General features: G+C 39.2%; 4 protein-coding genes, 1 long non-coding RNA gene and 1 pseudogene across 9 annotated transcripts in view; 4 read left to right on the top strand and 2 right to left on the bottom strand.

Annotated features, from left to right (window-relative positions):
* Positions 1-17081: 17081 nt before the first annotated feature.
* Positions 17082-37027, top strand: LOC126789137 (pleiotropic drug resistance protein 2-like; annotated as a pseudogene).
* A 3824-nt stretch (positions 37028-40851) lies between these two features.
* On the bottom strand, positions 40852-45573 carry LOC126785741 (pentatricopeptide repeat-containing protein At1g71210, mitochondrial). Of its 4 annotated transcripts, none has more exons than XM_050511372.1 (4): positions 42732-45573; positions 41996-42610; positions 41389-41902; positions 40852-41193 (listed from the first exon to the last, which is right to left on the bottom strand). In XM_050511372.1, exon 1 carries the CDS (start codon positions 45423-45425, stop codon positions 42798-42800), a length of 2628 nt encoding a protein of 875 aa, XP_050367329.1. In that variant the 5' UTR covers positions 45426-45573; the 3' UTR covers positions 40852-41193; positions 41389-41902; positions 41996-42610; positions 42732-42797. The 4 variants fall into 4 exon arrangements, with proteins under 4 accessions (XP_050367329.1, XP_050367330.1, XP_050367328.1 ...); XM_050511373.1 differs by having other exon boundaries at positions 42524-42610; XM_050511371.1 differs by having other exon boundaries at positions 42567-42610.
* A 1932-nt stretch (positions 45574-47505) lies between these two features.
* On the bottom strand, positions 47506-48865 carry LOC126788057 (uncharacterized). Its single transcript, XR_007671326.1, has 2 exons — positions 48661-48865; positions 47506-47743 (listed from the first exon to the last, which is right to left on the bottom strand). It is a non-coding gene; the product is annotated as an uncharacterized LOC126788057 (long non-coding RNA).
* A 9630-nt stretch (positions 48866-58495) lies between these two features.
* Positions 58496-60149, top strand: LOC126788054 (uncharacterized). Its single transcript, XM_050514012.1, has 4 exons — positions 58496-58968; positions 59135-59245; positions 59617-59697; positions 59842-60149. Exons 1-4 carry the CDS (start codon positions 58714-58716, stop codon positions 59914-59916), a joined length of 522 nt encoding a protein of 173 aa, XP_050369969.1. The 5' UTR covers positions 58496-58713; the 3' UTR covers positions 59917-60149.
* A 1936-nt stretch (positions 60150-62085) lies between these two features.
* Positions 62086-69697, top strand: LOC126788045 (tRNA dimethylallyltransferase 2). Of its 2 annotated transcripts, none has more exons than XM_050513999.1 (10): positions 62086-62318; positions 62418-62497; positions 64750-64818; positions 66096-66168; positions 66276-66394; positions 67072-67146; positions 67481-67903; positions 68769-68844; positions 68955-69118; positions 69272-69697. In XM_050513999.1, exons 1-10 carry the CDS (start codon positions 62093-62095, stop codon positions 69398-69400), a joined length of 1434 nt encoding a protein of 477 aa, XP_050369956.1. In that variant the 5' UTR covers positions 62086-62092; the 3' UTR covers positions 69401-69697. The 2 variants fall into 2 exon arrangements, with proteins under 2 accessions (XP_050369956.1, XP_050369955.1); XM_050513998.1 differs by having other exon boundaries at positions 66273-66394.
* Positions 69698-71944: 2247 nt separating this feature from the next.
* Positions 71945-72089, top strand: part of LOC126788056 (stress-response A/B barrel domain-containing protein At5g22580) — a 977-nt gene continuing 832 nt past the window's right edge. The window contains exon 1 of the mRNA XM_050514016.1: positions 71945-72089. This exon is cut by the window's right edge and continues 21 nt beyond it. Within this exon, the coding sequence (XP_050369973.1) occupies positions 71992-72089 (98 nt within the window). The 5' untranslated portion in view covers positions 71945-71991.

Raw genomic sequence — 72089 nt, 5'->3', positions numbered from 1 at the left:
ATGTAAGAAATGATGTAGACATGCTTGAGTATTTTTTTTCTTTTTCTTTATAGTTTCATTTGGTTGGTCGCTAGCTAGGGTTAGGGTCTGTTTGAGTAGCCGGCCTTATTTGGCACTACAGATGACATTATATATGTTGTTGAATACAATGATAGTTTGGCTAATGGGAATGAGGCTATACATTATATAGGCAATGCCACCGATGGCCGGGACTTATGCCACCGATAACAAGTAGGTCGTCTTTTGATCCACACGATCGATTTTTCCTTACAAGTGCACGATCTTCGATCTAAATTCTGATCCTTTAATTTCTTTAATCTTAGCCAGATGGCGTTTTGTGTAGTGAAACCAAGTGTTTGTGGAGCCTCCTTACTAAAATACGTACATGTTACTATTTCTTATTTGATACAGATCGAGTCTGCTGGAATCTGAATACAGATTAGGGGCTAGTAATACACACACCTCACAAGATGTAACATCCCTAAATTCAGAACAGTAAAATTTCAAATTTGTGAATGGTAACACTAAGATATAACTTCAATAAATGAAATTACATTACAACAGCTGAATATCTTGTCAAACAAAATACTTAGATTTCAAACTATAACAAAACGTAATTACACGTGTAAGTTATACAATAGTCAACTCTCACAAATCCTCACTAAAATAGGAAAACGAACAGAAACAAAAACAACACCCTATTGTTACACTGCTCACTCATTCCGCCTCTACTACTGCAAAGTACCTGTAGTACTTGCATCAATAATGGTACATCATGATTGTAAACACAAACCTGGTCAACTACAAAATTGGTATGAGTAACTAAAAGAAATATTCAAGGATAATGTAACATATTTCTAACTCAGAAATATATATAAAATAACATTATCATCACAACACTAACAACGTCAATTCACAACCAATGCCACAACAAACGCCACATATTGCCACACAAGTATAATCACAACTCGTGAGTGGGATAGTTCTTCTTATGAACCTTCAACTGTCTAGAGCCATATGTAACAACTCTTCCGTGTTGCATCAACACGCATCCCAACCCTTGATGAGAAGCATCACTATATATGACATAGCCACCTCCACTAGTGGGAATTACCAAAACTGGAGTTGTAGTCAATCTAATTTTCAGCTCATTGAATGACTTCTCACACTCTTCAGTCCAATCAAATGAAGCATCCTTCTTGGTTAACTTGGTCAATGACGAAGCTATACTAGAGAACCCTTCAATGAATCTCCGGTAGTAGCCTGCTAAACCAAGGAAACTACGGATCTCTGTAGGAGTGTTAGGGCGACTCCAACTCATCACTGCCTCCACCTTAGATGGATCCACCGAGACCCCATCCTTCGACACCACATGGCCGAAAAACTTAACCTCCTCCTTCCAAAACTCACACTTTTCAAGCTTAGCATAAAGCTTAGCCTCCCTGAGAGTTTGTAGCACAATCCTCAAGTGCTTCACATGATCCTCCTGAGTCTTGGAGTAAATCAGGATATCATCAACAAACACTACCGCAAACTGATCCAGATACTGGTGGAAGATTCGGTTCATCAATCCCATGAAAACAGCAGGAGCATTGGTTAGACCAAAAGGCATGACAAGGAACTCATAGTGTCCATACTTGGTCCTGAAAGCTGTCTTAGGGATATCCTCATCCTTCACCCTAAGTTGGTGATAACCGGATCTCAAGTCAATCTTAGAGAACACCGTGGCCCCTCTAAGCTGATCAAACAAGTCGTCGATTCTAGCTAAGGGATACCGATTCTTGATGATCACCTTGTTTAACTCCCTATAGTCTACACACAGCCAGAGTGAACCATCCTTCTTCTTCACGAACAAAACCGGTGCACCCCAAGGTGAGACACTAGGTCTAATGAACCCTTGGTCCAATAGCCCTTCTAATTGAACTTTCAACTCCTGAAGCTCATTTTTCCCCATCCGATAAGGTGCTTTCGACACCGGTGCGGTACCAGGTACCACGTCAATCACAAAGTCCACTACTCTCTGAGGAGGCAAACCCGGTATCTCCTGGAACACATCACCAAACTCCGTCACCACCACAATGTCTGTAATAACTATCTCACTATCCACAGACTCAACATGTGCCAAGACCCCTATCCTCATTGCATTGTCTGACTTAAGGCAACGATAACTAAACATTGGTTCCCCAGGGACACGAAAGAACAATATCATGTCAAAGCAGGAAATCAATGCATGATGTGGCTTCAACCAATCAATTCCCAAAATCACATCATATGTGTGGTCCGGAATCACAATCAAGGAAGCAGAGAACTCTCTACACCCAATCACAAGAAGACAAGCATAGCAAGTTGTCCCAAGTTCCAATGACACACCAAGAGGAGACACTACACACAAAGAACTTCTAAGAGGTGTAGGTGTCAAGCCCAACACCTCCATTACAGAACTGGATATGAAAGAATGGGTTGCTCCCGTATCAAACAATACTCTAGCAAGAAAGTCATAAATAGACAAGGTACCTTCGACTTCGGTGCTCCCTTGTCCTATGGCAAACACTCTCGCCTGCCCAATAGGTAACTGCCTATGCTAATTACCCTACTGACCCTGCCGTCGTGGGCACTCTCTAGCCATGTGTCCTGTCTGTCCACAGGTGTAGCACACTCTGCCCCTCAACCTCGGGTAATCCCTAGCTATGTGACCTATCTCTTTGCAGTTGAAACATCTCTGTGGTTCGGCCTGTCTAAGTGGTACAGCTCTAACAAGTGTTACTGCCACCCTTACTGGAGGGTACCACTGGGTCCTCTGCCTTTTCCATGATCCTCCTCTATGACCCGTTGTACCACTACTCGAGGCCACTGCATTTCCTTTCCCTTGAACATCTCTATGTGTCACCTCACTCTCATGAAGCTTGTTCACTTGCTCTAGATTCAGTGCACTCTCGTAAATCAGCTCCTTGGTAGCAAGGCAGAGTGCAGCTATGATGTTCTGGTACTCAGGTCTAAGTCTTCGGAGAATCTTCTGAGCCAATGAGATCACATCCATCGGTCTCACAAACCGATACAACTGGTCAAAACGAGCCTCATACTCCCTGACCGTCATGTTCTCCTAGTTGAGTGCCAGGAACTGAAGCTCAAGCTCCTCCTTCACAGTAGATGGAAAGTATTTGTCCCGAAAGAGATCCACAAACTTCCCCCAGGTCAAAGTGGATACATCCCTCGTCCTCTTCATACTCTTCCACCAATCCAGGGCATCATCCTTTAAAAAGAAGGTAGCTATCATCCTCTTCTCCACCTCAGAACACATCACCAGGTCAAGGTATGTCTCCATATTCTCGATCCAATGGTCAGCTACCATATGATCGAGACCCCCATTAAAGGTCGGTGCATCCAATCTAGTAATGTCCCTGATCAGCCTGAGGACTCGTCCCTCATCATGGAAACCAATCCCAAGGTCAGGCTGCTCTACATGAAGTTCCTCCTCATGGTGAACTCGGCCTCTGCCTCTCGCCCTACCTCCGCCTCTAGTCTGCTGTCCCCGTGAATCCATCACCTATAAAGTTTCAACACTTAGTCAATACATGTATTAAAACTTAGACCCAACTGTAAGTTATGTACTACATGTATTAACCAAGACACGTATGAGAGATTATAAAAGGATATTACAATCATATTACGTAACCGACTCAGAGTACCGAACCCTAAGGCAAGGCTCCTAACACTCATGCATACCTAATGACATATTAATACCGGAGAGTATATGATGGGGATCCGCTGCAGACGGGACCATCACTCCCGAGTGGTACTAATAATCACCAAATATACTAACCCCCGCTATGATACCAACTGTAACATCCCTAAATTCAGAACAGTAAAATTTCGAATTTTTGGATGCTAACACTCTGATATAACTTCAATAAATGAAATTACATTACAGCAGCTGAATATCTTGTCCAAGTTTAACAAAACACTTAGATTTCAAACTGTAACAAAACGTAATTAGACGTGTAAGTTGTACAGTAGTCAACTCCTCATAAATCCTCACCAAAATAGGAAAATGAACAGAAGCAAAAACAACACCATGTTGTTACACTGCTCACTCTTTCCGCCTCTACTACTGCGAAGTACCTGCATTACTACCCTTCTGCACCAATAATGGTACACCAGGATTATAAACACAAACTTGGTCAGCTACAAAGCTGGTATGAGTAACTAAAAGAAATACCCAAGGATAATGTAACATATTTCTAACTCAGAAATATATATAAAACAACATTATCATCACAACACTAGCAACGTCAACTCGCAACCAATGCCACAACAAACGCCACATATTGCCACACAAACATAATCACAACTCACAATCACATCGCAACACATGCAGAACATTCTGGGTTAATGCGACTCTCAAGTCGCTCCCAGAAGATTGACAGTAATACTAGAGCTCTAGATGATCATCCTCACAACCGGCCAAGGAATGGTTCTGACATATGCCTACGCCACTAAGGCCGCCACACAGGCAGAACATTGAAATTCATTTTGCCACTTGGGCCGCCACTAAGGCTAATATGTATTCATTTTCTTTCGCCAAACTGGCCGCCACTAAGGCAAAACAACTCACACAAAGTCTTTTGCCTCAAAAGGCCGCCACAAAGACAACACCACAATTCACAAAGCTACACACACAATAATCATACCGGAAGGTACATTTTCTTCCCTTCCGGTCACACAACATATAAGCACTTCGACTATACAAATATTCCATCAAAAAACCTCCAATTTACCGAGATGTACATTTTATTCCCCCTCGGTCCCATCCTCCACAGTTCAATGAAAACCAACTAAAAATACACAATATAGTAGCTTTATATACTTAGTGATAAATATATGCATATCATATTACCATTTAGATATATGTATATAAATCACCAAATATATACACATTTATAATGAATCACACAACAAGTAAAAATATATAAAATGTAAGTTCACACGTCTAGTTACCGCCAAGGTAACTAGACCAAACGTGGGGTTTACTCACCTTTTTCGCTCCCACTTTTCAACTTGTAACTCCAAAATAGTTTACTTATGCGCTTCGATGAACTCCAAGTACCTAAGTGACACAAATCTCACTTAGTAACAATTGAGTTCAAAACGCTAAACAACTCAACAAAACCTCAAAACTACTAAGGCCACCCAAACCAAACGTTTGGTGCTTTCACTCTCTCTAGACCACTTCCAACACCCTTAACAACTCATACTATTCCCTTACTCTCCTAACACCACTCTCTCGGTCTCTCTCTTTCTCTCAACTGTCCCAAAACTGCAACAAGATCCTAACCCACTAAACCACTACACCAATCACCCAAAAACAATCCCAATTTAAAAACTTTAGGCCTAGACTCCAATAAAATTAACTTCATCAAAACAGCCCCTAGGACACAACCACTCTTTAGAACACAAAAGAAACTTCACTCTTCCAACACAACTCTCGGCCTCCCTCTCCCTCAACTGTTCTTAAACACAACCTACTTCCCAACACAGCCCCTTACTCTCAAAACCACCAAAACATTACCAAAGATAACAACTAACTCAACTTTCCTTACTACAACACTACAATAACACTGCAGCCCTGCTACCCTCAAAATCCTAAACCCTCTTTTAACACAAAAATGACTTCACACCTTCTTTCTTACCAAAATAGCCCCTACAACAACCAACCTACTTCAAACAAACCACAAGTATCCCAACACCCAACTCAACTACTTCAAAATCAGCAACAAAGTTTGATGATTAACTACTAACACAACTCACCCCTTAAATCTCAAACTACATAACTCACTACTCCTCACTAGCTAACCAGTTAAGGGGATGATCTCCTTACCCAAAATAACTCGTCAAAAGGAAGGACTGCTGGGATTGCAGTTGAAATTCCCCTCTTGAAGCAGCAGCTGCAAGTTTGATTTGTAGCCCAAGATCGACCACCCCACTCGCGTAGACACTGTCTAAGGACTGTAAGGGCCAAAACAAGGTGACCCCAAGCCCTAGACTCGCCGGTAACCGGAGATGTGACGGTGGCAGAACCGCAACAACTTTCTTGGGAGCTGCAGCGACTGTTTGGCATCGGAGAGTGAGGCGCTGCTGTCCCTAGCTTGCAGCAGCAGGTAGCACGGTTCCAAGAAGTCTGAAGGCTGCTGAAACGGTGGCCGGAGGGAATAGATCAGTGGTGGAAAGATTTTCCTTGAGAGAAAGAAGAAAATGGCAGTGGGAAGAAGAAAAAGAAACTGAAGAAGAAGAGATACATTCGGTGGAGAAGAAGAGAAAGAAATATCTAGATGTGTGGATTTCCCATTCGATCCCTTCTCTTTCTAGTTCTCCAAAATCAGAACCTATCTTCCAATAATGATAACTCCTTCACCCGACTTTCGAAAATTACGTGCCGAAATATCTACGAACTCGTTTTGACGAGCTCTACAACTTTCATGATGGAAGTTTTCGGAAACGAGTGACGGATCAAAAGTCAACACTTGAGTCAACCGAATTAAATCGAAAAACGACTTAATGGTTCTCGAATCGATTCCTACTTCGAATGAAGGCTATTTAAAAGACGTAGAGATGGATATAACCAAAATATCATTTCATTAATCTCCATGAAATTACAAGAAATGAATAATAAAATTCAAGTTATTACACAAGAAATATGGCACAGATAGTGACGAAGCCAATTAGTCAAAGCTACCAAGGATATTGACAAATTAAATTAGTTAGAAATAGTCAAATATCTAATTAAAAACATGAATCAAGAAAATAAACAATTAAGCTTTGACATATATATATGAAGTATATGAACGTACTAGAAGTCTAGAACTGTCAGCTGATGATCAAATCAAAATATATTAAATGTCCATATATGTTGATGAAGTCTATATTCTTATCCGAAAGCTGAAAGCTTGATTAACAAGTAAATGGTATGTACGTCAAAGTGCACCCTTTCATTCAAAGACGGGTGACATACTGACATATATCTTCATAATTCTGTTGCTATCTACTTCGATCACAGTTAGAGAATAAGCTTTGCAAACATTCGTTTAAACTTCTAGAATCTTATTGATCTCGTGATTCTCGTTGACAGCAGCTAGAGATCGAGTATTGTACATTTTGTGTCAGAGTACAGTACATGAATGACATGGTTTTGCAGCGTACTGACCACTTGGCGTGGCCAATCGATTTATAGACCAATTAAGGATTTGATAGAGTTCAAAGATTGATGGTTTGAGCATTTTGCGATCCGTATTCTTTTATGCGCATGGCCGGCCACCAGTCTCTACCACTATATGCATCACTGGAGTGTGGAAATCTCACACTGAGTTATCCTCGAGTTGTCCTCTTTGTGTCGACACCACTATTTTCTCGAACCCTAAGAGGATACACCTGTATAAACAGTACCGACACGGCGACACCACTATTTTCCCAAGTACTGTACCCAACTCTGAAAGACTCATAGAGTCGTATACTCGTATATATCAACACTATTGTCGGCGTAGTCGGCGGGCCAGTCCTGCCCCTGGTAGCGGTTGGCCAGCTCGATGTTGATGGAGTAGTCAAGAACTAAGCCGCAGTAAGAGCACGCAGCCATGCCGGCGAAGTAGTAGATCACCACGCTGGTCGGACGGCAACAATGGGAGCAATAGGTAGTTGAAGAAGATTGATAATTGTTTTATCACATTCATACACAGATTCAATAATTATATATCCTAATCTAACATAATTTACTCCGTGAATCACGGCACGTGTTTTACGCCGGATTCACGCCGACACTCTCTCAAGTTAGTACATACATATCAACCATGCCAACTTGCTAAGTGAATCATAAAAGACCATTTTAGACACTCCTTTTGTGAGCATATAGGCACGTTGCTCTTCTGTAGAAACAAAAGGAAAACTAATGATCTTTGCGTCTAGCTTCTCTTTTATGAAGTGACGATCCACCTCCACATGTTTTGTACGATCATGTTGCACAGGATTATGTGAAATATCAATGGCTGCCTTGTTGTCACAGTACAACTGCATAACACATTTAGGCTTAATACCCAAATCTTGTAGCAAATTTCTAAGCCATAACAATTCGCACACTCCATGAGCCATACCTCTGTATTCTGCTTTAGCACTAGATTGAGCTACCACATTTTGTTTCTTACTCTTCCACGTAACAGGATTACCTCCAACAAAGGTAAAGTACCCTGATGTGGATCTCTGATCTGTAATATTTCCAGCCCAGTCTGCATTTGTGAAGCCACAAATCTCAAGGATATTTTTGTGATTAGAAAACATTACTCTTCTCCTCGGAGCTGACTTCGAGTACCTCAAAATCCTCACAATAGCATCCATGTGATCCACACTCGGATTATGCATAAACTGACTCACTACACTGACTGCATACGCAATATCTGGCCTGGTGTGTGACAAATAAATCAGGCGTCCAACTAGCCTCTGATAACGAGTTTTGTCAATGGGCACTTGATCTGGGTACTCTACTAACCGATGGTTCTGCTCAATAGGAGTATCAATTGGAATGCAATCTAACATACCTGTCTCCGTTAGTAGATCAAGGATGTACTTTCTCTGACACAGATAGGTACCATCACTTTTCTGGGTTACCTCAATGCCCAAGAAATACTTGAGTGTACCTAGGTCCTTCATTTCAAACTCTGTGGCTAGCTGCTTTTGTAATCTGTCCACTTCAATAGTATCATTACCAGTAACTACCATATCGTCAACATATATGATTAGGCCTGTTATCTTCCCTTATTGGTGTTTGAGAAATAATGTGTGGTCTGAATTACTCTGCATGTAGCCAATTTTCCTCATGAATTGTGAGAATCTTCCAAACCAAGCACGCGGTGACTGTTTAAGACCATACAAAGACTTTCTCAATCTGCATACGGAGTTACTTGGAGAAGCGGCCACATATCCAAGCGGAAGATCCATGTATACTTCCTCTGTTAGTTCTCCATGAAGGAATGCATTCTTAACATCAAACTGCCTAAGTGGCCAGTTCAAGTTTGCAGCGACAGAGAGCAATACCCAGTTAGTGTTTATCTTTGCAACATGTGCAAATGTCTCATCATAGTCTATGCCATATGTCTGGGTGAACCCCTTCGCTACTAGGCGTGCTTTATACCGGCTTACTGACTCACCTGGATTATGCTTCACTGTAAACACCTAACGACATCCTACAGTCTTCTTGTCATATGGTGGAGGTACAAGCTCCCAAGTATTGTTCTTTTGTAATGCTTCCATCTATTCCTCCATTGCTTTTCTCCATTTTGGATCTTCCAATGCATCATGCACTTTGTTAGGTACTGATACAGTAGATATTTGATTCACAAATGACTTATATGACTTAGATAATCTTTTGGTAGATATAAAATTTGCCACATGATACTTGGCTTTAGTCTGAAGGGTAGGTTCATATTTTTTTGTTGGTTGATCCCGAGTAGACCTATTTGAAAAAACATATTGTATACTATTATCCCTAATAGAATGACTAACCTCAGATGAGTGATCTTCTGCACCAAGAGAGCATTGGTCAGGGATATAAACAGTTGTACGGGAGACATGAGGGGCAGTTGTGTTGTCAGCTTCTGGTGTCTGAATCTCTTGAGTGATGACCTCCGGTGGTGCCTGTGTGACTAACACCTTGGTAATCTCAATGGAACCTGTTACCATATCGACTGGCTCACTTGTCTCCCCCTCTCCATGATACAACTCTTCAAAATAGGAATTCTCCCCCTGAAGAGCAGTATCAGAAGAGGAAAAATAACTCATGTCCTAAAAAAAGGTAACATCCATAGTGACATAGTACTTCCGGGTAGGGGGATGATAGCACCGGTACCCTTTCTGATGTCCTCCGTACCCAACAAACACACATTTAACTGCTCGGGCATCCAACTTAGAACGCTGATGTTGTGGAAGATGAACAAAAGCAACACAACCGAAAACACGGGTAGGAAGATTATGAAAAGAGGGTAATGAGACATGAGATGCAAGCACCTCATAGGGAACTTTCCCCTGAAGGACACGAGATGGAAGACGATTAATGAGGTGGGCGGAAGTAGTGACAGCATCACCCCAAAGGTATTTAGGCATGTGGGCACTAAAAAGAATACATCGAGCCATATCAAGTAAATGACAATTTTTTCTTTCAGAAACCTCATTTCGCTCAGGTGTGTAAGGACACGTTGTTTGATGAACAATTCCGTGTGTGTTAAAGAACTCCTGAAAGATATGATTCACATATTCCCCCCCCATTATCAGAACGAAGAACTCGAATGATGGCATTATATTGTGTTTGGACAGAGGAATGGAGGGCACGAAAAGCTGAAAAAAATCTCATCTTTATTTTTAAGAAGAACAATCCATGAAAGACGTGTGCAATCATCAATGAATGACACAAAATATCGCATTCATGACACAGTAGACTCTTTAGACGGTCCCCAAACATCAGAATGAATTAATTCAAAAGGAAGAAACTTTTAGTAGAAATACTAGGGGAATAAGTAGATCGATGACTCTTGCCAAAAACACATGTCTCACAACATAAACAAGACTCGTCCACACTAATAAACAAAGTAGGCATGAATTTTTTCATAACACTAAAAGATGGATGTCCTAAGCGACGATGCCATAACCAAATTTCACTTAGCTTGTCAGAAGTGGAGAGTAAAGCGGTCCGAGACTGTCCCCCTGGTTTTTTCCCTGCGTATGTCAGATCCAGATGAAACAACCGGCCCCTCAGATACCCCTGACCAATTACCCGTCCGGTGAGAAGATCATGAAATATCACATACATAGGAAAAAAGGTCACAGAGCACTGAGCGTCAGTGTTCAATTGGGGAACAGATTTCAAATGATGAGATAAAGCATGTACATAGGGTATATTGGTAAGCTCTATGGTGGGAGTAATACGAACAAACCATGTCCCTAACACGGAAAATGGCTCACCATTAGCATTAGTAACATAGGGTACGGGTGGAGGGGATAATACGGTAAAATAAGATTTGTCATAAGTCATATGATCATATGCACCAGAATCAATAATCCATGTATCAGAACTAACAGAGTGAGAAATATTGAAAGCGATACCAATTTGAAAAAGAATTTGTCTCCGGTGCACTTGCACTGACGGTGAGGATGCACAGACAGGGAAAAAGACGACTGATTTTGGGCTGGGCTGGGTCGAAGTTTGGGCCGGGTCAGATTTTGGGCCGGGGCGAACTGTAACCGGGTCGGTGCAGAGAGGCCGATCTGAGAAACGCTTCGGCGAGGAGCGGAGACTGAGGACGTCCGACGAGGGGCGGCGAGGAGCGGCAACTGAAGAGCTGCGACTGAGACGACTTCGGGTCGAGTGCGGACCGGATGTCGTCCGGTTTGCCCGGCGTCGGAGGAGCAGGGAGACCAGCGAGGGAGCCGGAAAACCGGTGAGGCAGCGGGTGAGCTCGAAGGCGGTAACCGGCCAGAAAAACGGGAAATATCCCAAAAAAAAAACAGAGCACGAAGGCTCTGATACCAAGTTGAAGAAGATTGATTATTGCTTTATCACATTCATACACAGATTCAACAATTATATAGCCTAATCTAACATAATTTACCCCGTGATTCACTCCGTGAATCACGGCCCGTGTTTTACGCCGGATTCACGCCGACATAGGTATCATGACCGACACCACGATTGTCGATGGTAGGGTTAGGATCGTGATTATTCTCGTCGTTGGAAAAAGATGGGGTTTGCTTCAGGTCGGCGAAAATGTTTTTTATGACGGATGGAAGCAGTTCCCTGCGGCGAGAGCACACAACCTCGTTGGTGAAGTCACAGCAACAATGGGAGCAATAGGTGACCGACACCACGATTTTCGATGGTAGGGTTAACGTCGTGATCATTCTCGTCGTTGGAAACATGTCGGCGAAAACGTAATCCATGACAGATGGAAGCAGTTTCCCGCAGCGGGAGCACACGACCTCATTGGTGGATCGAGTCACAGCAACAATCGGAGCAATAGGTATCATGACCGAGTGACCGACACCACGATTTTCGATGGTACGCAGCTTTGCCCTCGAGGCCCCGACTCTAGTCCGCACTCAACTTCGAAGATTATTTTTTAGGACACTAAGATGTATACGTACACTAAGGCATATTGTCCGTTCTGGATATATAAAATACATACCTCTACGAGTTGTCATCAACTCATCATATCCGAAAATAAAATGGAAGCGAAACTAAACTACTAATATACATCAGCTTGCTCGATTTGATTGATTTGAGGAGACTCCTCCAACTCTTGAAATGTTCTCTACCTCATTTGTTTAATTTCATGTGTGCACTAATAAATTAATTATGACCTAAATACGAGAGTAAAAAAGTAAATATAAATAAAAAAATATGGTCTAGTATTTTTGATTGACTAAAAACTCATTTTTTTATATTTGTTATATAAATTAGGACATAAGTTCAAATTCAAATAATAAGTAAAACAAAATTTATTAATTAATTAATATAAAAATATATAAAATAACCTTATTTCGTGAAAATTACCAAATACCACTCATACATCTAACAAATTTAAGTTTTCTGGCCAAACCAACGGCAATTTGGAGGTGAGCTAATATATAAAGTTGTTTCTTATGTTATGGGCTTTCATTTAAGTACCATATTGCATATGTTTTGAGAAATTTTAAATTTTTGAATTTTACTCACCAAAAACTACAGTAGCAGTTAGTTTCTCAGTCGACAGTAGCAGCTAGATTTATAGTCAAAATAGCAGGTACTTTCCAAGTCGACAGTAGCAGGTACATTCGAAGTCGTCAGTAGCAGTTAGATTCATAGTCGATAGTAGCATGTACCTTCCAAGTCGACAGTAGCATGTGTTTTCTAAGTCGATAGTAGCAGCTAGTTTTTAACTCGACAGTAGCAGTTAGTTTTTATAGTCGACAGTAACAATAGGTTTATATAATCGACAGTAGCAGATAACATCTTTATTGATAGTAGCAAACATTATTGGTCAAAGAGGGGTAAAAAGTAAATTATTTTATGACATGTGTGAACTTGCCATTATTTAGATTTTATTTGTAAATTTTGGTTCTTATTTTCTTTATCAAATTAAGTAGTAAGTTATTTATAAACTAAATTGTTATATGATATTTTTTAAGTAGTTTGTTATAACATAAATTCACTCGCAAGCATGGTTTTTTTTCAGCACGTGAAGGCGATTTTTTTAATACAACAAAACAAAAGAAGACAAAGAAACCCTAATGACAACCATGGATCCAAACAATGACGACTGTCAGGACAGGCGGCGCTGAGGGACCGCCATGCCTACACAATGAGTTGTCTCCTTGGTCAGAAATCCAAGTATCTGGGCTCCAAAGGTACAATCCCGACCGGTTCAAGCAAGGGATGAAATGATGTCGGAGACCGCTTCGTGTTTCATTTCGATCATGTGGCTGATCGTGATAGAATTTTGCGTGGCGGCCCTTGGTTTTATCATGACATGATGCTTGTCGTTGGGTGTTATGATGGATTAGGGCCGGTGGAAGATGTTCCTCTTTGGCTGATGGAAACGTGGTGACAATCAAGGGGCTACCCTTTTGCTCTGCGTCATAAGGGCGTGCTTCAGTGTATGGGGAAATCCATTGGTAGAGTGGTGAGGTTTAGGTTGGATCATAACGCTATAACTAGCAGGAAAGATCCCGAGCAGAGTGAAGGTGGAGTTTGATGCTCGTCAGCGACTGCGGACATGGATGATTTTTGAAGTGTCTGAGATGAGATGACTGCCTCTCAACCTGACTTTAGATATGAAAAGAGAAACGCAGGAGTTGCTGTCAGTTCATGCATGATGCTTCTGGATGCAATGGTCTTCTGCTCCAGGAAAATGAAGAGATCAGATGCTTGCGAAAGCTGCGGGAGGCAGCACTAGCAGGGCTCTCTAACCCACCCTTTGAAGCGGAGGCCGATGATGGGGAGGCTAGGGCGTTGCCTGCTGGTTCAATGGAGGATTTGTGCAGGACTGTGGATGCCGTGACTTTGACAGATCCTGTGGGGAAGCAGCAGCAAGAGCCACAATTTTTTGCTGAAGGGGTTTATATCTGTGACTATATGTTTGTTGATATACATAGCTCCAAGATAAGTCGCATATATAAATGATGGCCATGGAAGCATCAGGATACTTATGAAGCACGAAGTTGTTTTGAATAAGGTGACAATATGCTTGTCGTTTTCTTAAAGAACAAATGTACAAATGCATAGGAATAGCTTGAAGCTATAACTAAATTCAGTTAATTCCTTCTTGGGAGTCTTTTTAGCCTGCGCTTTTTGGAAAAAAGATATATAGTTCCATTAACAAGCCAGAAGACACTTAGAACATACGAGGTCTCGTACCGAGATAAGTTATGATACAAGCGCCAAACATATGATAGACACATTCATTATAAAATAAGCGCAAAGAAACCTAAAACCACCAATTACAGACTCAGCATCCCATTAAACCCCTATAGAAGATACTAACGTCGCCTAAGGGCCTCAATTAGCATGCAACAAATAATATCCACAGTAAAACAGAATGATTTGTACCCAGTAGAATTAGGAAAGAGCCAAGAGATTTAAACAATCCATTTGCCCTTATCAGTAGGGCTAATCGCTACTCCACCAACAAACCCTCGCAGAGGTAGTGGATAAGGTTTCTCTGATACCAACAGCAAAACCAAAACCACAAAAGAATACCCATGGCCCAGACCTAAAGGCCTTAGTGCCAACCCAGACCACAGATAATGGGCCCAAAACCCATAACCTGAACCACGACCCAGGCCCAAAGGCCTCAGCCCCGGCCTAGATGCAGGAGGCCCAAGGCCAAGCCAAGTCTCTTCGCCCAATTGACAATAGCAATCCCGACGTTGCCGGCATCTGCAGTGGCCAAACCTTCCCCGACACCAGCAACTCGGACCAAAAGGGATCACATCGCCGACCACCTAAGATCGCCAGAGTCATCACCAAAAGACCTGCACCACACAGATCCATTGCAGCCTCGAGTCCGGCCGGCGCATCCCTTTGCAGATCTAGCAGCACCTTCCCTACGATCGACACCTCTTGCCGACGCTGTCGCCATGATCTGGATCCCAAAACTCCCACTACGTTCGGAGAAGCCTTCCAAACAGGAACCCCTCACTACCACAACGATCCACGTCAAGATCCCTAGCATGGCCGTCAACCACGATGGACGTCCCCCTTGCGAAAGGAACGAGGCCGCCAATTGAAACCCTAGGTTTCGCCTTCCCAAGTTGCTCCGACGTATTCAGAGGCATGCTTTTTTAGTACTTTAGCCTGCGCCTTTTGATTTCCCAGTTTTGTAATTTGATGGTCGTCTAGAGCAAAAAAAGAACATAATTTGTTATTTCAATTTATTTACCAAACCATCTTGTCACCTCATCGGTATTTTGAGAAGAGGAAAGTATCATATACAGTATATGGGTGAGGTCATTTTTGGTGCCCGTTAATGTATCAAATTTGATTGATCAAAATGAAGTCATTTGTTAGGATACTTAAATGAATGACTTCATGCATACATGTCATTTTTTTCCCAATTCCCGTTGGGTATGACAATTAATGTACTTATTAGAATGCCTAAAAGGCTAAAATAGATTAAATTAAAGAAAGAGGGAGAATAGAATAGATTGTTTTGCAGCAACTTCACGCATGTAACTGTGAATTGCATACACTACAATACAATCATTTTATCTTTCAAAAGCAGAGGCACCATATTCCTGGGGACCCTGACAACCATATAGTTCCCATATGAAAACTTGATACTTCATCCACATCCGTACGGACCGTACTCCTTCTCTTTCTCTTTCTCTTTCTCTTTCTCTTCATCAGCAATGCCAATATGAATCTTGCGGGGCATAGACTCTTTCGAATGAGAAAGACAGATAGGGGAATCAGACTGTTATATAAACACAAGTGCTAAATGCCTGCCCTCTCTGAAAAAAGACTACTATAATGAATACTTCCTATGTTTTCTTCATCCACATCCGTACAGACCGTACTCCTTCTCTTTCTCTTTCTCTTTCTCTTTTTCTCTCTCTCTTTCTCTTCATCAGCAATGCCAATATGAATCATGCGGGGCATAGACTCTTTCGAATGAGAAAGACAGATAGGGGAATCAGACTGTTATATAAACACAAGTGCTAAATGCCTGCCCTCTCTGAAAAAAGACTACTATAATGAATACTTCCTATGTTTTCTTCATCCACATCCGTACAGACCGTACTCCTTCTCTTTCTCTTTCTCTTTCTCTTTTTCTCTCTCTCTTTCTCTTCATCAGCAATGCCAATATGAATCATGCGGGGCATAGACTCTTTCGAATGAGAAAGACAGATAGGGGAATCAGACTGTTATATAAACACAAGTGCTAAATGCCTGCCCTCTCTGAAAAAAGACTACTATAATGAATACTTCCTATGTTTTCTTCATCCACATCCGTACAGACCGTACTCCTTCTCTTTCTCTTTCTCTTTCTCTTTTTCTCTCTCTCTTTCTCTTCATCAGCAATGCCAATATGAATCATGCGGGGCATAGACTCTTTCGAATGAGAAAGACAGATAGGGGAATCAGACTGTTATATAAACACAAGTGCTAAATGCCTGCCCTCTCTGAAAAAAGACTACTATAATGAATACTTCCTATGTTTTCTTCATCCACATCCGTATAGACCGTACTCCTTCTCTTTCTCTTTCTCTTTTTCTCTCTCTCTTTCTCTTCATCAGCAATGCCAATATGAATCATGCGGGGCATAGACTCTTTCGAATGAGAAAGACAGATAGGGGAATCAGACTGTTATATAAACACAAGTGCTAAATGCCTGCCCTCTCTGAAAAAAGACTACTATAATGAATACTTCCTATGTTTTCTTTTTATTCTCTACTCATGCATTGCCAATATGTCTTCTCAAACACCCTATACCACAAAACATGATCTAATTTGATTTTCCTTAACTAAGTAGTAAGAAACCTGAAATTTCGGCTAAAAGGAACGTTCAACAATGGCGGCAGCATTGGCTGGAGAAGACCTGGTGCGGTCTGGAAGTAGCATCAACTGGCGGGCAACAAGCATGAAAGACATGTGGAATGATCAGCCAAACTCAGTCTCCAGGAGTGGGAGGCCGGAAGAGGATGAGGAGGAGTTGAAGTGGGCTGCCTACTTACGAGAGGTTGAAGAAGGGAATGTTGAGGCAGGTCATGAGCAATGGAAGGATAGTGCATGATGAGGTTGATGTTACAAAGCTTGGGGCTGATGAGAAGCAGAAGTTGATGGATAGCATACTAAAGGTCGTTGAGGAAGATAATGAAAAGTTTCTCAGGAAGCTCAGGGACAGGACTGACAGGTTAGTAGTGTGTACATGTCAAATGTGTTTCATTTTGATCTAGCTGGTTTCCCAAATTTAGAAAGGTTCACTATTTTTTCTGAGAAGATAGAAAGGTTCACTATGGGAGATTTTATTGATAAGTACTGTTTGGTTCATTATAAATTTAGAGCTACTCAATGTAGCAGTGATTATATATGGAGCTCCCAATTATTCACTCAATTTAGAGCTACTAGACTTTTTCTCAAAGCTTCTCATTTCACCTTACATCTTGAGTTTGATTAGCAGGCAACCATCTTCCACTGAAGTGAGTACAAATTTATTTGGGGTTAATTCAATGAATTAATGACAATTATAAACTATTTCCTGTTTTCTTATACTAGGGTGGGAATTGAGGTTCCAAAGATTGAAGTAAGATTTCAGCATTTATCAGTTAAAGGAGATGCATATGTTGGGACCAGAGCACTTCCAACTCTGTACAATTCCACCTTAAATGCAATTGTGGTACAATTTTTAACCTCAAAAATTTCTGAATCATTGAAAATGGAACTGTAAGTGCTGAGACAAGTGAAACTGGATTTGTTAAAGAGAACTATATTCTAGTACTTAATAATATAGGTAGAAAACTTCATGTTGCTTTACGAACTTGAAATTTTAAATTTGTAGCTGCAGGTTCTTCCTTATGCATGTCTATACTTCCTAAAGGCCAATTTTTTTTTTTTTTTGCATTATTGATTTTCAAACTCCATAGGGGGTTCTTGGACTCTGTGGGCTCTCTCCATCGAAGAAAATGGTAGTGAAGATACTTCAAGATGTGAGTGGAATAGTGGGACCAGCAAGGTATATAGCTGAATTCTACGATTATGTTTTCATTATAGACAGCAAACCAGCTTTTTTGATGAGGTTGTTTCACATATATAGTGTCTGCTAAGTGCCTAATGTGACCTATTGTTACCTGTGGTTTCTGAAAGTCATTTTTGTTTTATTGTTATATGTTTTCCAGAATGAGTTTACTTCTTGGACCTCCTGGCTCAGGAAAAACTACATTTTTAAAGGCACTTTCTGGAAAGCTTGATGATGATTTAAGGGTCTGACTAACATTCATTCCCTCTCTCTTACTCAAATTGCATATATAAGTATGTTTCTAAGTCTACAATTTCATGTCCCCTTGCTCGTACTTTGGTTGAGCAGGTAACGGGAAAAGTTACCTATTGTGGTCACGAGTTCTCAGAATTTGTACTTCATAGAACTAGTGCATATATTAGCCAGCGTGATCTTCATTATGGTGAGATGGCAGTACGCGAGACACTGGATTTCTCTGGACGTTGCCTGGGAGTTGGAAGCAGGTATGAAGCACTGGCAGAAGCATCAAGGCGTGAGAAACAAGAAGGCGTACAGCCGGATCCTGAGATTGATGCATTCATGAAAGCCACAGCAGTGGCTGGTCAGAAAAGTAGTATAATGACAGATTATGTTCTCAAGGTTTGCTTGCTAGATAAGAAATCAATAAATTCTGTCATTTCTTCCTTGACAAGCATAACATATATTGAATCTCTAACAGATACTCGGATTGGACATTTGTGCTGATACTATGGTGGGTGATGACATGAGGCGGGGAATATCTGGAGGGCAGATGAAGCGTGTAACAACTGGTACGTATGAGGTAATGTAGAAGAACGTTTTACATTATCATGTATAACTGAGGAACGTAAGAAAGCAAAAATTTATTAACCAATTCCCAAGACATGTGTGGTTAATACTACTTAGGCTGCATCATCATTAGAGTAATACCAAGAAAATAGGTTCATTATGAGGAATATATGTTTCAGCTGTCAGGGAGGATTGTTGCAATCATCATATTTAATGGATGCAGGTGAAATGCTAGTTGGGCCAGCAAGAGCCTTTTTCATGGATGAAATATCAACAGGACTGGATAGTTCCACAACATTTCAAATTGTCAAGTACATGGGGCAGATGGCTCATATTATGGACATAACAATGATAATTTCTCTCCTTCAGCCCCATAGACTTTTGACCTCTTTGATGACATTATCCTACTCTCAGATCAGAGGGTCAAATCGTTTATCAAGGTTCTCGTGAGAATGTTCTTGAGTTTTTTGAACATTGCCCGCTTCCAATGCCCCCAAAGGAAAGGAGTTGCAGACTTTTTGCAAGAAGTAACATCCAAGAAGGATCAAGAGCAATACTGGTTCAAAAGGAATCAACCTTACAAATATATTTGAGTACCTGAGTTCACTCAAGCCTTCAACTCCTTTTATATTAGCCAAAGGCTTTCTGAAGAGCTAAGAGTTCCGTATGATAAGTCTAGTGCTCATCCTGGTGCTTTGCTGAGAGAAAAGTATGGAATTTCTAATTGGGAACTCTTCAAGGCATGCTTCTCAAGGGAATGGCTACTAATGAAACGCAATTCATTCATATATATTGTAGACGCATGAAATTTAATGAAGTAAATTATATTCGTTAAATGATTAAATCGACCAAGAGCCCGACAAAATTGCACACATGGCCCAAAAGTCAACAAAGTTAGTGCAGATCCGAATAAAACTCGTGTCAGCACATAAACGGATGATCGTAATCGAAGCTACGTAATTCCGACTTTAATTGGAAATTGTATGTCATTGACGATCAAAATGGTAATCAGACATTTGATTAAATTAATAAATTTTCTTAACGGTTATAATTAAGTCAATTATTTTCTGATTAATTTAGTTATGAGAATAACTAATTTTAAATTAATAAGAAAATAATATTGATTTAATTATACAATTAAAGAAAATTATTATTTTAGTGTCATTAAAATATTCTACAAAATAGAAACCTTGACACTATAAATACCCCCTTCAACATGAAGGGAGGATTTTTAGACTTGGAGTAGAAGGAGAGAAATCACTTGAGCAAGAATCACTCTCGACAAATCCCGAAGTCTCTCAAGTCCCGAAGTCTCTCAAATCCACGAAGAATCATCAAGCGGCCAAATCGCTCGTTCTTCATCAAATCCAAATCCAAATCCAACCTCAAGTCCACGAAGAATCATCAAGCGGCCCAATCGCTCGTTCTTCATCAAATCCAAATCCAAATCCAACCTCAAGTACACGAAGAATCTTCAAGCGGCCCAATTGCTCATTCTTCATCAAATCCAAATCCAACCTCAAGTCCACGAAGAATCATCAAGCGGCCAAATCGCTCGTTCTTCATCAAATCCAAATCCAACCTCAAGTCCACGAAGAATCATCAAGCGGCCAAATCGCTCGTTCTTCATCAAATCCAAATCCAATCCAAACTCAAGTCCACGAAGAATCATCAAGCGGCCAAATCGCTCGTTTTTCATCAAATCAAATTCAAATCAAACTCAAATCCTCAAGATCAAGTGCATGTCACCCTTGAGCCAAATCACATACGGAGATAGAATCAGAGGAGTTCTCCAAAGATTGTAACCCCGCGCTTGATATTCAATAAATCACATTTTATTTGTACACGTGTCTGCATTCTCTTGTTTGGTTTTCAGATTCTCGTTCTACAAATTGGCACGCCTGGGACATTTTTGGCCTCTCATCTCATTCTCTGAAGAAATCTTTCATTTGTGCGATGGCTTCCAAGAACAACCAAGCCGTTCCACCGAAGAAATCCAAGTCCACAACCGCGAGGTCAAACAGAGAGGCCGAACCGGTGAAGAAGTCCAAGCAAACATCCTCCAAATCAAAGAGTGAACCGATTGCCCTTGTCACCCGGAGCGTGGCTAGAGCTCAACCTACGACGTTCATGGCACTTGCTAGTAAGCTTCGTCAACCAGTCATCACCTTGGAGAGCTTGGGAGCAATAGAGCATGCCTTTCAAAGCGAGAAGAAGCAAGTGTCAAAGGAGAAGGAGCCAAGTGAGCAATCTCTTCTACCCGTTCATGGTGATGGCCCTATCCTAGAAGACGTTTTCTCTGATGACGAATCAAGCACGGCATCATACCATGGAAGACATCATCACCAACTCAATTCGGGCTCAATATGGAGGTCTTTCTCGTGACTCAATCACTTACTCCAAACCTTACACGAAGAGGATCGACAACTTAAGGATGCCGCGGGGGTATCAGCCACCGAATTTCCAACAATTTGAAGGTAAAGGAAACCCAAAGCAACATGTTGCCCACTTCGTGGAGACTTGCAGTAACGCCGGGACAGAAGGCGATCACCTTGTCAAGCAGTTCGTTCGCTCGTTGAAGGGAAATGCCTTCGAGTGGTATACAGACTTAGAGCTGGAGTATGTTGACAGTTGGGACCAAATGGAGCGCGAGTTCCTTAATCGATTCTATAGTACAAGGCGAACGGTGAGCATGATGGAGCTAACTAACACGAAGCAACGGAAGGATGAACCCGCGATCGGCTACATCAATAGATGGCGCTCACTTAGCCTTGATTGCAAGGATCGACTGTCAGAGGTGTCAGCCGTTGAAATGTGCATCCAAGGCATGCACTTTGATTTGTTATACATCTTGCAAGGAATCAAGCCTCGTTCTCTCGAAGAGTTGGCTACTCGAGCCCACGACATGGAGCTAAGCTTGGCAAGTCATAAGGGAAAGAATGAAACCCGGTCGACCAACGAAAAGACAAAGCCTTCGGAAGCAGATTTGACAAGGTTGTGAAGAAGCCTTCCAAAGAATCAATGTTCATCAATACTGCACCAGTTAAGATCTCTACGCGGGATAAGAAAGAGTTTAATAAGGTGGAACCTCCTCGAACCTACGATAGGATTAAACTCACGTTAAAGGAGATTGAGCGAAAGACGTACCCGTTCCCGGACTCTGATGTGGCGGGCATGTTAGAGGATCTGCTCGAAAACAAGATAATAGAGCTTCCGGAGTGCAAACGTCCAGAAGAAATGCATCGAGTCAACGATCCGAAGTATTGCAAATATCATCGCCTCGTTAGTCACCCTATAGAAAAGTGCTTTGTTCTCAAGGATTTGATAATGAACCTCGCCAAGCAAGGGAAGATTGAGCTGGACGTTGACGACATTGCTGAAGTCAATTGCACTACCGTAACATTCGGGTCGTTCGAGCCAGTTCCACTCCCTTTTCACCCGATGAAAGCACCGTTTTGTTTATAAAGGAAGCGCGTAAACATAAGAAGACCAAAGAAGTTAAAGAATGTCTTGCTTCCACGCCTACCCTCCAAGTTGCCTCTAATGCCGATGATGAAGGATGGATATTGGTCACCCGAAGAAGAACTCGCAAAGGTATGATGTTAAATTCACCGATTGCCCAACCAAGCCATGAGAAGTCACCTCCATGACGGGTGGAGAACGGACGAGGACGTTTTGAGACGAAAGTTGTTCCATATTTGTGGAAGCCTCTTCGTCAGAACTTGTCAAAAGAACACTTGCCGACAAAACAACCGAATGTCACTTCAATGGCCACAAGTTGTGAAGTTAGCTCCAAAGAAGACGAGAACCCTGAAGGAAGAGATACAGGTGCAAGTCAAGTGTTAAAGAAGAATGAGGTGTTGAAACAATTGGAGAGTCTACCTTTCCAACTTAGCCTCTCTGACTTGATGCAATTGCCAAAATCAAAGAGATGCGCACTTGTGGAGTTGCTTATTGACATAGAAAAACACTCCACAAGCATGAAAGAATGTGGCGTGTGTGATGCATATTGTGATACCATTCACTTCACGGATGATGACCTCCAATTGGGTTCTAAGCCACATAATCGGCTCTTTTTGTGACAGGATACATGCGAGAGCGGAAGTTGAATCGCATGCTCATAGACGGAGGGTCAGCAGTAAATATCATGCCCAAGTCAACCATGTCTCAACTCGGCATCAACGTTGATGAGTTGTCAAGGAGTCGTCTCATGATCCAAGGTTTCAACCAAGGAGGACAAAGAGCGATAGGGATGATCAGACTAGACATGGACATTGGAGAGCTAAAATCAAACACTTTGTTCCATGTCATCGATGCCAAGACCTCGTACAACTTGTTGCTGGGACGACCATGGGTACATGAAAATGGCATCGTGCCATCCACTTTGCACCAATGCTTCAAGTTCTATCGCGGAGGTGTGAAAACTATGGTTGGAGATACCAAACCTTTCACAGAAGCCGAATCATACTTTGCGGATTCTAAGTTCTACACAGATGAGGAGTCGATAAAAGAAGTCCTTCCGGTCGGAGTACTCTCCACGGGGAAAGACGCTAAAGTTAGGGAGAGTGATGTCAAATCAAAAGACATTGAACTTCATGGTGAAGTGTCGCAAAAAGTCTCGTTTGAAGTGGCAACATCGTATGCAGAAAGAAAAGCCAGCCATGCCTCTCCGGTCCTTCGCTATGTTCCGAAGTCTAGACGAAGGGAGGGGGAGTCCCCATTTGTGGGGAAAAAGTCACAAGATTTCCCACGAAAATTAGAAGAGGATAATGTGAAATTATTGAAGGAGGAGTCAACATTGCCATTAATAAAGATGAACAACCGAAATCCCACAAAGCAGCCATTAGAGGGGTTTGTCAAACCGATTCAAGGTAAGACGGAACATGGATCGCTGCCCAAGAAAAGAACATGTGAAGGGTTCGATCCTAACGCATACAAGCTGTTAGAAAAGGCCGGATACGACTTTGGTTCATCAAGCAAAAAGGGCGACCAGGCTGCAGTAAGGATGGCGCATGAGCTCGATGAGTCACAAAAGAAGTTAAGAGAGCAAGGGGCAATAGTTGATTCTTCTAAAGCTGGTCTCGGTTTCACTTCAAGCAAGCCAATCAGAATTTCAGGAAGGAGGAGGGCGGAGCGAGCCAATGTGCAACATATCAGTGTCGACGTAGTTGAAGAGAAGAGTCAAGAGGTTCAGTCAACCCCTCGCATTTCGTCGTTCGATCGCATTCGTCCAGGTTCCCGAAGAGCAACACTTGAACGCATTGAAGGATTAATCACAAGGGTGTCGGTTTTTGACCGTGTGAACATGACAACAAGTAGAGGTTCAGTCCTCAATCGCGTCGGTAGTACAACCACTCGGCCTTCCGTATTCAAGAGGATGTCAAGTTCAGACAAAGATAAGAAAATATCAAACCTCATTCTGCGAAAGCCTGCGTTGGAAAGGATCCAAGCGCCTGAAGAACGACAGATATGCAAGAGGAAAACAACTTGTAGTCGAGTGGAGAGCAAAGAAATCCGAAGTCTTATCCCGTCACGAATGAAGAGGCATTGTGTGTTGGAAGTGGATTCTACAGATAAACTCAAAGTGAAGCAACATACCATCATATTCACTGGCCAAAAAGGAGATAGCAACACCAGCAACCTTGATAATGACGGTGATGATGACATTGTCGAAACCTCTTATCATGTCACGGTGGCAGAAACAGATGCCGTAGAGGAAGACGATCATGAAGATTTAGAAATTGAAGTAGACGAAGCTCCTCCAGAACTTGAAGACGGGGGGCAAGCCACTATGGACGAACTTAAGGAGATTAACTTGGGAACAGAGGAAGACCCAAGACCTATTTTTGTGAGTGTGTCTTTAAGTTCTTAAGAAGAAAAAGAACATCTTGATCTGTTGCTCGAGTACAAAGATGTATTTGCTTGGACGTACAAAGAAATGCCCGGCCTAGATCCAAAGGTAGCAGTTCATCGACTTGCTGTCAAACCGGAGGCTCGGTCAACCAAGCAAACACAAAGACGCTTTCGAACAGAGCTTATTCCTCAAATTGAAGCGGAAGTTGATAAGTTGATTGCCGCAGGCTTCATTAGAGAGGTTTAGTATCCCAAGTGGATCGCAAACATTGTTCTTGTCAAGAAGAAGAACGGACAAATCCGCGTTTGTGTAGATTTTCGTGATTTAAACGAGGCATGTCCAAAAGATGATTTCCCTCTACCAATCATAGAGCTCATGGTGGATGCGACAACCGGGCATGAGGTTTTGTCATTCATGGACGGATCATCAGGTTACAATCAGATAAGGATGGCCTTAGAGGATGAGGAACTCACTGCATTTCGAACTCCCAAAGGAATTTATTGTTATAAGGTCATGCCATTCGGGTTAAAAAATGCCGGTGCAACGTACCAACGCGCTATGCAGAAAATTTTCGGTGACATGCTGCACAAGTATGTAGAATGCTATGTTGATGATTTGGTTGTCAAAACAAAGAAAAGAAGTGATCACCTGCAAGATCTACGAAGAGTGTTCGACAGGTTACGCAAGTACCAGTTAAAAATGAATCATTTGAAATGTGCATTCGGCGTCAGTTCTGGAAAATTTCTTGGATTCATCGTGAAGCACCGAGGCATCGAGGTAGACCAATCCAAAATTAAAGCCATCCGGGAAATGCCAGAGCCAAGAAATTTGCGCGAGTTGAAAAGCCTCCAAGGACGACTTGCCTTCATCAGATGGTTCATATCGAACTTGGTGGGCCGCTGCCAACCATTCAGTTGACTCATGAAGAAAGATGTTCCATTTGTATGGGATGAAGCTTGTCGCAATGCCTTTGAGAGCATAAAGAAATACCTGGCGAATCCTCCAGTGTTGGGTGCACCTATCGCCGGGAAACCTCTTATCCTTTACATCGCGGCTCAAGAGAGATCGCTTGGGGCCCTTCTTGCCCAAGAAAATGAAGCCAAAAAGGAGAAAGCCTTGTACTACATAAGTCGGACCCTCACTGGACCTGAGCTGAATTATCCGTCGATAGAGAAGATGTGTCTTGCACTCATCTTCGCCATTCAAAAGTTAAGGCATTACATGCAAGCTTACACAATACACTTGGTGGCGCGAGCCGATCCAGTTAAGTTTATATTATCGAAACCAGTTCTAACCGGACGCATGGCTAAGTGGGCGTTACTATTGAACCAATACGACATCGTATATGTGCCTGCTAAAGCACTGAAAGGGCAGGCGTTGGCCGACTTCTTGGCAGACCACCCTATTCCAGCGGATTGGGAAATCTCAGATGAATTCCCGGATGAGGAAGTCTTTCTTGCAGAGGTCCTCCCTACTTGGAAGATGTTTTTCGATGGCTCATCTAGGGCAGACGGAGCAGGGGCTGGTGTTATCTTTGTCTCTCCACAAAAGCAGATATTGCCTTATTCTTTCACCCTTGGGGAATTGTGCTCCAACAATGTCGCAGAGTACCAAGCCTTGATCATGGGATTGCAAACAGCGTTAGAAATTGAAATCCAAAGTCTCGAAGTATATGAAGACTCGAAGTTGGTGATTGATCAACTGCTCACTAATTACGAGGTCAAGAAGGAAGATTTGGTACCTTATTTCCAACTTGCCACACAACTCTTGAAGGGCTTTGATAATGTGACACTCATACATGTGCCACGGAAAGAAAATCAAATGGCAGACGCATTGACAAACTTGGCATTGTCTGGAGACGAAATTTTGGACATCCCAATTTGCCAAAGGTGGGTCGTGACAACAAAAACTTCACTCCAGTGTGCTTGTTCTCATGTAGTGTCAGTTCACACCATTGATGTTGAAGACTGGAGACATCCTTTTATCGACTATCTTGAACACAACAAGCTTCCTGAAGATTCGAAGCAAAAGTGGAGCATCAAGCGACGAGCACCGCGCTTCCTCTACTACAAAGAAACTTTATATCGGAGGTCGTTTGACTGAGTACTCCTTCGATGCTTGGGAAAGGATGAAGCGGTGAAAGCCATGGAAGAGGTTCATTCTGGAGTGTGTGGAGCACATCAGTCAGGGCCAAAGTTACATTTCCAAGTAAGACGACTATGGTATTATTGGCCTACCATGGTCAAGGATTGTATGGAGTATGCACAAAAATGCCAAGCTTGTCAGTTTCATGCCAACTTCATTCATCAGCCACCTGAGCCGTTGCATCCGACAATTGCTTCGCACCCGTTCGATGTCTGGGGAATGGATGCCATCGGACCCATCACTCCGAAATCATCGGCTGGTCATATGTACATTCTGGCAGCCACAGATTCCTTCTCAAAGTGGGCAGAAGCGATACCGCTGAAAGAAATAAAGAAAGAAAATGTTGTGGACTTTATTACTAGAAGCATTATACAACGCTATGGTATACCACGATGCATCATCACGGACAATGCCAAGTATTTCTCGAATACCGCAACAGAAAATCTGAGCAAGAAATTTCACGTCAGGCTTCACTTCTCTTCGATGTATAACGCTCCGGCAAATGGATTGGCAGAAGCATTCAATAAAACGCTATGTAACATTTTGAAGAAAACTGTCAGCAAGAAGCAGAGGGATTGGCATGAGAAATTGGGTGAAGCTCTCTGGGCTTACAGAACGACGTATCGGACAGCCACAAATGCTACACCTTATTCTCTCGTCTATGGTGTAGAAGTCGTGTTACCATTAGAGAAAGAAATCCCGTCATTGAGAATCGCTTTGCAAGAAGGTCTCACAAATGAAGAAAATGTCAAGTAACGCATGCAAGAGTTAGAAGCTTTGGACGAGAAGAGGCTTGACGCACAACAACACCTGGAATGCTACCAAGCTCGGATGTCACACGCCTTCAACAAAGGTGTTCGACCACGGTCATTTCAAGTTGATGATTTAGTCCTTGCTGTTCGAAGACCCATCATTATGACGCACAAGTCTGGCTCCAAATTCAAGTCAAAGTGGGATGGTCCTTACGTCGTCAGAGAAGTTTACACCAATGGAGCTTACAAAATTGTGGCGGAAGACGGTTTGAGGATCGGTCCCATCAACGGTAAGTTCTTGAAGAAGTATTATGCTTGAAAACAAAAGAAAACGCTCCAAGTCTGCACGAGCCTAAACTGCATAAGACAAAAAAACGAAAAAAAAAACGCTCCACGCCTGCATGAGCTTAAACTGCACAAGGCACCTAAAAAACCCTACGTGATGACTTCATTCTTTCTTTAGAAGGATACGTAGGCAGCTTAAGAATAACAATCTTAAGTTCAGTCACATCAAAAAAAATATAAGGGTTTGATTGAAAAAAAAAAGGATAAGAAAGGAGCAAATCTTGATCATTCAAGTCTGTCACATCCAAGTCAAACCCTTGAAACTGCTCCGACGTTCTTCAAAGCTGGCTCTCAGTTCTGGAATCTCTCGGATTTGGCACTTCTTCTTTAACTTGAAGCTGCTCCGACATTCTTCAAAGCTGGCTCTCAGTTCTGGAATCTCTCTGATTTGGCACTTCTTTAACTTGAAGCTGCTCCGACGTTCTTCAAAGCTGGCTCTCAGTTCTGGAATCTCTCGGATTGGACACTTCTTCTTTGACTTGAAGCTGCTCCGACGTTCTTCAAAGCTGGCTCTCAGTTCTGGAATCTCTCGGATTGGACACTTCTTCTTTGACTTGAAGCTGCTCCGACGTTCTTCAAAGTTGGCTCTCAGTTCTGGAATCTCTCGAATTAGACACTTCTTCTTTAACTTTAAGCTGCTCCGACGTTCTTCAAAGTTGGCTCTCAATTCTAGAATCTCTCGGATTTGGCACTTCTTCTTTGACTTGAAGCTGTTCCGACGTTCTTCAAAGCTGGCTCTCAGTTCTGGAATCTCTCGGATTTGACACTTCTTCTTTGACTTGAAGCTGCTCTGACGTTCTTCAAAACCGGCTCTCAGTTCTGGAATCTCTGGGATTTGGCACTTCTTCTGTTCCGGATCAACAAGTCTTGCATCGTGAAGAAAACTCTTGAAAGCCGCATGGTCAATGTGATGCGTAAAGCCTAACACGCTTTTATTGACTTTTGTCAAGTCTATGAAATGAGAGCAGTTAAGCGATTAGGTCGTTTACGTTCTTCAAACTCTTGAAAGCCTCCATGTTGAATGTGATGCGTAAAGCCTAAAACGCTTTTATTGACTGCTGTCAAGTCTATGAAATGAGAGCAGTTAAGCGATTAGGTCGTTTACGTTCTTCAAACTCTTGAAAGCCTCCATGTTGAATGTGATGCGTAAAGCGTAATCCGCTTTTGTTGACTGACGTCAAGTCTATGAATTGAGAGCAGTCAAGCGATTAGGTCGTTTACGTTCTTCAAACTCTTGAAAGCCACCATGCTGAATGTGATGCGTAAAGCCTAATCCGCTTTTGTTGACTGCTGTCTATGAATTGAGAGCAGTCAAGCGATTAGGTCGTTTACGTTCTTCAAATCCGCCAAAAATTAATGCGTTCAAAAGCAGTCGAATGGCTAGATTGAACGCGACTCTCATATTATTGTCAAAATCCTACAAAAAAAGAGAGTCAAAGTGAGAAAAGTTAAAAATCAAAGTCAAAGTCAGAAAAAAAATATCAAAAGTCAAAGTCAGACTAACAAGAAAAGGAGGGTCAAAGTCTGAAAAAAAAACAGGTTGCACAAGAGCACGCATGCTCTCAATCAATGAATGATTCATTCATTCATTCATTCATTCATTCATTCACTCGCCATATTCACGCAGACTCAATTCAATTCTTTCTTCCTTTTATCCCATCTCATCCAAACCGTACTCATGCATTAATGCTTCTGTTTCCAAGTCTTCCAACATTTGGGCCTTTACTTTACTCCTTGCTGGTTGAGCTGCCATCAGATGCTCCTCCTCTGCAGCTAGATTCATAGAAGAAAGATCAAAACTCTCGGATAGGTAGCCCCAATCGGACCCGGCTGCCTCACTTATGAAAGAGCTTGAATCAGCATTAAGTAATGTGTCAGATATGGAGGCAGAAGAATTAAAATCTCCTGAAGACATGAAATGTTTTGTAGATGATGCACCATATAAAAGAAATATGATGGGAAGTTCATGTACCTTGGATGATGTTACAGAATCTGTTGCAAATGAGTTCTTGAACATGCTAGGGATGGAGCAAAGTCCATCTAGCATTAGCTTTGGGAGTGAACCCGAGTCCCCAAGAGAGCGTCTGCTAAGACAGTTTGAGAAGGAGGCACTTGCCACAGGTTGTTCTTTGTTTGATGATTTTGACACAGTAAATGATGAACATAGCACAATCCCATCTGTATGACCACCTTAAGATAGAGAGGAGCCGCATTAACTTCAGCTAGAAATGAAGAACGCAATCCGATGTTGCATCTCTTACATTCTGCCATGTGGAGCTCTCGACGTGATCCGAGTCGTTCACTGCAAAGGCCGAGTGGAAGAGGTCAGCGGCTCCATCCGCGCCAGCGATATTATGAAGGCTCACCCTAAGCATGTACTCAAGAAGCCCTCTTGCCCTCCGATCACGGCGGCGTCGTCCCTAAGATTATAAGTAATGTAGATGGAAGCTATGCAGTCCCTGAGAATAGCTTATGGACGTATAAGTACCAGCCAAAAAATGCTATGGAGGTATGTGGTAATAATGAATCTGTGAAGTTTCTGAGTGAGTGGCCACGTTCTTGGTATGCATCAATTATAGATGCTTATGATGATAAGAGAATTTAAAAAAAGGAAAGAAAGTGGAAAGCAGCCAAGCAAAGCAGCACAAAAAAAAACAGCAAAAGGAGAATATGCGATCATTTCAATAACCAAGGTTTGTATGCATCTCCGTTTGCAATGAGTGGTGCTTACAGCACTTTATGGGCAGGGGGTAACGAATATAGACAGCCTGAAAGTAAAGCCAAGATCTTGCTGGCACAATGATGCCCTCCATAAACAACGTTAAAGCATTTGATGAAAAGCATCGGTGGACAGCAAATGCATCTGAGAAAGTAACTTCTTTGACAGAAAAGAAGAGCACTAATAATACAAGTGGGAAAAGGCAAAGTGCAGAAAAAATTCTTGAGCAGAATAAAGCGGGGTTCTGCATCCAACAAAATTTTTGGAGTCTCGGAAACTAGCTCCACAAATTCTTCAAATCAAAGTGTATACTTCAAGCTGCGCTTTCGGCACGTGACAACGACATGCTTGCAACACGACTTGAAGTGGGGGCATTTGTAGACGCATGAAATTTAATGAAGTAAATTATATTCGTTAAATGATTAAATCGACCAAGAGCCCGACAAAATTGCACACATGGCCCAAAAGTCAACAAAGTTGGTGCAGATCCGAATAAAACTCGTGTCAGCACATAAACGGATGATCGTAATCGAAGCTACGTAATTCCGACTTTAATTGGAAATTGAATGTCATTGACGATCGAAATGGTAATCAGACATTTGATTAAATTAATAAATTTTCTTAACGGTTATAATTAAGTTAATTATTTTCTGATTAATTTAGTTATGAGAATAACTAATTTTAAATTAATAAGAAAATAATATTGATTTAATTATATAATTAAAGAAAATTATTATTTTAGTGTCATTAAAATATTCTACAAAATAGAAACCTTGACACTATAAATACCCCCTTCAACATGAAGGGAGGATTTTTAGACTTGGAGAAGAAGGAGAGAAATCACTTGAGCAAGAATCACTCTCGACAAATCCCGAAGTCTCTCAAGTCCCGAAGTCTCTCAAATCCACGAAGAATCATCAAGCGGCCAAATCGCTCGTTCTTCATCAAATCCAAATCCAAATCCAACCTCAAGTCCACGAAGAATCATCAAGCGGCCCAATCGCTCGTTCTTCATCAAATCCAAATCCAAATCCAACCTCAAGTCCACGAAGAATCATCAAGCGGCCTAATCGCTCGTTCTTCATCAAATCCAAATCCAAATCCAACCTCAAGTACACGAAGAATCTTCAAGCGGCCCAATCGCTTGTTCTTCATCAAATCCAAATCCAACCTCAAGTACACGAAGAATCATCAAGCGGCCAAATCGCTCGTTCTTCTTCAAATCCAAATCCAACCTCAAGTCCACGAAGAATCATCAAGCGGCCAAATCGCTCGTTCTTCATCAAATCCAAATCCAATCCAAACTCAAGTCCACGAAGAATCATCAAGCGGCCAAATCGCTCGTTCTTCATCAAATCAAATCCAAATCAAACTCAAATCCTCAAGATCAAGTGCATGTCACCCTTGAGCCAAATCACATACGGAGATAGAATCAGAGGAGTTCTCCAAAGATTGTAACCCCGCGCTTGATATTCAATAAATCACATTTTATTTGTACACGTGTCTGCATTCTTGTTTGTTTTCAGATTATTGTTCCACATATATATTTAAGACCACCCAGATAACAATCATGGCTACAATCGCGTACTGTGTTCTTAAGAACAGAAATGAAATCTGGTCAAAAAAATTTGGGGTGCATTGTTTTTCAGTCTCATCAATGTCATGTTTAATGGAATGGCAGAACTTGCATGACAGTTTTCAGGCTTCCTGTGTTCTATAAACAGAGAGATGCCTTGTTCTATCCGGGCTGGGCTTTCGGCTTGCCTCTTTGGCTCCTCAGAATTCCCATTTCAGTAATGGAGTCAGGCATTTGGATCATTCTTACTTATTACACCAATATTGGTTTTGCACCTGCTGCAAGTAGGTAGATACTGATTATCTTCTGCTGTAAATTTGTAATGGAGTGGTGGCTTTTTTTTTTCTGCAGATGTTGACAACTTTTATCATCTTCAGGTTATTCAAGCAATTCTTGTCTTTCTTTGAAGTACATCAGATGGCTCTATCCCTCTTCCATTTCATTGCCGCTGCTGGGCGAACAGAAGTTGTTGCACAAACAATTGGAACCTTTACCTTGCTACTGGTGTTTGTGCTTGGAGGTTTTACACTTACCAAAGGTAATGTTTGTTTGTTTGGGACTTGGAATTTCCTAGACTTGAAGTAAAATGGCTTACATATTTTTTTTGTTGACCAACATGTTCACAACTCAATACACAGAAAAAATAATAATAATAATAATAAGTACATAATGGTAAACTGTTCAGGATTTTTTTTTTTTAAATTACCAGAAACAGATACTACTTTTCTTTGTGCAGGTGACATTAAACCATGGATGATATGGGGCTACTATATTTCTCCCATGATGTATGGGAAAATGGCCATTGCCATCAATGAGTTTCTTGACAAAAGTGGAGTAGCGTAAGTTTTCAGACCTATTAAAACCAATTGGAAGAAACTCCTTCATGTTACTAGTGAATCAGTAGGCTCCTTATTTTCTTTTTCTTATTTCTTGGCTATTGCATAAGTAACATTTTTATGTGTTACAGCCAATAAATGGTTCTAGTCAACCCACAGTTGGAAAGACCCTTCTTAAGGAAAGAGGACCGTTTGTAGACGAATATTGGTATTGGATTTGCATTGCAGCACTCTCTGCATATTCTCTTCTTTTTAACATTCTTTTCATTGCAGCAGTAACATTTTTGAAGCGTAAGTTTCTTACTACGTTACCTGGTTACTTGCAGTGCTATTAAAGCTTATAAATTAGGAAGCTGCTACTCATTGTGCTCTTCTTGAACTGTTTCAGCACTCATTGATTCTAAGGCAGTAATTTTCAGAAGAACCCCCTGATCCCAATATTGGAATGCGTTTTGACATCCACTTCAGATGGTTGGTCTGGCTTTTGTTATTTTGTGCTCGTAATTTGGTTTCCATGATATATATTTTATGACAGTGATGGATATGTTAACTTGTGCATATAAGTTTACTAGTTACTGTGTTCTTACTTTTATCAATTGCTATCTTTATATGTTGGCGCTGATATTCCAGTGAGCAACAGCAAAGGGAATTCAAGCTCAAGCAGAAGTTCCTCAACCATTGAAACTCGATGGGGAATGGTGTTGCCCTTCCAGCCCCTTTCACTTGCTTTTGACCATGTTAATTATTATGTGGATATGACTGCTGTAAGTCTCTACCATACAATAAGCGATGCTATATAACTTAGGAGATCAAACAGCCAAATGCATAGATTAAGTGATTTTTTCCCTTTGTTATTTCCACTTTATTAATTGGAGTTTACGTACTGGCTCATATTACCTGATGTAATTTTGGAACCAATCTCATATATACCATCAGGAAATGAAGAGTCAAGGGATCGAAGAGAGCAGATCACAACTGGTACAAGATGTTAGTGGTGCTTTCAGACCAGGTGTTTTAACAGCTTTAGTAGGAGTAAGTGGTGCTGGAAAGACAACCTTGATGGATGTTTTATCGGGAAGGAAGACTGGTGGGTACATTGATGGTAGCATAAGCATTTCAGGCTACCCAAAAGACCAAGCTACATTTGCTCGAGTTAGCGGTTATTGTGAACAAAATGACATCCATTCTCCTTATGTGACTGTCTATGAATCCCTTTTGTATTCTGCGTGGTTGCGTCTTGCTTCAGATGTAAAGAAGGAAACGCGAAAGGTACTTTGATGATATTGATTTGTGGACAGATTTATCTTGTTAACCTTAACAAAATTTCATCATTTCCAGCTGAGAACATATAACTATTGACATAATTTATGTTCATGCTGATATGTAAGTAATGTCTAGATATTGAGCTTCACAAATATTATCTTCTTTCATATAGATGTTTGTTGAAGAAGTCATGGAACTAGTTGAGCTTAACCCACTGAGGAATGCTTTAGTTGGACTTCCAGAAGTAGATGGTCTTTCAACTGAACAGAGAAAGAGGCTCACAATAGCTGTAGAGTTGGTTGCCAATCCCTCCATAATATGTATGGATGAACCTACATTAGGCCTTGATGCTAGAGCTGCTGCAATTGTTATGCGCGCTGTAAGGAACACAGTTGATACTGGCCGAACTGTGGTGTGCACAATCCACCAACCAAGCATAGATATTGTTGAAGCTTTCGATGAGGTATGCTTCATCTCTTGACTCAATAATTTTCATACTAGTTCTCCTTGCAATACTAAGCAATTTGTGCTGTCAAAATATCTCAACCTGCTGTTCTTTTGCAGCTACTTTTGATGAAAAGAGGAGGAAAAGTTATTTATGCTGGACCTCTAGGTCCTCGTTCTCACAAGCTTGTTGAATATTTTGAGGTGAGTTTTTCGGTTTTTCCTGATATGCTTGACTGGTTAATGATGAATTCCATATTTACAATACAACAGTGATATGTATGAAAAAAAGTTAATTTACTGGTAACTTGCACTTGGGACCAAAGAAAGACTAGTTCAATTAGAGCATAAAGCCACTAAGTCCTCGGTTGAGAAGAAATTATTTGAGTCATATTGCTTGTAGTATGTAGGAAATGGAAGGCATGGAATGCTGTAACCTATTTCAACTGTTGTTAAGGAGAATGGTGATGGTGAACCATCCAAGTTTTTCTGATGATTGGAAAACCGCTTGTAGGGTATTCAAGGGGTTCAAAAAATTAAAGATGGGTACAATCCTGCCACATGGGTGTTAGAAATCAGCTCCACTGCAGTTGAAACTCAACTCTGTTGGAGAGGAGAGATCCCACATTTAAGAAGTGACAAAGAAAATAAAGCTTATAAGTGGGTGGATAATAACCAATTGTATTGAGGCTTTTTGTGATTAAAACCCAACACTTGTGAGGTGGCTAAGTTGGGACAATATGGGTACAGTCACGGGCCACGCTTGTCGCTGTTTAACAAACTCCACCTTGATTTTGCAAAGCTTTTTAACTCGGTGCAAGGCTTGCTTCTGGAAACAACACTGGTCTTACTGGAGGAATTCGCACTACAATGCAATCCGGTTTTTCATGACACTTGTTATTGGCATATTGTTTGGTGTAATCTTTTGGGGAAAATGAGACAAGATGTATGTGCATGACCGCATGTCTTTTAATAGTAGCTACATTTTTTTATGTCCATTTTCATCTCTCTGAAAAGAGATGCACTACTAAAATAGCAGATGGAAGTTCAAAAGAAGGTAAATGACTGTATTTGTTTGTCTACAGACACAAACAGCAAGACCTGATTAACCTGTTGGGAGCGACTTATGCCGCTTTTCTCTTCCTCGGAGCCTCCAACGCTTCTGCAGTGCAATCTGTAGTGGCAAACTGGCAATTGAGAGAACAGTATTCTACCGTTAGCGAGCAGCAGGAATGTATTCCGAGTTACCTCATGCCTTTGCTCAGGTAATAGATAGGTGCATACATCCATGTCTTACGTTTCCTAATTTCCCTCTTTGCAGGTGGCTATAGAAACAATTTATGTTGCAATACAGACCTTCATCTATGCACTTCTGCTATATTCAATGATTGGATACCAGTGGAAGGTGGTTAAGTTCTTGTATTTCTAGTTTTTCTACTACTTCATATTCATGTGCTTCACGTACTTTTCAATGTACGGTATGATGGTCGTCGCACTAACTCCCGGCCACCAGATTGCTGCCATTGTTATGTCCTTCTTCCTGAGCTTTGGAACTTGTTCTCTGGTTTCCTCATCCCTAGACCGGTACGTCATCTGCATTACTAATCTTGTTTTCTGGAAGTAGAAATGCAAGATATCTAAGAATGCAGTTCTATAATGAAATGAAAAGAGTCAGCTTCTACATATAAATCGAAAATCCTGTGTGAAACTCTTCAAAAAACATATCTTGGAACATCAGAGGACATCAATTTGTCAAGTTTATTATAGATTTTGTAGTAAACCAAGTTCATGCTCTAATATTGCAGCTAATCCCTATATGGTGGAGGTGGTACTACTGGTGTTCTCCTGTGGCTTGGACAATCTATGTTTCGAAATTCCGGGTTCGGCACCTAAGGCAGTTGATGCATTCCTTAAGGAGTACTTGGGATATGACTATGACTTTCTTGTACCAGTAGTCCTTGCTCATGTTGGTTGGGTGCTCCTCTTCTTCTTTGTATTTGCCTATGGTATCAAGTTCCTCAACTTCCAAAGAAGATGAGAGATTTCAGTCTTCTTTTTTTGGTTGCATGCCGAAGGTTTGTATTGGCGAAATTTGATGAGGTTTTTTAGATGATTTGGTAATTGTTTATGGGTTAAATGAGATTTGATACTCGTATCTGACTCTAAGATCTCTACTCGTATCTGAGATCAGATCTCTCTTTAGTTCTCACAACATGGCAAGATTAAGGCTTTAGTTTCTAGTGCTATCACAACTTGACCTCATACAATCCCCCATATGGTATATACAACCTTCATTCCCCAAAAACAAAATTCAGCTGGTGACTTCTATCTCATCTGTCCCGAATCCTGATCTTGGGAAAGTTTGATTTGATATTAAAACCTTCTAGCAGATTATGTCCTACGACTTTCATTTGGTATTACTACCTCGGCTGAAAATCCTTGAGCCAAACCTTCAAATCTACAAAAAATGATCAACTACATTTTAAGAGTATGCGCAACAGCTGCTAATAAAAAAGGGTGCCCTTCGTCCATGCTTCTTGGTTCCCAAACCAAGTTCATCCCTGTCTGCATTTCCCAAACCATATAGACAATTTGCAAAACTATGTTTCTGCTTTCCACGGCCGCTGTTGCTCAGGCTAACAGAACATAAATTCTCATGTTTGTTATTGGCAAAAGCTTGTTTAATTTTCTGCTTATTCTAAAACAGAAAATGTAAGCTAAAAACTTCACGACCATCATATTGGACTTCCCCACAACAAAATTCTTCACTAATAGTTTCGTCAGAAGAAACTACCCATAACAAGAACAGAGTAAGGAATAACAAATGGAGAAAGTAATAATTAAATCAGTATGTCATTGAATCTAGTTAAGATTAGTATACAATTATTTTTTGGGACGAAAGATTAGTATTGTAATAACCCTAAATTTCAAACATTTGAGTTTGATTTGGAATTCTATAAAATTTCGAATTTTATTAGAATGAACGTATTTGGTTGCGACGTTAGTAAACGAGAAACGGAAACGTTCTCGGAACGTTTAAATTGAAAAACGTTACATTCCGTAATGTTTATATCGACTTTTATTCCGTCGATCGGTTGCGAAAGCTTCCTTCATGAAGTTGTAGAGCTCGTCGATACGAGTTCGCGAGTATGTGACACGTTCGAATCGGACGTCGGAAGTGAAAGTTATTAACGTCGGAAGTTAGTTTCCGATTTGGAAACTAATATAAATAGAGTGTTAATGGGATTAGGGTTTCCACATTTGGGAACTCCCTCTCTCTCCTCATTCGGCCGCCCCCTTTCTCTCTCACCCTCTCGACACTCTCTCTCCCTCCCCGAGCTTTCTCTTCCTCTCCCAAAAACCTTCGCCACGATCCGGCAGCTCCGACCTCCGTGCCTCTCACCGCCGGTCGCCACACCACCACGAGCTCGACTGCGTCCTCTCCGAAGCAAGACGCGCCTCCCTTCATCGTCGTGGATCGACGCCGAGCTTCTCCATTCTCTGCAACACACCGCCGCCGAACAAGCCTTCCTTTGACGAAGCTAGGGTGCAACACAGGTGCACCTCCATCAACCCCAAGGCACGGCGCCGACTACGAACGAAGGGGGAGACACGACGACTCACCTCCACAAGAAATCGAAACGATCGGTGACAAATCCGACGGTTCAAACGTTGATTGAGGTGAGGGATTAGTATAGCTTGATTGTTGTGTTGTTTGTGTGAATTTTTGGATGATTTGGAGCGGAGATGTTGGAGATCGGAGGTGGATTGAAGGGAGGGGTTACCGCCGCTCTAGGCGGCGCGTGGGAGTGCGTGGAGAGAGTAGGAGGCGGTGTGAGGCCGCGGGAAGGAAGAGGAGGAGGAGGAGGAGAGAATCGCGGTGGCGGTGGCACCACACGCGCTGCCACAGTGAGTGGCGCGTGGGCCCCACGCGCGGCCCGCCGGAGGTGGCGCGTGTGCCACACGCGCCGCCACGTGCGGCGGTGGGACAGTTTTGACAGAAGGGTATTTTGGTAATTTACTGTGTAACGGTAAAAGTAAATTTTATTTACGTATGGTAAATGTAATTAAGTTTTACCTACGGTAAATGTAATTATAAATTACTTTCAGTAAATGTAAAAAGTAATTTGTAAAAGGGTAATTTAGTAAATTTTATTTACTGAGTTGTATTTACATTTAAATCGTACGTATACGTACAGAAATACGTATTAATATTTATACGTACAGAAATACGTATTATTATTTATACGTACAGAAAATACGTATTTAATATTTATACGTACAGAAATACGTATATAATATTTATACGTACAGAAATACGTATTTAATATTTATACGTACAGAAATACGTATATAATATTTATACGTACAGTAATACGTATTAATTGAGTATTGTACAGTACCCGTGAATAGTGAACAGTGAACAGTAACATCGTATAAACCAAAATTGCTGAACAGTAACCGTATATTACTGTTTTGGCATTTAAAGGTTTACGAAACGATTCTAAATTCTTTTCTTATTCTTTTAAGGTGATCGTTAAATCGAGGAAAGGAATTAGCATCGCGAATTGTGGAATTACGCTCAAGTCAATAAGGTGAGTAAAATCTCACTGAATTACGAATCTACCCTCGTGGTGATTCAACATTTTTACAAGTGTGTTTATCAGATGAATTACAACATGTATATAATTTTGTGGACTACATATATACTGTATAATGGTAATAAGTACATATATATATATAGTTCATTAAATTACGTACTGTTATTAATTCATTAAAAATAGTCATTTCGGTGACAGACAATTGTGCATGTGTGTGATTTAAATGGTACGATATGATGTGAGATTATCGTACGTAATTCTTCTGGTGTTTATGAAATATGACATGTATAGGATATAGTGGGCTATGTATATATTGTATAAATGGTAATAAATACGAATATATATAGTTTGCTATATAATGTACTGTTATGATTTTATTGTGGATATATCGTGAAAGTTTTAAAACGTACAATATGATGTGTGATTATTGTACGTGATTTTATCACGGAAAATGTGAACTATTGTGATTTGTCTTCGGACGTGATGTGTGGTACAATATGATGTGAGATTATTGTACATGTGAGGCAAGTCGGAACCTAGCCTTTGGCCGGGCGAAAGTTACGATACAGTTAGAGCTCTAGTCTGTCTGCCATAGTACTGCATGAGGTAACGGGTGGTTATCTGATCATGGGTACTCAGCTTGTTTTGGATGTTGGGTGGCGGGTGGTTGCCCAACATCAGCGGTATACTAAGTGAGGGGTAACGGATGTGTACCAGCGCTCATTAGATACCATTTTGTGAAAGTATTAGAGTAACCAGATGGGTTGCTCGTTTTCTCATGATTTTTCATTATACTGTGTTGATGTGGAGTTGTGTCTTTTATGAGACTTGAGTTATTTTAATATTTTACTCATACGAGCTGTAAAGCTTACCGGGTTTGTGTTGCAATCCCGGTGCACCAATTTCAATGGTGTAGGGAATACTTCCGCAGGTGTTGATTAGTGGAGGTTGAGTGACGACTACAGAGGCTCGAAGTCGTTCGGATCCTACTTGTGGTGAGATTTTAGCATGGATTCGTGTGTGAGGATTTGTGTATTTTCATTTGTGAGATTTGTGAGCGATTTGTGAGAATTATTACATTTCCATTTGTGTATGGATTATAATTTGGGTTGTAATAATTGGTTGTCCGAGTTGTATTGAGATCTCAGAATTGATCCGCTGTTACACTTAAATGATTTCGATTTCATTGAGATTATTTTGGTGTTCTAACGACTTTGAAATTTTGAGTTTTTAGGCTCGAAATTTTAGGGTCGTTACAAGTATACAATTACGTCACTCAGCAAATCCAAATTAACACTACTCTAACATATCTATCTTCCTTCAGAAAAAAAAAACACATGTACATCTTCAGGGCGTAAATTGAGCTGATATGACTACAAAGCTTTCTATATTTGGACCAATATATAAACTTGTAATAATGCAGTAAAGTTAAAAAGTCAAGACTAGGAGAAAAATATAGTTGTGGTGAAAGTGCTCTACTGCTTTCTCAGCAGTCTAATGCTGGCTGGCAAGTGTTACTATCTTAATAATTAAATTGACTGCTTCAATGACATCTTGTCCTGCATCACCATGCTTTAGCTTAAGCTTCTTGAACTTTTATCAGCAGCTGTAAACAAAAATAGAAATCAAGAAGTCATAAGAACACTCAAAATACAACTGACCGATTTCCATACAGAAACAAGAAACATTTATCATTGCAAGTATAAATTGAAGACCACACATGATTTAAACACATTTCTGATCTAGAAAAAAAATATTATCTAAGAAAACAACACCCCAATATCCAAAATGAAGAGCGTACATTTACTTTTTCCTTCAGAATCGTCCCCCGATGAAGTCTGTGGGACAGCTGCCGCATCAGGTATGTCTTCAAGAAGGGATTGCAAGGCAGATGCAGTGTACTTCCCAAAAGCTGCTGCAATTACCGCAGCAGATAGAACCGGATAGTTCCCGCTCTCCCCATTATCGTCATCATCACTGACTATTGCTGCTGTAGTGAGAAAGATACTCCTCCCTAGTATGTGCAAAACTCACCTCATAATGTCCAAAATGACGGCGTACATTAACTTTTTTCTTCTTCAAAACCATCCTCAGATGAAGTCTGTGGGATCGCTGCTGCATTGGGTACGTCTTCACGAAGGGATTGCAAGGAAGGCGGACGCAGTGTGCTTCCTGCTGCTGCAACTACCGCAGCAGATGGAACCGGATAGTTCCCGCGCTCCTCATTATCATCATCATCACTAACTATTGCAGCTGTAGTGAGGGAACGATTCTCCTCCCCCCTAATATGTGCAAACCCCGCCTCAAAAAAAGCTCTGCAATAATGTTCACAAAACATGTCAAGGAAAATAGAAAAGTAAGCATCTGTCCATAGAACAAAAACAATGAAAAAGTACTGTACTTCATACATGATACTCTGAATTAGAAAATTTTGGCATGAGGTACATTGGTTATAAAAAGTAGTCTGTCCACCTTCATTAAAAATAGTAATTCAGTACACTTGCATGCTTGAATTAAAAAAATCTACAAAGTTACCAGAAATTTAAAACTAGTCAGAGAATGCTATCGAGGAAGTTATGCTGAGGTGGTTTTTTTTTCACACAATTTTATTCACATTTGTGGGAAATATCATTTAGTAGGAAAGCTACATTCCTAGCTTTTTGAACCCAAAAATCTATTGCCCCTCAAGTTTTTTGGACTCCTAAAGGCAAGGCTATATCAAACTTCAAGTTCTGATAAAAAAAAAATCTTTCAATTTACTACGATTTCTAGGTGGGTAAATTAATAATATCGGAAGTTGCAACTTCTATCACATCACCTACATTTCTCAGATGGATTTATTAAACCTGTAACTGTAGATATAGATAACTAAGAGTTCTGAATATTACTTCACCCAATATTAGAAACAGGGTAGATAGAAGAGAACAGTAAGATACATCTCTATAATAGATATCAGAGAAAATTAAAAGATGTGAATACGAATTCTTTCTTAAGCAAGCCAGATCAGGAAGTGTTGTCAAGGCCTACAAAAGACGTGACATGTCAGTTAGTCATGTAAAATTCTAGACACTCATAAATTAGCTCAGATGTCTTTCGAAACAATAAAAAGGACAAACAGAAAGCCAAATATATAATAACACATACCAGAATAAAGACATCAACAAATGAGAATTAAATTCCTTTGACTGAGAATTTAGGAATCCCAGTTAATCACATCATCATCGTTTGCTTGGTTGGACTAAAGCCTTTCGCAGACATAGCTTTAAGCCATCTGTCTGCCTCGGCTATCCTCCCATGCTTAAGAAAACCTTGTACTAAGATGTCATATGTCCATCGATTGGGCTCATACCCTTTCTGCAACATCCTATCGAATAATGCACAAGCCCCGTTCATGTCACTATTACAGAAACTTCTAAGTAACAAATTGTATGTGTACGCGTCTAGAGGAAAACAGTTGGAAATTACTTCTTCCAAGTTCTCAATCTGTTTGCTCACCCAAATACGACCAGAAAATGCACCAATAAGCAGACCAAGGATTGAATTATCAGAGATCTGAGCTTGCACCTCTCTTTGACGAACCCAAGCCTGGTAGAGCTCTGGACTTTTCAAGGAATGTAAAAGAAGTATGTTGCCAGTAAAAGATGTGATGCGACGACCAATTTTCTCTATGTCGTTAACAAGGCTTACTGCTGTATCATATTCTTTATTCCAGCAGAATGACTGTATAAGAAACTCATAGCAGTTGTCGTTTGGAACCACATTCTTTCTCATTTCTATAAACACGTCCAGTGCAATATCCAGCTTTTTAGCCTTGCACAAAGCAATAACCATGGTGCTGTAAAGTCTTCTCCCTAACTTTCTTTTGTCACGCAGATCATCAAAGTGGTTCAAAGCAGCAGAATATCGTTCACTCTTGATTAAACTATTCAACATAACAACATGAGTAGTCAAATTAGGTTCAATCCCACTTGCCTGCATCATTTCGTATACTTTTCTAGCCAAATCGGGCCTTTTGGCACACCCAGCTCCGTAGATGAAGAAATTATACATCCGACAAGTACGTTGCTGGCAAGACAACTGCATATTCAATAAGGTGAAGAATTCCTCGTCTGATTTCACCATTTCACACAAAGAGCAAATTACATCTCGGAAGAGCCTGTGAGTAGGAGAGTGACCATGTTGTTGCATATCAATCAGAAGTCTAGCCGCAACGTCATCCTTATTTAACTTGCGAAAACCGTTTATCAAGTTGATGTACATACTCTTTCTATGAACTTGACCTATTCTGTTAAGTTGCTCATATATCAAATGAGCTTCTTCTACCCTCTCAGTTTTGCAGAGACTAGCAACAAACCTGTCATAGGTGATATTACTGGGCATAACATTCCGCTCTAAAGCATAAAGAACCAACTGCTTCATCTTATCCAGTTTTCCCTCTCTACACAAAACATTTGCCAATATAGAAAATGTTTTCCTGCCTGGAAAATAGCCTTGATCAAGGGAACGTTCCAAGATTCTGAATGCCTTATCAACGCTGCCGTAGCAGAAAGTATTGATCAGATAGTTGTAAGCCATGCCCGCCGAGGTGAGCCCAAACTGAGACCTTGAGGCAAACAACTCGAGGGCGACATCCTGCATTCCCACTTGGCATAAGAAGCACAAGGCAACATTCATTGTGACCTTATCTGGTAAAATCTCACGCTCCTTCATCTCCGACAAGAGATCACAAACCTCCTCAAGTCTAGCCTCCTTCAAAAGCTTACCAAGCAAAACATTATACCTAAACACATCAGGAATATACCCTTCGGATTCCTGCTTACTATGCAAAAACTCCAATGCCTGATCCAACCTCCCCGCCTGAGCCAGCTCCGCAATCCACACAGCATACGCCTTGTGCATCGAAGGCACCTCCAGGTCATGAAACTCATTCATCAACTTGGCAGCAGTGTCGAATTTGTCCTGCTGACACAGCGCTCGAATGAGGATCCCAACCGCAGAGCCATCGCCATTCCCCTCCATCACAGCTCTCCTCAAATACGCCTCCGCCTCACCCAGCAGCGCCTCCCTGCACAGCCACTTGACCATGATGTTGTGCGTGATGTCGCTCTCGTAGCCGCGGCTGGAAATCTGTTGAGCAATGGCGTGGACGGCGTCGAAGCACTTCTCCTCCACCAGCGCGTTCAACAGGACGTGGTACCCGACGCTGTCCAGATCGAGGCCGAGGAACCGCATCTTGCCGAAGAGCTCCAGCGCCAGCTCCGGCTTCCCGGAGACGGCGTACCCGATGACGAGCGTGTCGTGGAACCGGACGCCGTGGTCGAGGCGGTGCAGGCGGAAGGAGGCGAGGAAGTCGTGCATCAGCGACATGAGCTTGGCGCGTGAGAGGATCTTGAAGATGGCGTTGAAGGTGGCGCGTGTGTGGCGGAAGCTGTGCTGGCGGCCGACCCAGTCGAAGAACTTGAGGCAGGAGAGGACGTCCCGCTCGTGGTCGTTGCCGTAGCGGAGGACCTCCAGGACAAGAGCCTCCGTCAGGCGGAGGTCCAGATGCGAGAGGGCCACGTCGGCGCCCTCGTTGGGGTGCTGCAAGTGGTGGAGGCCGCCGTCTTCGGTGGCTTTGAGGATTTGGAAGATTTGGTGGAGGAGGACGTTGTGGCCGGACTTGAACCATTGCTTGAAGGAGAAGGTGATGTTCTGGGGTTGGATCAAACGCGGTGTGGGGGCGGAGGCGGCGGCGGTGGTGAATGGGAAGGAAGAAAGGGAATCAATGCCGGTGAGGATGGCGAGGGAGTTGGTTCGGTAAGAAGAAGATTTGGCTAGATTTTTGAGTGAAATAAGCATAGCTTTGGAATCTGGCTATGGTGGATTGGTGGGAGGCTGCTAGGGTTTACTGGGGGGTTTAGCGGCGGGGCTTTGGCTGAGGGAGGCGGAGAGAGAGAGAGAGGGATTTGATAGGGAGTTAACAACGTGCCCACATTTGCAGCACTGATTATTTTTGACTGCGGATTTGGAAATCAAGAGAGCTAGAGATTAAAAATGAAATGGATTTCTATAAAATCAAAATCAAAAATGAAAATAAAACTTTCATACATTTAGTACAATAGAGCACGAATATATATATATATATATATATAATAAAAAACTATTTAGTAATACCGGATAATATTTGAATTAATTAAAAATTTATTTTTTATATTAATTAGAACATATGTCCAAAAAAAATAAGTGGAGCCAAAAACTAATTAAATTATTGATGTTAAATGTCCATAATACTTTTTTTTTCAAAAAAATTTATTAAGTTATCACTCTTGTCTCTAACAACTTCCTCTTCTTCTTCTTCTTCTTCTTCTTCTTCTTCTTCTTTCTTAGTTTTTTCCGGTAATTTTAATTTTCCGGCCAAACTACCGACAATTTAAATGTGTGCAAAATATAAATTTGTTCCTTACATCATAGGCTTTCATTTAACTACCATATTATATATTTTTCAAGAAACTTTTAAATTTTGAAATTTGTTCACAAAAAACCACAGTATCAACTAGCTTCTCAGTCCAAACAGTAACAACATTCATAGTCAACAATAGCAAGTATCTTCTAAGTTGACAATAAAATGTGTATTCTAAGTCAACAGTAGCAGCTAGCTAACTTCATAATTGACAGTAGCATGTGGTTTTCAAGTCGATAGTAGCAACTAGTTTTATAGTCTACAGTAGCAGATAACCTCTTAATCGACCGCAACTGTAATATTCTGAAATTTAGTATTTACTATTTAGTACTCTAAGGTTATATTAACTTAGAATTAATTCAATTTTTCTTCTAATATTTCTCTTTAAAAACCAATGATGCTAAGGTACGTACTTTCAAAGATAGAAATTTTTTTTACAAGTATTAGACCACGATTTGAATACATTAGCTCACATTTTTGCCTGTACTCAATACTTTTTAATCGAGTTTAAGACTAATATTAATAGTATTATCTTTTATGCATTATATTAGTATTAGATAGTGCAAATATATTGAAAATCTTATGAAAGGAATATACTAAATTCATTTACTTTTTAGAATAACACATATAAATGTGTTTGTTACTTTGTTATATCTATATATATATATATATATAATCCTAATGCCAATATGTTTTAAACCTAGCTGATTTATTTTTATATTTTACCCCATCACACTTTTTTTTCCTTTGCCAACAACCACACTAACTAGTTAGGCCATCACTAAATATTAATTATTGAGAATGATATGTGAGAACTGAACTTTTGTATTCCTTCTTGGCTATTTATAGTTATGAGCTGCCTCAAATTTTATTCATACTTCAAAATCAGAAATCATGCAAGTCTAGAGTTCCCTTAGTTGATAGAAAACTCAACCATCTAATGTTTCTCAAGCTAAAATTCTAACATTCACTATTTCTCTCTTAAACAAGTTTATTCTTTACTAAAATAATCCAACTTTAGATCCACATCAAAATCTTCCTTTCACCCCTAAAACTTCAAGGTAAGTACATCTTACATCCTTATAACCTTGTCTTTTAAGATTTATCAAAGTACATAACTAAGGATAAGAAGGAGGGAGGGCCTCGAAATGGAGGGAGGTGCCGCACGTGGATCGGCGAAGAAGAAGTGATTTATGCCTTTTTTTTTTTAAACACGGGCGCAGCACGTGAGCAAACTAACGTTTCCGTGTCGAAAAATGGCCTCCGACCCCTCGTTGATAGCAAATAATGAGTTTAGGTACCACATTAATAGTTTTATACGTAATTTGCCATCAGTGTGCCCGCACTCTACCACAGTGATAGTTTTATAAGTCTCCTATGGCTAAATGCAACACGAAAAAAGGAGACTAATCACATTAGTAATTTGCAAAAGCTTGTGAACCCGTGGCAGAGTGCGGGCACACTGTTTAGTATAAAAAGCAATTGAATTTGGGCATTTATTAGCTTGCAATCAAACCACGTCAACATAACATAGAATCCAAATTCATGAAACTGACTCCACAAACTTAATTCATTGCAATTACCACTACAATTTCATTCAAACAGATGAACAGAAAAAAATAAAAAAGGTCACATTAAAATACAACTCTTGATCCTTGCCTTATTTTCTTGAAGCGGTGGCTTCTTCCTTCCTTGGATCCATCTTAAGAAAACGATCCTGCACAAAACAAATGTAAGTTACAATGATTGTGACTACTTAAGAAATGTTCCTACATGATCCAACTACTAGTTCTGTTTCATACATGCATTACATAAATCCCTAAATTTTATACTCAGAACCTGCATGAGATAGCATATAGGTGAATTACAACACCCCTTGGCCTTATTTCAATCAATATAACATAGTGATCCAACTCTAATTTGTACACAAATTCAATTACTAAACCAGACAAATGCTCAAATTCATGGAAATATAGACACACTAAGCTAAGAGTCCAACATCTTGAATTAAGAAAGTGAATCAAATAAACCCTATCATCAACCTTTCTGGGCTACAAAATTACTAGTAAATAAATTAAGCTAGCTAAGACACCATATAACAAAACAATTGATTGTTTTTCTCTCAACAACATTAATCTCATCTACTTATTGCAGAAAGCATTTGGAATAGTAATCCTCTAGCTCAATTCCATCGAAATACCCCTTGTCCTTCCTGCTACCTCCACAAGTCATGTTTTTCATCCCCTCATTCTCCCCATTACTTTCTTCCCCAGCAAACACAAGCTGCGGCCACGGCTTTCAATCCCTTTGCTCCTTCCATTCCCCTAATTCACATTAATCTTAGAACATTGCTAGTAAATTCGCCGAAACCATAACATCCTAAAAGCAATCAACTACTTCCTCTTCTACTTTCCAAACTACGACTCCACACCTAGTATCCCAGACTTTAACACTCCACAAGGTCCAATACCCATAAGCCATAAAAACTATGTTTACCCGAAACCCAGTTCCAAAATTTCATAACAGCCTACAACAGAGCCAGTACACAACCGATCGTCACTGAAACCGTAAAGCTTGATCCGAAATGAATAGATATCGCGGATGTAAATGGATAAAGGGAAGAAACGAACTTACGTTACCGACGAAGACGAAGTGGGTGACGACGACCGTGGCGACTATGCCTCCCAGTACGGCAACGGGCCCAGTGAGCAGACTCCATTTCCTGTGTATCATCTTCTTCTTTCTCTCGCAGATCTGCTGCGTTTTCGGCTTTTTGTTAGCTTTGAAAACCAAGAATGGGATGAAAGGAGCATATGATATATATTTCTTTGATTATCAAGTCTACTAGAACTCCCCCCACAGAAACACCAGATCCAGGTACCAAATTAACCCCAAATCGTTAAACCCATTACACTAAGCCCCAGAAATCGGCATGTGATTTAAGCAAGCTAGAAAGAGAAAGAGGAGAGAGTCGCAAGTTAGACTTCACCTTGCCGACGCGATCGGTGGTGATGACAGGACGAGGAGGCTCGGCGAGGTTGAAGTATGTCGAGGTTATGGCGCAAGGACTCTGATAGAAGAGGCAAAAAGCGACCTTCAGGTTGGAATATTTATAGTTTAAGGCTTTAAGCTAGCAACAAGAAAAAGCAAAAACAAAAAGAATTTCCGGTGTCAGGAGTCGAACTCGGGAGAAATCAACATTTTCCATAGCATATATGTGCTACACCGGATTAGATGTCATAGAAGTCGACAACTAATAATCTTATTAAACCTTCATAACTCTAGTAATAGAAGTCGACAAAACTCAAAACAGCAAACATGTATTCACAAGAGGCATTAATGCACGCAAAACTCAGAACTTCAAAATTAATCAGACAATAGCTTCGTACCACTTCTAAACATATTTTATTTTACCAGTACTTGATTATAAATTTGTGTGCCTTGTCACTATTTTTTTTTTTTTGAGAAAAATGTCTTGGCACTCTTGTGATTAAAGAATGGTTGATTTATACGGTCTTGTGATACAATGGTGTACATAACTACATATAGTCGTAGTCACTTGTTGTTGATCGTATACCATAAAAGTGAAACTTATTTTATACACGGGCCGTGTGTATGCTAATCTGAATTGTTGATTTCAACACGTGGAGTGAAATTTTGATTGTTTGAAATCAAACTACATTTTAGCAGAAGAGTAAAAACCCAAAATGATACCTGAAGTATCGTGAAAGATATTTTTTTAGTACCTACAAATTTTTGTTACCCGAAATGGTACCTGAACTATTGTACCGTTACTCAATATGATACATCCGTTAGTTTCTCCGTTAAATTGATGACGTGACATGTATTTAGAGTTTTTTTTTTACCAAATACAGTAAAACCTCGTTAAATAATACCCGATTAATTAATAACATCGCTAAAATAAAAAAAAATTCTGGTCTCAACTCGGAGCCAACGTGTTAAATTAATAATTCACTAAATTTATAAGATAATAGAAATTTGAAAATTTATTTAGCTAGACCCCATCGAATATATAAATTATTAGTGTCATAATTTATATAATAAATTTTAAATTTATGAGGATTTCTTTAAAAAAATTAATTAATATAATCATCATCAAACAATATAATATTAAAATGTAATACATAAAAAATAGTATATCTAATAAGGTATACATAATAAATTAAACAATGTAAGTAAAAACTTTTTTTCTTCGACAAAATGAAACAAAATATTTATTATACTTGGATAAATTAATAAGTTATAAATTAATCAATAAATTAATAGATTATTAATTTATTAATAATATAATATATCGCTAAATTAATAAATTTTATCAGTCCCGAAGCTATTAATTTATAGAATTTTTACTGTAAGTAATAGGAAAAACAATAATTTTAAAATTAATTTTGTTATTATTGCTAAACAAATATATATACTAAACCTTGTGTTAAGTTTTGTGATACAAGAGTTAATTTTCCTCTTAAAATTACAAATTTCATAAAAAAACTATTGTAAATAAATTTGCAAATAATATATATGATTTATCAAGTCCAACCAATTTTCAATCAATTTGGTGAATTTGTGAGAATTTTGGAGGAAAAGAGATAGGAAATAAATAAAAAATTGTGTATAGACCATTTTGTCCTTCTAAATACATGTCACGTCATCAATTTAACGGAAAAACTAACGGATGTATCATATTGGGTAACGGTGCAATAGTTCAGGTACCATTTCGGGTAATAAAAATTTGTAGGTACCAAAAAATACCTTTCACGATACTTCATGTATCATTTTGGGTTTTTACTCTTCAGCAGAAAGTGGCGAGTGAGGTTATACAGGTTTGACAGATTAAAAAATTCATCCATGGGCCACAGAAAATTCTCATCAAACCTCAAACTGAGATCGATCATATTTTCGGCGGCCTATCTTTCCTAAAAAAAAAGAAGACGAAGAAGAAATCAATCATTATACACAATACCAATTTTTAGCTCGGTAACCTTCGGTTTGGATTTGCAGCTGAACGAATTTGATTCCATAAATCTGATGACTTTTTTAGCCTAATCTTCTTCCTCCTCTAATTGAATATTCAGATATGAATTCATCCAATTTTGAAGATGGGGGGGTGCTCTGATGATATTTATTTCATAATTGAATATCTTGTAATTAGATGAGGATGATTTGTTCTTGATCTGATGATAATTTCAATTGAAGAAATTTGGAAGAGAGGATAAAAAGATGAGATGATGTTGATTTGGAATGAACCTGGGAGGAAAAATAAGGAAAAATCATGAAATAAACAGTACCTTTTTTCTACAGAAGAAGTTGCTCACTGCAGAAGAATTTACAAGTGAACAAAAGGGAAGGTAAATCAACAGCAAAATACAAGTTTAATTATTATATTTGTCAATACGGAAACAACAGAGACTCCTGCTCTAGTGGTAAGAACTTTTGGTATTCTTTAATGGGTGCAGGGTTCAACACATGTCCCTATCATTTCATAATTTTTTATTTTATCTCTACTATTATAAAACCAACACTTAAAAGTTTTACCAATTTTTAAACTATTAATTTTACCATTTTCTAGCTTTATACTCACACAGACATAAAGATAATTATGTAAAATATTTATTTTACCAATGTATTTTACCAAAATTATCATTTATATGAAACAGAATTACATAAAAGAATTGGCTTTCAAGAATCAAGAATACTATTCTGTAAACCTGCGTGATCACAACACGGGCACGAGACTAGTATTTTATGAATTGATCACCCTTTTTTTTTTATAAAATCAACATTTTTTTATTTTCTAATAATTGATAAAAATTTCCACATCTTTAAAACAAAAAATTTTGAGGAATTTTTCGCTTATATGAACTATTTTTAAATATATATTTTTTAACATCAAATTGACTAAAATCACTTGAAAAAAACTTTATGGGCCTGCAACACATCACATGGCTTTATATGAGTTTTAAAATTTTTGAAACGTTCTAAAACCATTAAAACAATATCTCGAAAGCTAAAAATAATTCCAGAAAATTATCACGCCCTCAAAATAATGTGTCCAATTCATCCGTATAAAAATTTTGATAAATTCATCCCCGGCGGATACGGCTGCCCTTATGATGGTTGGTTGTTACATAAGGTCTACCTCAATGACCCAAATATCGACGAAAATAAGTAAATTTCGAACCAAAGACACATTTTACGGGAATGATCAAATCAAATGGCTGAGTTTTAATTTTTGCAAATTTAGTAGCACGAATCATAACGTGCCTACTAAAGGGGTATAACTCATTTATTAGGTTATACGTAAGCGTGTACGTTTTCAAACCAACTACATATTGAGGAATTATAATTTTGATAAAACAACCGCACGATAATATCATTATAGTAAATGAAGACTATTGTAAAAATTTCATATATTTTCAGTGATGTTTGAGTCTTGATCCACTAGATTAACCTTATGTATCATTCTTCTCCCCTAAGAGCAAACACTGTCACTCGACGATGAATACTTGAAATGTTTTACATGGAGGGGGGGGGGGGGGGGGGTAAAGCACATCACTGTGAGACCTCACTAATTTTTGGAGATGTTTTTGGGCTCTAGAGCTATTTATGAAGAATTATTGTAGTTCATATTAATTGAAGTAATATTTGAATTAAGTATGTGCGGTTTGAAAAGAGCCACACGGTAGATTCAGACTGTACATAGATTTTTAAAGTTGTGCAACTTTTTTCAAAAATGCTAAAAATAATTATAATGCTCGAAAAATTACCCTTGTGTAAGAATAATGCGATATATTTGCCCATATAAAAAAATTTAGATATTGTTCGAGGGGGGACATTGTTGCTTTTACGAAAGTGGATAGACACATAGGTTCTATCTCTTGATTGAAACTCAAATATTGACAAAAATAAGTAAATTTTGAACTACATAATGTGCTTACTAAAAGGATATACCTTATAATGTGCTTACTGAAATGATCAAATCTAACGGTCGAGTTTGAATTTTTTTTTCAAATTTATTGGCACAAATCATAATGTGCTTACTAAAAGGATATAAGTCGCTTATTAGGTTATATGTAAGAGTGTACGTTTTCAAACCAACTTCATTGAGGAATTAAAATTATAAAAAAACAACCGCACGATATCATTAGTACTGTAAATGACGGCTACGGTAAAATATTCACATATTTTCGATGAAATTCAGGTCTCGATCTATTTGGTTAACCTTATGTATCAATCTTCCTCCGTAAAAGCAACAGTGTCACTTGACAATGAATATTAGAATATTTTTGGATAGGTGGGTAAAGCGCATGAACGTGAGAGCTCATTAATTTTCGGAGATTTTTTCGGGCTTTGGAGATATTTTCTATTATTTTCAGAAAGTATCATAACATTGAAAATTTCCAAAGTTAAATGATGAACACATGGCATGTTTTGGTTGCGACACTTGTGCCAAATTGGTCTTTTTAATTAATTTTCAAGACATTGAAATTATGTAAAAATCATAAAATTTCATGTGGCACAATCTGGACCATCAATTTTTAGATCTGTAAATTTATAGTGTTAATTTATAAATCTCCAAATTAATTTTCCAAAATACAAAGAGGAGACCTTATCTGAAAATTATTATAAAATATTCAAAGACAATACTCAAACTTAAGCCCAATGCCCAATGCCCAAACCCAAATCAAAATCCAAACCCAAATCACTGTCAAACACTTGTTTTTGTCTCTCGTCTCCCCGACCTACTGTTCTATACAACTCCTAGCATCACCGCTGCTGCCACCCGCCGCCTATCTCCTCCTCAGTTTCTCCCTCACACGTCGTAGAAACAGAACACGGCCTAGGAAGCATCTCCGAATCCACCATATTACTCAGGTTGCGTTTGGGGGAGCTTATAAGCTCCTTCACTTATAAGCAAAGGTGAATGTGGTGTTTGGTAAACACCTTAATAACCAACTTGTCTTATAAGCCGCGTCTTTTTGTAGGCAAAAAACATAAGTAACTCAGACCCTCCTTTTACTTATAAGTCGTGCGGTACTGTAGCGATAGTTTAATGAACTTTTGGAAATACCAATGGGTACCCCTGTGAGCTTCAAGGAATTACGACCTACCTTGTTTGATCACCACCTCCCTGTCTTTCTCCTTCTCTCTCTCTCCGCACATCACCACCTCCACCTTTGTACTCCACGATGGCCAACGTCAAGTTTGGTAAGTATTTGTTTAATTTCTGTATCAAGAAACCTGAAATCAAATTGTGTGTTGATTCGGGTTGGAGAAGAAGCAAAACAAAGAAGATGAAGAAGAAGAAGAAGAAGAAGAGCAAAGAGAGCAACAATGGAGAAGAAGCAAAACAAAGAAGACGAAGAAGAAGAAAAGCAGCAGGTTGTGAATCCATGGAAGGTCGAGGCCAAGGAAAGCGGAAAAATCAACTACGACAAGCTCATCGAGTAGTTCGGCTGCCAGAGAATCGATCCATCTCTCGTCGACCGCGTCCGCCGCCTCACCTCACGCCCTCCCCACGTCTTCCTCCGCCGCGACGTCTTCTTCGCCCACCGGTTAGCTTTCTCTCAACAGATTCGGCTCGAAATTCGAAAGCTTCTTAGGGTTTTGGAAATTGAATCTGTCATGTGTTTGATTTACAGGGACTTGAATGAGATTTTGGATGCGTATGAAAGAGGGGAGAAGTTTTATCTCTACACTGGGAAATGGCCTTCCTCTGAGGCCTTGCATTTAGGGTACTTGATTCTGTTCATGTTCACAAAGTAAGGCTCTAATTGAATTTCAACTCCATTATTTTTGAATTTCGATTGGGAGTGTTTGTTTGGGTGATATGCTTTGTCTGATATTTTGATTGTCGATTTAGGCTGTAGGTGTTAATAGATGGATGGTACTTTCAATCTGTCGAGCACTTTTATGATCCTTGGTGTTATTCTTTTTTGTAATGTTTTGGATTTTCTATGGCCAGCATGTTGTGAAGTGAAGTTTTTTATGGAGAGTTTTAGGTGATTTGATGATAACCGGCTGTGTGATTTTGTTTGCAGATTTTGGTTTGTGGGTTCAGATTGCAGAATTCGACTCTGGTGAGCTACACAGAAATACGTCCAAAGAAGAAGGATGTTAAGCTTAACAAATTTTGGATGACAATTTTTGAAGGTTTGTTTATAGCTATGGATTGGATCGCAGCAGCAACATTTTCTCATACAACTAGTATTCTTGTTTTTGGGTTTGTTAAGTATGTTCATATATTAGAAGGATTCAATGTGGAGTTTTTGCCCGAGAACTCTGGAACTAGGTGTTATTGTATTGGTATTTCTTGGTTTATTTTCATATTGGCAAGAACTGGTGAACATATTCATATTTTATTTGAGTTGGATGGTTTACAGAATTTCATTTGAGTTTCACATCTGGTAGATAACATATCATGAGTGTATCCCTGATGAAGCAGATATGGGGAGCATGTGCTTGAGGCCATTGAGAATCCAAAGTGGATTTGCCCTGTGTGTCGTGGAATTTGCAATCGTAGTTTCTGTCGAACAGCAAAAGGATGGTCTCCCACTGGCCTTCTCTACAGGAAGGTTGCTTATGAAGATGAGATAAGGATGAAGTTCACAATAGATTTAGCTGATGCTGCAGGAAACCAAGTTTTTGTGCATGTAACTTGTGGTTTCCAAACATTTTGAATTCTGTCCAAGTTCTATGATGGCCCAGTGAAATTGTAGTACATGATATTTGACACTAGTAGTGATTTAATGAGCATTTACCATATGGTGGTAAATTTCGCATGGTCATGATGCACGGGAAAATGAAGCAATAAGAAATGAAATCACTCAAAGTTTGATGAGTGCGCGTATAACATCAAATTATTTGATGCAAATGAAATATATATTTTGTTATTTAGTTTTGTAATTTAGTTGAATGTGTTAAAGATATTTTTAATATTATTTGTGTCAATGACAAATGTGTTTTGTTATTAAGTATAAGAAAACATAGAACATTTATTAATTTTACTTGAAGTCAATGAGAAAGTAAAAATTAAAATACTAATGAAAAAGGGTATTGATAGATAAAAAAAGAAATTAAAAATTCATATTGTATTTGCAAAGAATCAAGAAAGAAAATATACTCTTAGAAAATAAAATAAAAATTTAAATTATTTGGTGTCCAAAATTGTCATTATACAAACACAAAGCATAAGCCAGTTTAAGTTTATCAAACACTCTGCACAACTTATGCCACTATAAGTCACTTAAAAAAGTCAGTTTACCAAACAGTCAGCTACTTAACTTATCAGAAACTTATTCTCAGAAATAAGTATAAGTCAACTTATCTTATAAGTCACAGCTGCGCCAAACACACCCTCACTGACGCGGCCTTTTAACTTCACCGGCAACTTTCTTCTGTAGCCCCGACCTCCTCCTTCTCAAGTCGTCTCATTTACCTTGCTAAGGTGGTCAGGGCGCTGGATTTCGTTTTTGGTCTTCTAAATCACCTTGTAAATAAATATGGTTGGTTTCCTCCGATCATCGAATCCTCTCTATTTTTCTGGGATTTATTGCAAGGTTGAGGAAGAGGGATAAGAATCTGAGAAATGAAGCCCAATTTTTCGCCGATTTTTAATTTTGTGGATAAACTTGGAACTGGGATTTGGGAGAGAGATTTCTTAGCCGAAGGAGAATTGGGAATTGGGAGTGCCGGCGATGAATTTTTGGCGGCGGCTTCGGTTTTAACTTTTAAGGTTGAATTCAATGGGAACCAGAACAAACAAACAAATCAAGAGCGGTGGGGGACGACATGAAGGAGTGTGTTGTGTGATTTGTATAGAGAAGGGGCGGAGGTGCTGTGTGTTTCTGTTTCATGTGCAAGTCTTATATCAAGTTATTTACATTTAACACAAACAACAGCCCCAGGTAGTGGCCGTGTATGGAATAAGCTCTTCCATTAGAGGCCACCAATTTTAGAACTCGCATCGACTCCTAGCTCAAATTTCATGGCAGCCTTCATTCCACGATATATAGCCCAAAACGGTAATGAGACTATGGTGAGTACCACCTTAATAAAGCCCCTGACAGAGAGGTATAGGGGACAGTCGGTTATTGTAGAAGTACATTATTTATGGTGGCTTCGTGATTTTGGGCAGTACGTAAAGAGCAAGATCTCACTGTGTTGAATATAAGTTGATGTGAAGTATATATGAGGCCGGGGTTCTTTCTTTCAGTATGCATGTTATGGTCAGTTGTAAACGAGGTATTAAATGAAATATGGTAGTGGGTGCGGATTGAAGTTGGTATAGATAGAAGTAATGCGTCTGGAGTTCGGAGGGAGAAGGAACGTACAAAGTTCCGGTGGATACCTCCGGCGAGAGAGAGAGAGAGAGAGAGAGAGAGAGAGAGAGAGAGCTCTCAACATGAAACTGCAAAATTAATAGGGGATGTTACGATTGCAATCATATGCCCACAACTCCACATGTCTGGGAATGCAAAAGCACAAGGTCTTGATCATTTGCTTGAAGAGTTCATAATTTTCTCTTCAATTAAAGGGATTAAGGGACCATCGATCTGGGTGGAAAGTCTGCTGCTTTAGCTTTGCATGACATGTACTTCGTATTACATGTATTGCACAAACAACTTTACTATGCATATGGTCCCAAATCCTTACATCTGCCTAGACATTTTGAACAAGCAAGGAAACTGGTTGTCTTTGCATGAGAACAAGCTGCGTCAAACTCTAGTGACAATCACAATCACGTTAGATTTATTGTATGTTGAGTTAGTTCGACTCTACTAATATATAGCTCGATACGTGATAGAGAATCTCACCAAAAGCATTGAGAGAGTAGAGAAACAAAATTTATTTGTGACAAATGCAGCTGTTACTGCTTTTGAGTCTCTCCTAATCTTTCTTGTTCCCTAAGGCTTTCTATCCTCAATACTAAGCTTCTACTCGAAGCACCCTTTCTTGACAGAAAGAGATTAATAACCAATACTCTTTAGGTCCTAGCTGTCAACCAACTTTCACTTATACATTCAAATCATATCTAACAGAAGTGAAACTCAATTTAGAATTATTATGAAAAAGTGGTATATGTTGCTGTAAGATTATACACTATACATGTATTTCTTCATGTATATATATGTTGATATGTACACACCAAGGAATGTAGAGTGAACTATTATAATGTGTGTAGTTTTGTACACAAAGGAATAAGAGCTGAGATTGGTTACATGAATTTGCCAATATACCAACTTGAGAAAATAGCTACCTTACCAAAACGGATAGATCCATATTGCTATTTTATGATCCAACTTGAGAGAAAAACTGTGGCCAGTAGGTAAAGGATAGTACTGATGTATTAGCAATAACTTTGATACAAAGAATGTAATTATCTCATGTGTTATCAAGTAAGGGTTTTGAGTGAGTCTTCATAGTTCATACCTTCAACAAAGCTATTATTAACTTTTCTAATGACAGGGAAGTTGCTAGGCATTTTGGTCATTCAAACTCATATAGTATACAATTTTTGTTGTAAAGCAAGGTTTTTTGATGGGTTTGATACCTTTAAAGCTAGCCTTTCTTATAACCACCTACAACAGAAGAAAGACGGCCATCAAAAGGAAAAGGAGAAACTAAGAGAGTGATTCAAGGGAGAGAATAGAGGTTGAAGAAGAAGCAATGGCAACGCCAAAACAGTTATGGGAGCAGCAGAAATTGCAGATGCAGCTTGTCAATAAGAACTCCGGCGCCATTGTTAGTTACACCGGAAGTCCGGTTGATGACAAGGAAGAAGAGATGTCAAGGTCTGCATTGGCTATTTTTCGTGTCAAGGAGGAGGAGATTGAGAGGAAGAAGTTGGAGGTGAGAGACAAGGTCCAGGCTCAGCTGGTACGAGCTGAAGAAGCGAGTAGGCGCTTAACTGAGATTCGTGAAGTAAGTAAACTGCATTACTCCAATTCCATAATCTGATATTGGGAAGAAAAAAGGTTACAGATTTCAACTGGTACAAAGTGATATCTATCATGTTGCTTGCATTTGTTCATCGCAAATTTTCGATGAAGTTAGATAGAGGTTACTTTAAGATTAATCAATCTTTCAGGAGCTTGAATTACTGACAGATCCCATGAGAAAGGAAGTTGCAAGTATCCGGAAGAGGATAGATTTAGTTAACAAAGATTTAAAGCCGCTGGGACAGAGCTGCCAGAGGAAGGTATTTTATTTTGGCATTTCTGTTAGATATACATATATATGTTGTTGGAATTCTTTATGATCATGCTCAAATTGTCATGTAAAAATAGTTACTCTTGTTATATATACTACGAAAGAGTTTAATCATCAAAAACCACTACTTGGTTGTGTTTATGCATCTGTATGTTGCAAGGCATACAGCTTCAATTGTTTAGCACAGCCGCACATTTATATATCTTGGATTATAATCATTTTCCATATATGTAGTAGTTCTTTGCTAATGGGCACCAAATTAATGCCACAGATCGACAAAGCTTCTATGATTCTGGCTAAGATTTTGTATCTTGTTTCCATCCCAAGTCGTCTGATGGTGTTTATATATGCTGTTCACAGGAAAAGGAATACAAGGAAGCCGTCGAGGCTTTGAATGAGAAGAACAGAGAAAAAGCTCAACTACTTTCAAGATTGATGGAGGCATATTACTTAATTTTTCACTCTTTACATAATATTGACATACTGAAATCTGTGTTCATGTGATCTCTAAGCTAGTATATATATATATGTGTTCCCTAATTACTTAAGGTTCTGACCTTTTTTACATGCATGAATTTCTTTCAGCTTGTTGGTGAAAGCGAGAGACTGAGGATGAAGAAGCTGGAGGAGCTGAATAAACATGTTGAAACTCTGCGTTAAGATATGAACCGTGTGCTAAACTGCTAATCATTGTGTGGAAATGTGTTGTGAATGTGTGCCTGCAATTAGAAGCTTAACTGTTTTCTTGCAGTTTTGTGATTTTTGATTGTAAATTTCACTGGCTGTGTATTCATGAAGAAATTAAGGTGTAATTTCTTCCGTTATGTACTTCTAAAATTTGGTAGACTTATGTATTTCTGTCACTGTGTGTGCTAATGAAAATCATGACTTGATCAAAAAGGGGAGACTTGTTCTTCATCTAGTTCAGATACTAATCTCATATCACTTTTCCATAACACAGTAAAACTATTTTACTTTTCACTCCATCTCGGGTATATATTTTGCTTCACAAACTAGGGGTGTTAATCGGTGTGAATGGTTCGGTTTATAGGTGATACCGAACACCAAACCGTTCTATTTATTCGGTTTGGTTTTTCACTTTTTTTTTCAAAAACTAATTGTGTTCGGTTTGGTTCGGTTTGGTTTTTCTCTGGTTTATATCGGTTTTTCTTTCGGTTATTTTGTAAAGAAAATCGGAGTTTCTTTCCTTGTCTATCTACTTGATTCTTAACGAAATAAAAAGAACATGCGGACATATTTGCAAAATTCTATTTACAAGATATAGTTGCTTCACAAATGCATACAATTGCAAAAAGCCACTAAACAACTTATACCACATTAGTAGGCATGTTGTGGTTCCAATGTCTAAAATTCAAAATATTAAATTTTGACCGTCATATGTGATCAGCATATTTAAATAAGGATATGGTAAAAAATTCATCTAATGTTGATAATATTTGTGTCTCGATCGATGTGGTCACATTAACTTAATTTCATCTAATTAAGTGAATTTGTTCTTACCCCCTTCTTCTTGACTAGTTTTGGTGGATTTTTTCATGCACACACTCTCACATATATGTGATGTAGCAGCTCGTGTAAAATTTTCAAAAATTTTACGTTCCAGGGATAAGGCTACCCATAGGGGATAATAAGCGTAAAAATGGTTGACCGCCTCGATCGGGACATAAACGTTATCGAAAAGATGTGATTTTTTTACCATAACCATATTTCACAATACGTAACGCATCATGAGGACATATTTACAAAATTCTATTTATAATATATAGTTGCTTCACAAATGCATACATTTGCAAAAAGACTACTAAACAAGTTATACCACATTAGTAGACATGTTGTGGTTCCAATGTCTAAAATTCAAAATATTAAATTTTGACCGTCAGATGTGATCAGCATATTTAAATAAGGATATGGTAAAAAATTCGTCTAATGTTGATAATATTTGGGTCTCGATCGATGTGGTCAACATTAACTTAATTTCATCTAATTAAGTGAATTTGTTCTTACCCCCTCCTTCTTGACTAGTTTTGGTGGATTTTTTCATGCACACACTCTCACATATATGTGATGTAGCAGCTAGTGTAAAATTTTAAAAAATTTTACGTTACAGGGATAAGGCTACCCATAGGTGATAATAAGCGTAAAAATGGTTGACCGCCTCGATCGGGACACAAACGTTATCGAAAATATGTGATTTTTTTACCATAACCATATTTCACTTTACGTAACGCATCATGCGGACAGATTTGCAAAATTCTATTTATAAGATATAGTTGCTTCACAACTGCATACATTTGCAAAAAGACCACTAAACAAGTTATACCACATTAGTAGACATGTTGTGGTTCCAATATTTAAAATTCAAATGATTAAATTTCGACCGTCGGATGTGATCAGCATATATAAATACAGATATGGTAAAAAATTCACCGAATTTTGATAAAGTTTGGGTCTCGATCGATAACATATTTAATTATGTATATTAAATATATATATAAATAATATAATTTCTTTATAATATATATATATATATTCGGTTTTTTGGTTCGGTTTCGGTTTCTAAACATCCCAAACCAAAACCACACCAAATCTTTCGGTTTGATGCGGTTTTTTTCAGTTTGATACGGTTTTTTTTTCTTCAGTTTTTTTCGGTTATGGTTCGGTTTTTTTTTGGTTTTCGGTTTTCAATTAACACCCCTATCACAAACTCATCTACCATTCAGACAAAAAAAAAACACTCATTGACCAGAAAAAAGAAGAAGATAAAAACTCAAAGTCGGTGCGGGGGCGACAGAAAGAAAGAGAGGGAGAGAGAAGCATGGAGGAGGGTGGCGCCGAGAGCAGCCGCGGAGCAGCCCATGAAAAAGACAAAGAGAAAAAGCCCAAGGTGGTGGTGATTATGGGACCCACAGGTTCCGGCAAGTCCAAGCTCGCCATCGACTTGGCGTCCCACTTTCCTATCGAAGTAATCAACGCCGACTCAATGCAGGTCTACAACGGTCTCGACGTGCTCACCAACAAGGTCCCTCCCCATCATCAAAACGGTCCCTACTCTCTTCCCCTCCTTTTTTTTAAATTAATTTTTTGGTCAGCTCTTGGAAATTTGGAGTGTTAAATTGTGGAAATTGGGTTGGTAAATGTAGGAGTGCCTCATCATCTTCTGGGGACTGTGAGCCCCAATGTGGAGTTTACTGCTAAAGACTTCAGGGACTCTGCCGTTCCGGTAAAGAAGCCGAAAATTCGAACCTTTATTTTTTACTTTACTAGTGTAAAGAATTCCATTTTATTTTTCATTCAGATTGGTGATCATCAGTGGGCTCATAATTTTGCAGCTTTAGGGTATTTTGTCTTATGTGTTTAGTGTTGCTCTGTTGCTGTGGCTGTGTTACTTCTTGAATGCGCAGCAACTCTCATTTTATATCTAGACTATTGTTTACGTTTTTAAAAATTCAATTATCACCATACTTACGTTAATTTCCCAACTCTCACCTAGTGATAAAAGCTTAAACTCATCAATGCAGAGACAATTGTCTTTTCATATAATCTGTTGTTTGATTTCTTTATTCTTTTGGCATTCTCTTTTGTACTTTGATTGTAGCTTGTAATGAACTATTCGTCACTTCTGTAGCAATCAATACCCATAGAGATGCCCAAAACCGAACCCTTTAAAATACCTGTCCCCTCAATCCTGACACTCCGATTCTCCTATTTTCAATCCACACCACGGAGAACTCTGTCCTAACATGGTTGCCTAAGAGCGCCACTCACTCTGTACTGTTGTCACACAAGATACATTTGCCATATACTTTACCCATGTTTTCTCTTGCAGAGAACTTAAACATCTCCTGCATTGAAGAATACCATGATCTTTCAGGAGCAATGTTACACATCATATTTTTTGCCTCATTGCCCTATTTCAATGACGTTATGTTGGAAATTATTTCTGGTGTCTAAAGTGAGTTGGGCATTTCACCTTGATATTATTCTTTAGGTAAAATAGTTCTTTCGAGGAAAGAAGAGGTAAATGGTGCCGCAAAGATTGCTTGATCTTTTCAGTGGTGAGATGGGATGTAGGAGGATCTTTGAGTGAAGTTGGGGTTGAGTAGGTATGTCACTTGTGGGACAGAGCTCAATATGTGGCTTCACTCTGTGTGTTGGAATCTTAAGAGGTTGAGATAGAGCTTGTTCAGTCTTTCAAGCTATATTATTAGATTCCAATCCTGTTGTGGTTCAGCGTACCATTTTGGCATTTTCTCTATCTCATTGTTTCTTAGGTTGCTAGCAAGTGTTATTATTTTTTATGGAAAGTTGAACAAGACTTTTAGTAAAGCATATGTACAATGGGTTCACACGATACACTCATACAACTTCACAGTATTCAGCAATTCCAACTTAATAGAAGAAAGTATATCTGAAATCAAAATAAACCATAGGCTGACCAAAAATGTAGTTGGTCCCAAAGTTCTTCCCCTCATACCCATTTTTATGATGGTTAAATTAATTCCATTGCCTGGGTATAAACTTCCAGCTATATCATTTCCATAGAGTCTTAGCTTTGTACGGTATCCTTTAGCCAAAGCTTGAAACTGGGTACACAGCTCAAACCTGTTGGGATGGCTTACCTGGCTTTGTGGTATCACGATTGCCATTCCTCGTAACCTCGCTTATTAAGTCCTCCCTTGTATACATTGCCCGTGATGCTGTATCAAAAAATCAAACTTTCTTGAAGTTTAACAAATGCATTTCTGTAGTATCCTAGACATGTTTGCAATATCGGGGGATTATCTGTATCAGACTTGTAATCTGACTAGTTTCAGAATCTGAGGCTGCATTATATACTGGTGATCACAGTTAGAGCAGTGCTAAATATGATAGTTAAAGTCAGTTGGAGGTTGGGCATTAGCTTCAGTATTCTCTGGTGGGTGTTATTTAATTCAGGCTCAAGGCTGGTAGGGAGAGAGATAGTGTTTTAGTTGTTCTTGATGGTTATCGCTGTGAGGGTAAGGAAGTCTTCGTGAATGGTGATTATGATGATCAGAGAAGGTCAATTGTTTTTCCATGATCTGATTATGTTATATTTTATTATTTTTCTTGGATATGGTTCTGCATATATAGGATTCTTTATACATAGGATTTACAGGCTTTAGTATTGAAAATTATTGAAAATAGTGAAGCTTGTTAGGTGCTGGATCAATTTGTCTGTTGGGCCATGATGTCCATTTTCTTTGACTGAGTAATTGAATTTCCATGAGTTCTTAATATTTGGCAGAAACTTATGTGAGGGCTATCTGACCATATATGATGATATGTTATTGAAGATATAAAACTACTTGTATTTGATCCATTTGTTGTACAATTCTATACATTGTGTTTCATTCCGTCATTCTTTTTGTTCTACTTCCATGTTTGAATCTTCACAATAGTATTTTGCAATTTGTTTATTTTTCAAACTAACTTAGCATATTGGGTTTTCAGCTCATCAATGACATCTTGTCTCGCAACTGCCTTCCAGTCATAGTTGGGGGTACAAATTATTATATTCAGGTAAAAGACCGTTTCACTCTGACTGTTACAAATTGCAACGTTGATCTTTGTTTAAAAAAAAAAAAACTTGATGGATTATTCCCTTGATAGTTTGGTTAGTCAAGATTTTCACTTTGTAGGTCAGGTCCTGGTTGCACCATCTCATTCATGCATATTCCTTAGACCAGATTCTTCGACATGCTGCTTAGGTGTCAAATTTGAGATTTTATCTTTATTTTCTTAGTACACACACACACGTATATATGTATTTTTGAATTAGTATTGTTGCTATAAAAAATAATGGGTTTGTTTTAGCACCACCTGTTGACTGTAGAATTATATTCTGAGGCATTCATTTACTATTTGATGATTTAAATCCAAGAGTAGCCCTAGCAAAGAAAAGTAGTAATAGTTTTTTTTTTTAAATAACCCTAATCAAAATGATACTGGAAAGAAGTGTGACCCTTGCTTGCACTATTTTATTCAAGATCTCAAGTAGCCCAATATCTGCTGCCCACCTATGTTATCCACCTCTTCATACGTAATGCATAGATAATACTTGGGAATAACTAGTGCATAACACTTGGTCAGTAACTAGAAAGTTCTGTTCCGTACTAGGCTAATTGGAATTGAGCTATTTTATTTTCTTTTTCTGTAAGGAGCACTTTCTTTCTCTATAACAGTTTTAATTTTGGAAATATGTTTACGCAGAAAAAGAGGACGATGATACTTGACTGCTTCGATTAAATTGAACCAAAATATAGTCCTATGACACTGTACTTAGGACACCAATATTTTCACACAAAGCACAGTATCTCTATTTCTCCACCCCAAAATTGTAGTTTACCTCATCCAAACACTGATCTCAGGGTCTTGATGGTGATGTCCCACTCAAGGCTGTGTATGACATGTTTGTGGAGTGTGAGGTCTTCTGATGCATCCTGTTGAGTAGATCCAGGTACTTGCTAGTATCTTGACTATAAAATAAACCAGGAGCTTGACTTTAGATAAGGTTTCCAAGAAGTACATTGTTTTAGTATTAAATGAAATAAATGTGAAAATTGATTTAGCAACCCAAACAGGGCCAAATTCCTGTATACTTGCCTTCCATTTTTTTTTAAATTTCTGTGGTACCAGTAATTTCCTGTTCGGTGAATAAGTAGTGACATTTATCTTTATATCGATTTTGGATTTTTGATCCATGGGTTTAAGTATTAATTTTCCATTCAACGTGCATATTTCCAGCTCAATCACTGGTTTTTTTTTTCATTTGATCTTATTTTTACAACTTTATTCAGGCTCTTGTTAGTCCATTCCTTTTTGACGACGCAGTAGAAGATATGGACGAAATATTTTTAGGTGACCACCCAGGTAAAGGAACAACTTTAGCTCTTGGAATTTATTTCACACTAATATCTCTATTTAATTTGTATATAAATATCTTTATTTGGGATTTTTTTTCCTTTTCCCACCAGAAGTGGGACAACAACAGTCTGAGCTGGCATTTGAAGTAGACAATTCCAGATATAGCTATGATGATCTTAAAGTCATTGATCCAATTGCAGCTAACAGAATCCATCCAAATGACCACAGAAAAGTAGGTTATCTGCATATTAACTACTGAATTTTCCGGTGAATATATAAATTCAGATTTGTGTGCTTTACACTTTTTATGTTTCCAAAGATATGGCTGAGTCATCAGGCTAAGCTGTTTTGGGGAACAATTTACTATATCACCTTTCCTACAATCTTCATTCTGATTTGGTTCAATGGTCATCAACATTGATTAGTGCTTAAGGATGGACTAGTTGCAATTGTGGAAAATTCATATCTTTTGGAAGTGCTAGAATTTATTTATACAGATCAATACTCAAATCTATATCAAATATCATGTCTTTAGCTATACGGTGGCTCCATTACCAACGGTTCCTTCATATGAGGTCGTTAACAATTAAATTATCCAATATGCCTTGAATCTGGATTGGCATTTAATTTCAAATGTTGCATGGGCACAAATGTTTCTCAAGTTGATAATTATCGGATGACAATTAGCAACGATCTCTCCTTCTTGAGTGAATACACACACACACACACACACACACACACACACACACACACATATAATCATTTTTTATGGGACTACTGCTCTCTGATATTGAAGATAAAAGAATGGTTATTGCAAAATGATACATAAGCTTTTTGTACAGTTCATTCTTATGTAGGCCAGGTATTCTAGTGACTCTTTATCTTACAAGCTGTTGAATGGGCTTGCAGATTAATCAGTACCTAAATATGTATGCTCAGCATGGTGTTCTCCCTAGCAAACATTTTCAGGAAATGGCTGCAAAAGTCAGTAATCAACCTCTTTTAAATTTCTAATATTATATCTAACAATTTGATATCTGTATGTTTAACTGTTAAATGAAGATTATGTTTCCTGGAGGTGCTATTGTATTTTTGAACTGTCTCTCATCATGAACTGCTTATTTTTCCTTTTGACTTCTAAATTTGTTTGTAAACTGCTTGAACATACACAGTTACCTCTTATACATTTTTACTATCAATGTTTGATCGCCACATGAGTTGCCATTTAGTCATCTTGATTTTGTTATACAAAGATTGAAATATAACAACTTTGGTCATAAACTTATAACAATATTGTTATTTGTATGTTGGTGGACAGAACTGGGGCCGAGTTGATAACTTCAGATACAATTGCTTCTTTTTATGTGTGGATGCTTCTCTTCCTGTGCTGGATCGATTTGTGGATCAAAGAGTAGATTCCATGATTGATGCTGGGCTCCTTGATGAAGTCTATGATATTTTTACTCATAATGCAGATTATACTCGAGGTTTCCGACAGGCCATTGGGGTTAGGGAGTTCGAAAGTTTTTTGAGTTTCTACATAACTGAAGCCAGTGACGAAGCGAACCATTTGATAGATACGTCAATGTCCCTCAAGCCAGTAGATCTGGCAGCAGATAAGATATTGAAAGAGAATATGAGGGTCATCTCGGATTCCTTCATTGATACTCAACCCAAAGCTGTGTTAAAAGAAGCTATTGAGAAAGTAAAACTGAACACCAGAAGACTAGTTCGTCGTCAGGTTAGTGATATTTACAAATATGTTTATCTGATTCTAATGCTGAAACTTTGTTGAATCCTTTTTGTACGTTTCAAGATAATCTGTTTCCGTGCTAGGAATATTTCTTTGGCTGAAATATCTGAAGCACAAAAAAAAAATTTCTTTGCCTTCAAAAAAAATATCTGAAGCACAATGGATATCAGTTTAGCTTGTTTTAGGCTTATTATGGTTAATGAATTAGGCCTATTGGGCATTTGGTATTTTGAAAAACTACTAATTATTAAACTGGTTTTTTTTTGACTCATACATTATCTGTTGTACTTGAAAAGGCTTTGATCTTATTTAATTTCTTCTCATCTTCGAATTTAGTAGTGCACTCTTTAGTTGGCTAAGATTTATGCTTTTAGGATCTCTTTGGTTCTGGGTGGTAGCTGGCACCGTACTAAATGAAATGTTTAGGCGTTTGGGTGATGCTATGTATGACCTGGTTTAGAATTGATGCCTAAATGATACTATTTATTACCATTCTTTAATTTATGAGTTATATTATATTCAAAACGGGTGTAACCAAACGTAGCCTAAAGCTAGTTCAGCTTAAAAACTGTTGCATTACTAAGGGTGGGCTTAAGCTGAACTAACTTTACATAGTGCCCACCAAACGTAGCCTTAAGTTACTGCAGCTTAAGCCCGCCCTCAGTAATGCAAGACAGTTTTAACGGCTTAAGCCCACCCTCAGTAATGCAAGACAGTTTTAACAAGGTGAGAGGTACACGGTAGTCCTGCATACCCAATGACCCTTGAAGTGAAAAATTCTGAATATTTGCTGAATTGAGGAATTATCTATTAATTGGAGCTGATTTAATTTTCTTTTTCTTATTTTTCACAGAAACGAAGGATAAATCGACTGGATACAATGTTTGGATGGAACATACATTCCCTTGACGCAACAGAATCCATTCTATGTAGGGCTTTTTGGCTATTTGTATTCCTGGTTTTGTTTTTCTGTTCATATGATTTTCTCATTGTAATCCCTCTTGTATGTTGATGCACATCTTTGTATAACATATTGTAGGCAAATCGGATGCTACATGGGCTGCAGAGGTGGTTGGACCAGCTGCTGAATTAATTAGATCTTTCCTTAATCAGGAAGTAGCTTTGGTGACTAATTTAGATACCCTAAATAGCAGTGAAATAAATATGATACAAAGGGACTTGTGGACTCGGTATACATGCGAGGTAGAACTTAGAAGTGGTTTAAATCATTAACCGTACAGTTTTTTTATTCCTTGATTTTTTTTTTGCTCGTCTTTCTTAGTAATCTCCTTTTGTGGTGTTGTATGGACTGATAGATTAATTTGGTCATTTGTGACTGATATTTTTATTTGGTAGGCCTGTGGTGACAAGATCCTTAGAGGAGCACATGAATGGGAACAACACAAGCAGGGTCGTGTACATCGGAAACGAATATCTCGGCTTAAAAAGGGACGAAAATATTTTCCCGAGCAGCGCAGTAGCTAGAGCCTAGAGATCAACATATTTCCTAAATGCAAATTTATGTGCACAGTATAGCTGTGATGTTGATGATCTGTATACATGCCACTCTGCCAGTGAAACAGTGAAACTATTGATGCAGTTGATCTGAAATCACTTTTTTTTTTTTGCAATCTGAAACAAATCAAAGGATTAAGCAGATGCAACCATGAGCTCAAACAAACTGTATCCCAGTGTAACAAAGGAACAATCTATCTCACATACGACTGGTGGCACATCAAGAATCCAGAAAAGTTGCTGAGAGCCCTTGGAGTCCGACCACCTTAGCTTCAATAGACAATCTCCCATGTTTGTTTCAGGGAACTGATAACGCTTAATTGCTTATAGATTCTGTAATGAGAATAATATTAGAGTTAAAAACTCGAGGAATAAGGGAGAGGAGGGTTTTTGAACCAAAAGGAGAGGGGTATTTTGCACACTTGACCTTCCACCACCTCACTCGCAATAATGCACTCCAAAATTGTAGTTCATTTCAATTTCACATCTTCCCCCACTCCAAAATTACCCTAAGTGGGAAAGTGAAGTGAAACTTTGGTAAATGGGGTATGGGGGGTTATCATGGAAGGCTTTTCACGGCAGTGTCGGTGGTTGAAGTTGGAGCAGTTGGTGTTTGCACCATTACTCAAAGGCAGGTTACCTGATTTTTCATCATGTAATTCACTGACCACCCTCACTACCTACCCTACTTCTCTTCACTTATTTTATTCCCCGCACGAGGCCTGCCTCAATCAGCTTCTCCTTCCACCTCTTTTGACAAGTTAGTGTTACAGAATGAAATCACTGGACCAAATTCACAAGTTTTCTGAAGATGCATAGCTGACTCCCACTATATATAGGAAGTCAGGAACACACCGGCCAACCAAATATCATGAGTCATGATCGTAATCTTGACAATTGAATTATATATCCGATGGTTACAGTGACAGTTCTGTTGGTTAAAAATGAGCTCATGTGGTCATTCTGAGGTACTACTTGGGTTGATCTGGACTAAAGAAGTTCTGATCATATGACCACACATTAATCTAACATAACCACTGTGGTCTTCATTGAACCCAACGAATTAGGTCGTCCTATAGTCCTACTCGATTAAGGGGCATTCAGTGGTGCAGGACCCTAATAGTTAGAAGTTTGAACAGTCATTACTCTTCTTCATGTGATTTCTGAATTCTCATGATGCAAAACTCTTATCAACTGCAGTAGAAGAAAATGGAACAGTGGGACTAGCTGTTTCTACGTAATGCATAGAAACTGTGGGACTATATTCTTCCTGAAAGTGACGATTGATGGAATGATATTCATCATGTTTGGTACGATATCAGATCTGCAGTGTCTCACCAGCAAAATGAGGGCAATCACTTCCCAACAATTTACACTGATTCATCTTTGTTCCATTATTTTTTATCTTTGTCAGAACCATCAAACGTGCGATGTTATTCACACAACAAGATACATTTGTTGTCAATCTATTATTTAGGCCATATATGCGTTACATATATAAATCTTAGATAAGTTCAATAATGTTTTACTTAATTAATACATGCAAAACCATACAATTTCTTTGGAGTTTCATTTTCTAATGCTGGACTTGGAGAGCTGAATCATATTTTGGTGAGAAGTGTCACATTGAAAGAGCAGCTTTAGCAAAGCAAGGTGGCCCTAGTTAAGATTCCTTAAAGATGAGTATGTGACATATCATCCATGGGCAAGGGTACAAATTATAATGTTCCCTCTGGATCACATGGTCAGGACATGGAGAAACTCAGAAAAGTCCAGCAGCACCCTATCAAATCTTGTCTGAATCTCATTCAGATCGAGATGGGGAAACGAAATGAATGGAGTTTCCCTTCTGACGTTAAATACCAATAAAAATTAAATGAATGAATTTGAAGGGGGAACATTCATGAATTATGTTCTGCCAAGCTATGATAGCACTTGAAATGAAAAGCCAGCACCAAAATGTACTACTGCAACTTCGATCAATAAAATGGCCATAATAGAAGAGAGGACCCCTACCCTTTTTCCATTGTTTCTGTTACGGAAATGACTATGATTTTAGATTGACATATAACCCGTGAAGATTAAAGGTTGCTAGATGTAAAATTATGTAGATGCATACATTCGTGGACAGATAGGCATTCAATGGAAAGGGCTACAGGAGCTTCATTTTCCTTACCCTAGCTCATGTCATAAAACTCTTTACTTCACTATCTAGCCTTTGTTCTGGTGTGAACGGCTGTTATTATCTATAGAGCATTATCTTAGTTACTTGTTATTTTGAAGCTTCCTTTGTCAAATTTGTGAGTCAAGCACTTTCCCCAAGTTATAATGTTACAGAGAGGCTGTCCTTGAAAGAAGAGACCCCAATCCCTTTTTTTCTGATTGATTGCCTCAACTGCTCAACAGTGATGAAATGGGTCATAGGAAATAGGGTGTGACATTACTAGTCCTCAGGACAGATAGGACTGTAGAAGTTGACACGCAAACATCAACTTGTGCACGTGTGTGGATTATAAATTGAGAGCTTTGGGGACTCATATTGCTTCAATAATTTTGCCAATATGGGAGAGTTCAAACACTTGGTGATAGTTAAGTTCAAGGAAGATGTCAAGGTGGATGAGATTCTCACAGGGCTAGAGAAGCTGGTTGCTGAGATTGA

The sequence above is a fragment of the Argentina anserina genome, chromosome 3 (assembly GCF_933775445.1).
Source record: "Argentina anserina chromosome 3, drPotAnse1.1, whole genome shotgun sequence".
NCBI classification, from domain to species: Eukaryota; Viridiplantae; Streptophyta; class Magnoliopsida; order Rosales; family Rosaceae; genus Argentina; species Argentina anserina.
Note: the sequence above shows the minus strand (reverse complement) of the source record. Positions and strands in the feature narration are given on the sequence as shown.

What these genes read in the sequence shown, in the direction of transcription:
- LOC126785741 (XM_050511372.1), bottom strand. Translation starts at nt 45,425, where the DNA reads ATGCTTATTTCACTCAAAAATCTAGCCAAATCTTCTTCTTACCGAACC.
- LOC126788045 (XM_050513998.1), top strand. Translation starts at nt 62,093, where the DNA reads ATGGAGGAGGGTGGCGCCGAGAGCAGCCGCGGAGCAGCCCATGAAAAA. An exon ending in TCAGGGACTCTGCCGTTCCG is followed by an intron (nt 62,498 to 64,749) that starts GTAAAGAAGCCG and finishes TTGGGTTTTCAG; the next exon opens with CTCATCAATGACATCTTGTC. An exon ending in TTCAGGAAATGGCTGCAAAA is followed by an intron (nt 67,147 to 67,480) that starts GTCAGTAATCAA and finishes GTTGGTGGACAG; the next exon opens with AACTGGGGCCGAGTTGATAA.
- LOC126788054 (XM_050514012.1), top strand. Translation starts at nt 58,714, where the DNA reads ATGGCAACGCCAAAACAGTTATGGGAGCAGCAGAAATTGCAGATGCAG. An exon ending in GCTTAACTGAGATTCGTGAA is followed by an intron (nt 58,969 to 59,134) that starts GTAAGTAAACTG and finishes TCAATCTTTCAG; the next exon opens with GAGCTTGAATTACTGACAGA. An exon ending in GACAGAGCTGCCAGAGGAAG is followed by an intron (nt 59,246 to 59,616) that starts GTATTTTATTTT and finishes TGCTGTTCACAG; the next exon opens with GAAAAGGAATACAAGGAAGC.